The sequence below is a fragment of the Lactuca serriola genome, chromosome 4 (assembly GCF_051521515.1).
Source record: "Lactuca serriola cultivar US96UC23 chromosome 4, Lser_US96UC23_V15, whole genome shotgun sequence".
NCBI classification, from domain to species: domain Eukaryota; kingdom Viridiplantae; phylum Streptophyta; class Magnoliopsida; order Asterales; family Asteraceae; genus Lactuca; species Lactuca serriola.
In genome coordinates, this window is record NC_136411.1 from 308,136,200 (window position 1) to 308,208,288 (window position 72,089).

The 72,089-nt window shown below is 38.9% G+C and overlaps 1 protein-coding gene across 1 annotated transcript; it reads right to left on the bottom strand.

Annotated features, from left to right (window-relative positions):
• Positions 1-42,123: 42,123 nt before the first annotated feature.
• Positions 42,124-46,836, bottom strand: LOC145100682 (DUF21 domain-containing protein At4g14240-like). Its single transcript, XM_079037861.1, has 13 exons — positions 46,491-46,836; positions 46,025-46,101; positions 45,827-45,910; positions 45,610-45,723; positions 45,168-45,251; positions 44,989-45,060; positions 44,680-44,747; positions 44,473-44,560; positions 44,131-44,204; positions 43,638-43,920; positions 43,159-43,205; positions 43,015-43,090; positions 42,124-42,525 (listed from the first exon to the last, which is right to left on the bottom strand). Exons 1-13 carry the CDS (start codon positions 46,729-46,731, stop codon positions 42,415-42,417), a joined length of 1,419 nt encoding a protein of 472 aa, XP_078893987.1. The 5' UTR covers positions 46,732-46,836; the 3' UTR covers positions 42,124-42,414.
• Positions 46,837-72,089: the final 25,253 nt, after the last annotated feature.

Below are 72,089 nucleotides of genomic sequence, written 5' to 3' on the forward strand. Positions count from 1 at the left end.
AATATTTTCACACCTAGTCATACATGTCCCAAAATTTGTGTCGCAGTCCCCAAGCTCTAAAATCACAAAACAATTTAACACATATGAATGTGTCCAAGCAATAATAAAATTTTTCCTAGACTCCACTAGGACTTCTTCCAGGCATATCTTTAATAGTAATTCTACTCCAACTCATTTGGTGGTGGAAACGCCAGATGATGAGATGACTTCAGGAATGACAACAAATGTTCTACCATCTCGCCAATCGAAGGTGTACTTCAGATGTATCATATTGTTATGTATTCTAAAGACAAGATACCACTCTATTGGTATTACCTACGATATCTTGTGATATGTATCATTCACTATCATAAGCCCTCCCATTTCCTCCATTTTCTCAATCCACTACGAGTCTTTACCATGAAATTATGTACAACAAAGTAGACGTTCGGTATACTAAGACAAGAATATACATAGGGAGGGTTTTGACACATTATCATCCTTATCACTCTGAAAAAGTTATATGTCGGTTCTAATACCGTAATTAAACATTTAGAAACCTAAACATATAAAATTTCGTAATTCTAGTTTGGAAACAAACCTTAAATCAAATAAAAAAAATAGCAACTTAAATAGGAAAGCTAAGGCATGTTATAAATCGTTTAGAACATAATAGAAATTAAGGCACATTCCCTATAGTATTCTATTGCTTGTGTCAATTTATGTATACTACCTAAAATAAAATTGTAACATCCAGATTTCTAGGGATAATATTTTGAGTATTCATTTCGAGATATGATGAGTGACTCGACGAGTTGGTTCCTTAACTCGTCGAGTAGGGTCGCGTTTTGGTGACGTGTTTAATGAATGGACTCGACGAGTCAGGTATCTGACTTGCCGAGTCAGCGCTACTGAGAAAAACCCTAATTGTCCGGGTTTGTAACCTATTTAAAGGCCCTTATGGCCTTCATTTGTGGCCACACTTCCATCGAGAGACTCTAATTGATCCAGAGAGCATACAGAGAAAGAGGGAGCTAATTTTCATCATTTTGGGTGCATTCTTGCAAGGAAGAAGAAGAGTGTTCAAGCTAAGTTGTTGGAGGGGCTCAAATCTACTACTATTCCATTCTAAGCTGTTGTTTAAGGTATAAATCTCTACCTATTTTCGTATGGTTAGGAGATCTCGTGAATTTAGGGTTTCTTTACCCTCTTTTAAGTTGAGTTATGATGAAAGTGAAGTCCCCTTGAGGCATAGACATTAGATCTGGACCTTGAGAGGTCCAGAGAGTCCCATGATCCCAACTTTATGCAGTCACATAAGAGTATTGAGCGTAAGACACCATTATGAGGGTTATTTTGTCAATTAGAGCTAGATGTGCGATGCATGATCATAAAGACTGAACCTTTACGTGATTAATGGGCTTTGAGAGCATAGATCTAAAGTTTGGGAAAGTATCTTGCACTAAAATCATCTGAACGCATAAGAGACTCAATAGACTCGCTAAGTCGAGCAGCTGACTCGGTGAGTAACCCATGGTTTTTCCCTATGAGCTAAGTAATGCGGTGACCCAACGAGTTAAGGGTTAGCTCGTCGAGTTGGAGCTTTCTGAGGATACCAAGAATCGAATGGACTCGACGAGTTCCCCGAGTACACTCAACGAGTCTGGTCAAAGTTGGACTGTTGACTGGAATTAACTTTTGTTGACCTTTGGGTTGGTCAAAATGAGTGAAAGAGGTTAGGGAAGGGTAGAATGGTCTTCTAACCAGCTTTCAGAGATAAGAGTGTAAGGAGAATATTAATTTGAGTGGTACCTTGTGATAGGCGGAGGCTAGATTGAGGATATCGGGCAAGAGAGTTTACTTGACATCTTGCGAGGTGAGTCTTCTCACTATGCTTTACCTTGAGTGGTAGTTATGTGTGACCGGAAGGTCTTATGTGCTTACATTGAGTATTATGTTGTGACATCCCCATTTTCACGGCCAGAAAAGACCGATTTTGTTTATGCTTTATAAAAATCAGAGTATCTCTTTTAATAAAAATGTTGTGGAATTTGTTCCCAGAAAAACACGATAAATACGTTATCAAAACATTTTCGAAGAAACATATTTTTTTCTTTTTAAAACGTTTGGGATGTCATTGTCAATACAGAAACATAAGCATAAACGGAATTTACATTTATTTACACTAATGATCTACACCTGTGATATAAATAAACCGAGTGGGTCAGGTTGGGAAACCTGGTTAGTACATAGGGTTTTCAACCCACAATAATATAATTATTATGTTTAATCATCAAACAATTAAACAATCAACCCAATTACCCATCCCCATTATCTTCTTTATTCTTAAGGATCTACCCTAAGAAGTGTAACATCCCGGAATAGCAAAGAGTATAGTTGAAGGGCTAAAAGCGTAAAATTGGAAGGAGAACTCGGCGAGTCTATGGGTGGACTCGGCGAGTACAGTCGCGACTTGGTCGCGTGTTAAGTGGCCAACTCGGTAGGTCAGTAAGGTGGACTCGGCGAGTAGGCGCTGAGTGGAGAAAACCCTGATTCTTGGGGTTGAGCCCTATATAAAGAACATAACATTCATTCCCCTAGCCTCTTTACTCATCCTCAAGTCCAGAAACCCTTAGCCTTCGTGTGTGAGTGATCATATTGCATTGGGAAGCTTGGAGAAGCAATTGTTGAGGAAATTTTGAAGAGTAGGAGGCTTGGAGCAAGGGGCTTTGCTTGGATTCGAGTTCCATTGCAGTTGGGGCGTTCTTTTGAGGTAATATCTCGTCCTTGGGCTGTTATTCTTATGGATTCATCATTTTGGGGTTTGTGGGGAGCTTATCTTTTGGTGTTTTGGAGTTTAGAGGTTAGATCTGAGGTTGCTACCTCAGATTTGGAATGGAGAAGGGTTGGAATGCCTGAAAGTCCCTGTGTTTGAGTGTGTAGTGAAGCTATCATGTCCCAAACCCTAGCCCTAAAGTGTTAAAGGCTTAGATCTCTTTGGATTCACGTAAAGTTTGCCACTTTACGTGATGGATGGGTTGCAGGAGGCTAGATCTATGTTTTGGATCAATTGCATGGCTTGGAGTGCTTCTGTATGGATTCAGACCGGTGGTACTCGGCGAGTCACATGGGTGGACTCGACGAGTTGCTTGAAGATGAGTTGGAACTCGACAAGTTGGAAGAACAACTCGGCGAGTTGGATGAAGATGGCCTAGAACTCAGCGAGTTGTATGAACAACTCGGCGAGTAGGTTGAAGATAGCCTTAGACTCGGCGAGTCTGTTCTTGGACTCGGCGGGTCTTGTCGAAGAGTCCTAATATTTTCTGGTCGAGTCGAGAATCGGTGAGTCAAGGGATGACTCGGTGAGTTGTGTGCGAGTGGACTCGGAGTTGTTAGACTCGGCGAGTCTCGGGGTGACTCGGCGAGTTAGGTCGCGGATTGAGGGAAGTCCTGAGCTTGGGGACTCGGCGAGTCATCGGGTTGACTCGGCGAGTAGAGTCAGTCAGCGGTTGACTTTGACCTTGTCCAAGGGTTGACCAATTGTTTTCCGGGGGTATTTTGGTAATTAAGGGTATTTATTGAGTTGAGTGTTTTGGTGTTCAGTGGAGGAGTTCGTGTCTGAGTTTGGAGCAGCGGGATCTTATCCTTTCAGCCAGCAGTTTCGAGGTGAGTTATCCTCACTATCTCAACAGGGTCTAAGGCACCAAGGCCGGCCCTTATCGGATTGAGATCCGGGTATTTGTTGTTATGTTACTGCTTTGATATGTTTGCATCCTGAGAGCTAGGATGGTATATGTTAGAGACCTGATTGAGATCGGTATCTTGAGAGATAGGGAGATGCTATGCTAGTGACCTGTTAGATCGGTATCCTGGTTATGATGATGATATGTTATGTGATCTGTTTGATCTGCTTGCTGACTGTGAATTGCTATATATTTTGTATGTATATGTGCACATGGTTGTTTGGACTGGAGTTGGGTTGAGGCGGGTCCTGCTTTGTGATGTAGGCCAAGATACCCAGGGTGGACCGGTTGTTCCGAAAGCCGAGTGAGCGGTCCGGATAGGCTGTAGGGCCCAAGAGGGCGGACCAGACGTGCCGAGGCTCGGAGAGTGGACCAGGCCGACTGAAGGCCCGGTGCGGGCGGACCAGTCATACTGTAGACTCAGAGAGTGCACCAGGTGGATTGAAGGCCCGGTGCGGGCGGACCAATCACACTGCAGACTCGATGTATGTGGTTAGATTCGGAGAGTGGACCAGGTGGATTGAAGGCCCGGTGCAGGCGGACCAATCACACTATAGACTCGAGGTTTATGGCTAGACTCAGAGGCTGGACCAGGTGGACTATAGGCCGGTGCGGCGGACCAGTCACACAGTAGACCCGAAGGGCATGGCTGTTCTATGATCAGATATGTTGTGGCATGTTATGCGTGTATGGTATAACTGGTTGGTATTTTGGGGATATCTCACTAAGCTTTCGGGCTTACAGTTTTGGTTTTATGTTTTTCAGGTTCTTCAGGAGACTATGGCAAGGCGAAGGCGTGATCGTACCGCTCCTCTTGATTTTGAAGTTATGTGATTTTGGGAATACGCTAAATGTTTTGTATTGAAAACCTTTTTGTAATGATTTAATGGAATCGAGTTGTTTTTAAAAAAATTTAAAATTGGTTGTATTTTTCGGTCGTTACAAGTTGGTATCAGAGCCTTGGTTTGAGTGAATTGGAGAAACACTCGTTTGACTCCAGTCTCAAATCGAGGAGAGTTTTCAAAAGAGAGTTTAAAATGGTTTTCAAATGAGTAAAGGAGCACGCAGAGGTACGATCAGCCGGAGCCAGTAAGTAACCCCAAAATACCACGCATGTTATTTGTTTTTGAGGTTTGATAGAACAGTATGCTAGTGTTAGGCTAGGGATCTTCAGGATTTCATGATAATGTTGTCTGATTTGTGATGCCTGTAGCCTTGGGTTTCCTTGTGGGAGATTTTCGGAGTTCCTCTAGTGGTGAAGGTTGAGAGTTATTATGCATGTTTTCACTAGGGTGTTGTGGTAGTACTTCATACAAATATGGGTAGGTGTGGAAGGTAGTATGGGCCCATACTACTAAAAGCATAGGACCCATACGCGTATCAGGGAAACCATGACCTCTAGGGTTGGGTTGAGAGACTTGGATCCCAGGATAATGGGAAGGGTCTGAGATTTTGTGTGGTGTTTTTTAGTATGGAGATTCCGAGGCATGATGAGAGTGGATCCGGATCAGGATTGGGAACAGGAGAGAGAGTTCTGGGCGGGTCAGTACCGCCCGAGGTTATCGGTCAGATGAGCACGTGTGAGTTGGATGCGAGGATTCGTGAGATCCTGCATGATGAGATTGTTGAGTTGTTCCGGGCTGAGTTGCCGGAGTTGTTTGGGTCGATCAAGACCGCCATGGTTGAGTATTTTGATGAGCGCTATGCAGCTCTCACAGAGACGGCTGCCGCGGCGGCTACAGCAGCTGTAGCAGCGGCAGGGGGAGGAGCTGGTCGGGGCTTTCAGTATCGGGACTTCGACAATAGGAAGCCTCCCACCTTTGATGGAGTTCAGGACTCGATTGTTGCTATGAGGTGGTTATCGGACGTGGAGTGGTGTTTCTTCACGTGTTCATGCCCTGCTGATCAGAGGGTGAGGTGTGCTCTGAACCTGTTGAGGCTCGGGGCGAAGGATTGGTGGAGATTGACCACGGGGTCATATTTGGATGCGCAGAGGGCTGCGGTTTCGTGGGATCAGTTTAGGGAGATGTTCAGTACTTGTTATGTTCCGTAAGTTGAGAGGGAGAGATTGGCTCAGGAGTTCCTTGAGCTGAAGCAGGGTTCGGAGTCAGTGACTGAGATCACCAGGATGTTCACTGAGAGGGCAATGTTATGCCCGGAGTTCGCTTCGGAGCAGGCTCAGATGTCTCGATATCTGAGCATCCTCAAGAGGGATATCAGACAGTTTGTGTCTGCCCAGAGGTGCGAGACCTTGTTGGAGTTGCAGGAGGCCGTTAGGCGGCGTGACTTAGAGATTGAGTTGCAGTTGCGTGAGCCGAGGCAGGCTCCGGTGCAGTCGCAGCCGGCACCGAAACGGTCTAAGACCGTTGATCTTAGAGTGGGGGATCTGAGCAGCCACACTTGTGGGAAGTGTGGGAGGGGTCACACTGGAGTTTATAGGTCTGGTGGTGCATGTCGTAAGTGCGGAAATGAGGGGCACTATGCGAGGGATTGTCGGTAGTCAGCGCCGGTTCGGGATTTGAGGATTTGTTATCATTGTCATCAGGTTGGACATTTGAGAATCAACTGTCCACAGCTTGCCGCGGGACAGGTGTAGGCTCCAGCACCGGCCACTTTGAGGATTACAGGTGGAGGTCAGGGTGGAGCGGAGCCCTCAAGGGCTCAGGGTCGTGCTTATCAGCTTGCGGCAGAGGAGGTCAGAGCAGTGCCGGATGCAGCTGCGGGTATGTTTCTTTCTTGATATCTTGTTATCTTGTGATTATTTGTGGTGTATTGTTTATGTGCTAGTATCTTTGTGTGTTTTTCGATGCGGTATTCGTCGTTTTGAGGGTTGTGGTTTGGTTATGGGTTATTGTATTGGGAATTTCGTTGGTTATCATTCATGAGGGTTATTAGTGGAAACCTGGCATTGGTTTGAAGGCCGGGTAGCATCTGCTTTCTGAGGAGTGGTTAGATGTAGATTGAATTTCTTTCGAGCGGGTTAATCAGTGTTGATGTGGGATCTTGTTAAGGTTGTTTATGCCTGTGTAAATCAGTCCGCGTGTAAGTGTTGGTTTTGTGCAGAGTTGTTCTGGGAGGTCGGTGATGGCGACCGGTGGTTGTTAATCAGTGCTACAAGTGGGGGAGAATTGGAAAATTCTCCGGGAGATCGATGAGTATTTGAGGGTGCTTAGCTTCTTGGGTTTCAGCAGTGGTTCTGTCAGTCAAGAGTATAGGCTGGTACGAGTAAGTGGCAGGCATGCGGGGCGGGATACAGACCTAGGGCATTCGATTGTGGAGGGCCTGGGAGTAGGCCGGGATCTAGCATGTGCGATTGAGACAGAGTTAGGAACCCTTAAAGGGTTAGAACAGTATGCATGGGAGGATTTCCGGGAGAGATAGCTCGGAATGATGAATGCTAGTTGAGCGGTCCGGATAGACTGAAGGCCGGTAGGCGTACCAGTCAGGCCGAAGGCTCGGAGAACGGTCCAGCCAAACTGAAGGCACTGAGAGCGGTCCAGATTGGCTGAAGGTGCTGAGAGTGGTTCAGATTGGCTGAAGGCCTGGTGAGGCGGTCGAGTCATGCTGAAGACTCTGCAGGTATTGCTAGTCCGGTTGAGGATATGGATTGAGTATGTTGCGATGTGTTAGCATCAGGAGGTCTGGCCCCGGGTATTGATCTTGATTAGTGGAGATGGTGCATGGACTCGAGAGTCCTTGCGAGCAGATTCAGAGCATGTGTGTTGCATGGATAGCGGTTATGCTATAAAGGGGTGGTGCAGCGTTGGGTGAGCACCGTGGCACTTGTTGTAGTGACAAGGCAGCCAAGTGGATTTCCTTGGTAAGGCATGAGAGAGGAGTGTAACTCCGAGAGGTAGTGCAAGTTCATGGAAGTGAAAACGGCAGAGCAGAGTTATGATTAGATTGATCCGAGTATGGTTATTGAGCAGCATGTTTGCGGCAGAAGAATGGAGTCACATCCGGATTGGGATGTCTGCTGAGGTCGCGGAGGGAATTCCACGGGTGTAGAGCCAAGAGGCTCGGAATGGATGCAGGGAGAGAGTCTTGGGCTCTCAGTGTGATTCTGATCAAGGGTTGAGTGCGTAGTAGTGGTTAATCCTGGGGGATGTTTGGAGATATCATCAGTGTATCGGGTTTTCCCAACCTGAGGGTGCTAGAGCTAGTTCAGCATGTGTATGTGATTACAAGAGGAGAACTCATGGGAGTTGCTCTGAAGAATGTGTCTTTCTGTCAGCAGAATGATTAGAGTTGGACTCGGATCGGGAATCCGGTGGTGCATGGTTATCTTCTAACTCATATGGGTCGAGTGATGGTTGTGATTTGGAGCAGTGATGCATCTTGGGTAATTCTCGATTGTTGAGTGTGATTATCAGAGGGTACAGCCGGTTCCCTATTTGAGACGGTGGTCAGGACACCGCAAGGAAAGAGGAAATGAGTTCGAGTTTCGATGGTTATGCATTGAGGAACCTGGTCCGGTTAGGGCCAGGTGGCGCGTCGTGGGAGTATTTTGGAGTTGAGTTGCCGTAGGCTTCGAGGACGAAGCCTAATTTAAGTGGGGGAGAATTGTAACATCCCGGAATAGCAAAGAGTATAGTTGAAGGGCTAAAAGAGTAAAATTGGAAGGGGAACTTGGCGAGTCCATGGGTGGACTCGGCGAGTAGAGTCACGACTTGGTCGCGTGTTAAGTGGCTGACTCGGCGAGTGAGTAAGGTGGACTCGGCGAGTAGGCGCTGAGTGGAGAAAACCCTAATTCTCGGGGTGGAGCCCTATATAAAGAACATAACATTCATTCCCCCAGCCTCTTTACTCATCCTCAAGTCCAGAAACCCTTAGCCTTCGTGTGTGAGTGATCATATTGCATTGGGAAGCTTGGAGAAGCAATTGTTGTGCAAATTTTGAAGGTATGAGGCTTGGTGCAAGGGGCTTTGCTTGGATTCGAGTTCCATTGCAGTTGGGGCGTTCTTTTGAGGTAATATCTCGTCCTTGGGTTGTTATTCTTATGGATTCATCATTTTGGGGTTTGTGGGGAGCTTATCTTTTGGTGTTTTGGAGTTTAGAGGTTAGATCTGAGGTTGCTACCTCAGATCTGGAATGGAGAAGGGTTGGAATGCCTGAAAGTCCCTGTGTTTGAGTGTGTAGTGAAGCTATCATGTCCCAAACCCTAGCCCTAAAGTGTTAAAGGCTTAGATCTCTTTGGATTCACGTAAAGTTTGCCACTTTACGTGATGGATGGGTTGCAGGAGGCTAGATCGATGTTTTGGATCAATTGCATGGCCTGGAGTGCTTTTGTATGGATTCAGCCCGGTGGTACTCGGCGAGTCACATGGGTGGACTCGACGAGTTGCTTGAAGATGAGCTGGAACTCGACGAGTTGGAAGAACAACTCGGCGAGTTGGATGAAGATGGCCTTTAAATCGGCGAGTTGTATGAACAACTCGGCGAGTAGGTTGAAGATAGCCTTAGACTCGGCGAGTCTGTTCTTGGACTCGGCGAGTTTTGTCGAAGAGTCCCAATATTTTCTGTTCGAGTCGAGAATCGGTGAGTCAAGGGATGACTCGGTGAGTTGTGTGCGAGTGGACTCAGAGTTGTTGGACTCGGCGAGTCTCGGGGTGACTCGGCGAGTTAGGTCGCGGATTGAGGGATGTCCTTAGCTTGGGGACTCGGCGAGTCATCGGGTTGACTCGGCGAGTAGAGTCAGTCAGGGGTTGACTTTGACCTTGTCCAACGGTTGACCAATTGTCTTCCGAGGGTATTTTGGTAATTAAGGGTATTTATTGAGTTGAGTGTTTTGGTGTTCAGTGGAGGAGTTCGTGTCGGAGTTTGGAGTAGCGGGATCTTATCCTTTCAGCCAACAGTTTCGAGGTGAGTTATCCTCACTATATCAACAGGGTCTAAGGCACCAAGGCGGGCCCTTATCGGATTGAGATCCGGGTAGTTGTTGGTATGTTAATACTTTGATATGTTTGCATCCTGAGAGCTAAGATGGTATATGTTAGAGACCTGATTGAGATCGGTATCTTGAGAGATAGGGAGATGCTATGCTAGTGACCTGTTAGATCGGTATCCTGGTTAGGATGATGATATGTTATGTGATCTGTTTGATCTGCTTGTTGACTGTGAATTGCTATATGATTGTATGTATATGTGCACATGGTTGTTTGGACTGGAGTTGGGTTGAGGCGGGTCCTGCTTTGTGTTGTAAGCCAAGATACCCAGGGCGAACCGGTTGTTCCGAAGGTATCGGCATGAAGTCCATCGTTGCCACGGTTTACACAACGGGCACTAAGTCTACATAGTCGCTAGGGCTTAGGCACTAAGTCTGCATAGTCGCCAGGGTTTAGGCATCAAGTCTGCATGATCACCAACGTTTAGGTATCAAGTCTGCATGATCACCAAGGTTTAGCCATCAAGTCTGCATGATCACCAGGGTTTAGGCATCAAGTCTGCATGATCACCTAGGTTTAGAGTACACCAGGTGAACACATCATTCCCAACACCTACAGGTTGCGAGCCTAGTAGTGTTCCACTGGACTGTCTAGAATAGTCTGTGGTTGTCATCCATACTCTATTGAATGACGGGGCCATTGTTTGGGAAAAGGATTCTTACATCGTCCACCTCTCACTCTCACCTCGTGGTCTATAACACCTCTCAACTCATCATCCAACTCATATTCCATCTATTACATCTACCCATGTTTTACCCCAACATTATCGTAGATATAAAATACATATACAGTTTAAATCATTTAAAACATGTATACAATCCTTCATCTAGCATAGACAGCAAGTACTCAGATAATATGCAAACATAGCACGTAATTTATATAAAATACTTCATATCTATGTGTAAGATGAAAGTAACTATGCGCTCACGTGATTAGAGATGGCAAAAAAAACCCATACCCAATGGGTACCCGAAACCCTAACCCGAGTTGACCGGGTAAATCTCCGAGTTGACCGGGGATGGGGGCGGGGATGGGTATTACCCGAATATAAAAAGCGGGGATGGGGATGGGGATGGTTTTACCTGTCGGGTACCCATACCTGTACTCGAACCTGGCCCTGATGGGTACCCGATATATATATATATATATATATATATATATATATATATATATATATATATATATATATATATATATATATATATATATATATATAGAGAGAGAGAGAGAGAGAGAGTATTATTTATGTTTTTATTTTTAATAATGCATAAGCAAATGTTCATTAGACAAGGTAAGGTTTTCTAACAATCAAACGTATGGTTTTGGGAAGGCATTTTATGTCTTTTATTATAAAGAATGATTTAATTTGTAACACTGAATGTTATTGTTTGTGTTTGAAGACATTCAATGATTATAGTGTTTTATATTAGTTTTGTTAGTTTTTGTTTTGTTGGTTAATATATAATTATGAGTTATTTTTCATAAAAGTTCAAAACTTTATAACGGGGAAAAATCCCCGATTACCCATTGGGGATCCCCAATACCCATTGGGGATGGGGATGGGGATAGATTTTTAATCCCCGATGGGTATGGGGGCGGGTATGGGGATGGGGATGGGGATTCGGGTATGGGGATGGGGATGGGGAACACGAAACCCGGTATACCCGTACCCATTTCCATCCCTACACGTGATAAGGTGGTGACTCTGAATTCAGACAACACTTCGTTACTCTTAAAACAATTTCCCTCGACAAAACCTAGTATCATTACCACTAGGGTTTAGTTTAACGTTAACCGCGACTAATTAATAGTATAGCTATAATTACTATTATATAAGCGTTAAGAAACACTCTTATATAACTCATAATCATAGCCCAAATAATTATTTTAAGGTCCTAATAACATTACTATATTAAACATAAGTTATACTAAAGATAGGTTAGGCGTAGCTCACTTATAGCAGGTTTTTCTCAAAACTGGGCTCCGCTGGAGCAGCGTTTCCAAACTGAAACACTCTTCTTCTCGGAGCCGTCGGGCACTCCGGGGCTTCCGCCTCGTGCTAGGGAGTTACCCTAGGCTTTAGGGGGGTTTGGGGGGGGGGGGGTATTAGAGAGAGTATGGAGAGAGGAAAGAAAGAGTATGGTGTGAGAAATGAAGGAGGGGTGCGTCTCTATTGATAGGCTGAATTGGGGTCACTCACCTCGTGAGTTTTTAGTGTTCACCTCGTGATCTTGCTTAGGCTCCAAGGCAAAACCTGGTGCTGACACGTGGCATCGCACATAGAGTGTAAAACAGCCGATTTTCAAAAATTCATAACATTCGCATACGAACTCCGTCTTCGATGTTCTTTATATCCACGCATAGGTAAAAATAAGATCTACAACACTCATTTAGACTCCATCGGCTAATTCTCGACCGATCTTAAATTTAACAGTAGGAGGCGATTAGACTGCTAATTGACCGCGAAGATTTCGTAAATCCTTCATACGGAATCCGTTTTCGTCTATCTTTTTACCGTTGAGTTCCTATTAATGAGATCTTCAACTCTCATTAAATTTGCATAAGCCAAAAACCGCTGAAACTAAAATTCGAGTTTCGGGCCGTGCACTGCTATGCCAAATCTTAGAAAAAGCATAACTTCCTCATACGAAGTCAGATTTGGGCTTTTTTTTTTTGTATGTTCTCGGTTTAATGTATACTACAACTTTTGTTTAGATAACTAAGGCTAAAAGGTCCTCTATCGTAAATTCATTATTTACGTCTCCCGGTGTCGTGCCGGTTTTGCCGAAAAACTTCGTCGTGCCATAATTTCTTCGTTATAACTCGGATTTCGCCGTTCTTTATATGTATGGAACCCTTGAGACATATTCTACAACTTGGTTAAGTTATTTGTTCTAAATAATCTTTTTGTCGGAAAGTCATTTTCGACCCCTATTATCTCTAAATTGACTAGCCCGGATCTACGGGTGTTACATATGTTATCCTGTTGTTTGTGGTATGCTATGCATTATGTCTTTGTGATTTATGTTATGCAGAGTTTATAGACCGGACCGGAGGGTCCAACGATTCGTGAGGCCGGAAGGCTCACTACCAGACCGGACCGGAGAGTCCAATGAGCTAGACTAGACCGAAGGGTCCAACGAGCTACGGGACCGGAGGGTCCCGCTGAGAGACCTTGACCGGAGGGTCTTACAGAGTATGGCCTTGAGTGGCGAACTGTTGTACATGGTACTTTGGGGAACTCACTAAGCCTTGTGCTTACCGTCTTATGTGTTATGTGTTTCAAGTTTCTCAGGATCACAGGACAGCACCGGCTTGATTGTACACATCAGAGAAACAGTTATGAGGATCTTGGACTATTAATAGAGTTGGGTTTTGTAATTTGAATAAACGAGATTTTTATACAACATGTTATGTAAAGTATGCGATTTTTAAATGAAAAATTTGTTTGAAAATTTACGTTGTTACAAAAATAGACACACACCTTACAGTCATAGCTTAACATTCTAAGTTTAAGTCTAAAAATTCGATAAAAATCATAGTTCGATTCAACTAATGCTCCAATATCAATTGTCACATCCCCAATTCAATGACTAGAAAAGGCCGATTTGTTTATGCTTCTTAAATCAGAGTATCTTTTTTAAAGTATTTACTTTGCGGAATTTCTCCCAAAAATATGATAATCATATTATCAAGACGACATTTCCAATAAATGTATTTTATTCATAACACTTTGGATGTCATCGTCAATACAATGAACATAAGCAAAAAAGAAGACTTACAACATCTCTGTATATTAATTTTCTATATCTGATTTGAATCTCTCAGTAGATATCTAAATCATCATATATAATTACATGTGATACAATAAACTAAGTTGGTCTGGTTGAGAAACCTGGTGGGTACACGTGGTTTCAATCCACAATAATACAATTTATTTCTTTATATAATTCACACCAAACAATTAACTCGATTACCGATTCATATTACTCTCTCTCTCTCTCTCCCTCTCTCTCTGGGGCTCTAACCTAAGGGTTACATGTTGGTTAGGTAAATAAGGAAAAATAGTGTACTCAAATGAATCCAATATCTATACTCTTGGTTTGTCTGATTTCATTAACATCTACATATTGCAAGTCTGTTAGTGTTCCACTAGGCTATCTAGAATAGTCTATTGTCGTCATCAATACTCTACTTGATGACAGATCTATGTTCGGCATGGTCTCTTTGCCCTAACTCTGGCATGGTATTTCACCACTATTCTATCTCTAGTATGGTTTCTCACCATTATATATTTTCTCTAATAGTCTCTAACTGTTATCTCATTTCTCTTTTCTCTTTCCACCCGTCAACCCCAATACATTATGAGTATGGTAAAATACATATATGATATTTTAGAAAAATTATTATTTCAAGTAACACATATATCACAAATTCATATACTAAGCTCATAAAGCATTTAGGAAAATTAAATACTTGATCTCAATGTCTAACTTGATGTTAAACGTGCACTCACATGGCTTAGGTGAATGAGTGGACAATTTGGCAACGCTCCATTAAACTCCTTGAGTTTTCTTCTGACGTGACCTAGTTACGAATTTCGCTAAGTCTTAGCTTAATATTCTTGGCGACTAATGATAGTCTAGATTCCTCACTAATATGAATGTCTACATCAAAATGTATCAAGTAAGGAACAACCCGGTACGATCATATCGAAGGTAGGGTTCATTTGGTATACAGAGTATACTGTCTGGAAATCTGACTTTAAACACCTCACTAGATCTAGCCTAGACATCATCCTTATAAGTAGATCAATCTGTATAACGACTTGGAGTTACTAATAAATCTTACTTATAGGTTCATAATAACGACTATGACTATAATTAAAAGTTAAACTTGAATAAAATAAGTATAACTTAACTTACAAAGCACAATAATGAAAACTGGAAATTAAGTGGACAAATGTCTGACTTAATAGCTCCTAATTACCGGCTATCATACACCATAGAGCTTTGCTAGTGAAAAGTTTAAGGGAGAAAAGGCTTAAAATTGAGAGATATTGAAAGGGACACATAGGAATGGTGTGAGATTCAACTGAAACTTGACTACTATTTATAGGGGTATTTCATCTGTGCGCCACACATAAATAAGTTGCACGGCACGCATATGGTCAGGAGAGAGTGACATGTCACTTTTTGAATGGTGCCACATGTCGCATTCTGGGTGGATTGCCATTACACGCGGTGCACTTTGTTGTTGCGCGCGGGTGCGTGCAAAGATTTTATTATCCCAATAAAGTTCATATCTTCTTCATACGAGCTTCATTTTCGACGATTTTTATATTCACACGTAGATATCGATGAGATCTACAACTTTCGTTTAGACTACTTTGGCTAATATTGACTTTAGTTTTTAAAGATATATTTTTAACAAACTTAGTCTGTTAAGGTTCTTTAAAAATCCATAACTCTCTTATATGATATTCGTTCTCGACTGTCTTTATATCGATGGAATCATGAGGACGAGATCTACAACTCTCATTAGAATGTTTTTCCTAACAATCAACTGATCTCTACTTTAGTTTCTGAGTCGTATACTGTTGCGTTGAAACTTGTGAAAATCCTCAATTCCGCTCACGAAGTCAAATGTTGACGTTCTTTATATGCACGTTCTCAATTCAACAAATTCTACGAATTTTGTTTAGATTACCCAAGCTAAAAAGCAACCTATCTCTGATTCATTAAATATGACATGTGGTTCGAACATGAAACTTCATAAGGTCGTAACTTCTTCACTCGAAGTCAGATTTGCACGTTCTTTATATGTACAAAATCCTCGTTACATATACCAAAACTTTGCCTAAGATTATTTATCCTAAATAACCCTCTGGCAAAAAGTCAATTTTAATTCCTATAGTTTTCAAATTGACTATCCCTAATTTGTGGGTGTTATGAGTTAAAACCTTCCAAAAAGAACTCAAATCTCAAGCTTCAGTGGAACCGGGAAGCTCACAAATCTTTCTCGAACTGAATAACTTCACACGACAAAAGTGAGTATCCACAACCCCTTTTGTCTTTTAAAACATTTCCAGGGGAGAACACACATAAAAGCTAATATAAACATAAAATATATGACTATTTATGTTTATATTCATATTTCATGGAATTGACAACAACCTCAACAACTTGCACAAAAGAGGGTCAAACGACTTTAACGTCTTGAATGCAACCACGGAAAAATACGAAAAACACAACCCACCTATAAACATTTTCCCTATACCAACACTTGGTTAAAGTTGAAGAATTGTCCAAAATGGCATGTGAATCGAGTTCTTCCTCTTCAAAGCATTCAAGATATGCCGATTGATAAACATAATCACAATAATCCGACAGGCGGACACAGAAAATCTCTCGGTTCCTTGGCTAAGGCAACCGCACTATTGCTGTCACAGAAAATCTCCATAGGCTCCTTAATAGCTAATACAACTCCAAGGTCTCCGATGAAGTTCTTCAGCCATATCGCCTCCTTTGCCGCTTCACTCGTTGCTATGTACTCTGATTCACAGGTAGAATCAGCTACTGTCTCGCTACTATGTTGAACCTTTTCAACACCTTATCCAAGTAGGTGCTCTGACTAAGTCCAATTAGTCTTTTACTCCTGTCTCTTAATATCCTTATCCCTATGATATAGGCAGCCTCTCCAAGGTCCTTCATAGCAAAACACTTCCCAAACCAGGACTTCACCTCCTTAAAAGTTGGGATGTCGTTTCCTATGAGAAATATGTCATCCACATACAACACCAAGAAGCTAACTTGTTGAGAGAAAAACTTGGAGACACACTTTAAACAAACGTTAGAACAAGTATATTGCGGAATAGTTAATCTCAAGGATCTAAAAGCTCCACGATAATACAGTTTGATAGTTAGATAGTTAGTTGCAGAAAGTAAAGAAATATAAATGACAACAATTGTTATATCAAGAATACACTTAAGCTGATTCGTAACAAGGAATGCGTTAACTCCGAGTTAATAAGGAAGATCACACTTAGTGATTAAGTGTTAACGACTTGCTCCGGAGAGAGGTTATAGTCTGATATGTTTTAGTAACAATTTAGAGTAAGAAGAGTAGAAAGATAGAGAAATGAAGAAGATAAATTACAAATATATATTCAGAATAATTCACAAGTCATCAGTGATCAAGAGATAACATTAGAGTTTTTTAATACAAGAAAATAAGTCTCTATTTATAGAGACTTTGAACTATTCTAGACTACAACTCTATAAGTAGCCATGCAAGGCATACTGGATAATAGAGTGTATTACATAAAAGACAATAAGTAATCTAGATAAGTAGACTGCAGTAGCAAAAGTCTGATTGCGGTTGCTGATGAAGAACTGACTTCGGGTGCTGGATTGGCTGCGGGTGCTGAACCGTTGCGGGTGGGGAGATGGTTGCGGTAGCTAAGTTCAAGAGGGTAAATTTTATGATTCAAAAATTTCCCCCTAAGTGACCTCTTTAACTCCGGTTCAGCTATCAAGTTTAAGGAACTTGATCAAAATCCACCAGAATTTCCTGGCATTTTCCAGCCATGTGATTCTTCTCGAAATTTCAAACTTGACTTCTGCAGTAGTATGCTTCAATTTTTCAACTGCGGTCCGGCAGATGTCAAGTTGTTTCTTGGGCAAGCGGTGCATGGCATTCATCGGAATGAAGTATTTGACGTTGTCAGTCTTCTGTTTCAATATGATTCCAAGTTTAGGAAAGTTTGTTGCGCCCAGTGATCTTTCTTCCAAGCCTTTGGTAGGCATTTGGCACAGGTTCAAGTGGTGGGAGATCAAACTTCTTGATGATGGTGGGGTAGATATCTGCATCTATCTTGGCAAAGTCATAGACTGTATCCCTCAGAAAAGAGTTCGTTTTTTCAAGCGTTATTTGCATCTTAGGGTGCTTTTCTGCCTTGTTCTGGAACACTCTGGCAATAAGAAAGATTTCTTCTGGATTCATGCAAGGGAACTCTGCCTAGGTAAGGATGTAGTCATGCTCCCTTCTGGTGAGAGTATACTGGATGAAATCAGCTTTCATGAACTTCCGCATCTTGTAGTTCTTGACTTCGTATGGTCTATCGTTAGACCATATATTCTCAATGGAGGAGCCATTATTAGCATAAAAACGGTTAAGTATTTCAAACCCCATTGGCAGTCGTTTGTGAGCAGGAAGGCTGCAGTCAAATGACTCAAATACAGCAAAGTACTTGGCATTTGGAGAAATTGGAATATCCCAGTATCCATCAGCAGGGGGTTCATCATATGTGAGGTGTGGGGATTAGTCTTCATCCAAAAGCCTGCGGTACGGATTGACCCATGAGTTAATCAAAGACTCGTCTATCATAGTGTCGAATCCGCATGCTCTCCAGATAATTCCAGCAAGCTTGGCCGCCTTCCAATCATGCTTTCTTTGGGCTGTGGCAGGGGAGTCTGTGGAGCTTGCGGATGACATGTTCTCCTCAGTATTTTTGAAGTGAGGAGGAGTCTCAGGCTTTTTGAGAGTGTCTTTTGGAGTAGAAGAGCGGGGAGATGGAGTATGTTATGATGGTTGCGGTGAGGGCTGCGGTGTTGGAATTTTTTTAGTGGAGAGAGAGGGACTCTGACAGATAGATGTGTCAGAGTGGTGGTCTTATTCTTCTTCTTCACTTCCCCCTCTTGAGGAATGCAACACCGGTGCTTCGTCAAGCCATTTCTTAAGTCCATCCACCTTGGCATAGACTTCTTGAAATTGAGCTCTGATAGTCTCGGCTAATTGGGAATTGTTTGGAGTGGAGGAGTTGAAGAGCAGCTTGTGTATGTCTTTGGTAAGCTGGAGGATCTCAAGGCCATGGAAATTGGAGGTAAGGGATTTCTGCATTCGGTTGATGGTTGCATGAAGAACAGAGATAGTGGACTCATAAGCACTATGAGTCTCATCTATCACTTTCTGAGATTGTGCTGCTTGATCCCTGATGGTTGCTTGAAGTTCCTTTTTGATTGCGGTCACCTCATTAATGAGGCGTTCCGCAGCAGCCATGAAGTCCTTATGGTCAGCCCTGTGGTTGTTGTTAAGGGACCAGATCCCCATCTCTAGTTTGAGAGAAATGCGCTCAGCAGCCATACGCTCCCTTGTCTCCAGTCGTTCAATTCTCTTAATCAATGACTGTGTTCTTGGAGCGTCTTCTGATTGAGGTTGAGTTCGATTGCGGGCTCTTCGTCTTGTGATGGGTTGACTATAGGAGTGGGAGATGGAATAGGTGTTGGAGTAAGAGGAACTCTAGAGGTAACTGCGGCTGCGCCTGAAGCTTGAGCTTTCAACATAGTTTCTGCCATCTGATCCATCCAGTTTTGAACCTTTTGGATTGTGGCTACGGTATGGGCATTGCCGATGGCATTTGCTCAATACCTAGCTACGGACTGGATCTCTTGTTCTTTTTGTTGCTGCTGCTTGATCTATTACTCCTTGCGGGCTTGGAAGGCCCTCTTGAATGCAACATACTTCTTTTTCTCTGACTCGGTTACTGGATTGTAGTGTAACCAGGAGTCATTTGAGTTATCGCCGTCAAATCCTTCAAATCGCACCGAAGTGTCCTTCGGGTCCACGGATCCTTGCACATTTGTGCTCATCGTGCCTAAACCACATGTAAAAGATGAAAGTAGAGTAGGATTTCCTGGGCTTCCTCGGTCTCCTTAACCCGTGGTCAAGTCTGGCCTCGGCCCAGTTCTGGCATGGGCGAATGAAGTGCCCTGCGGGTGGGAAGGTGTTTGTAGTGTTTGGGTAATAGAAAGAAGGATGGAGCACAACTCCTCTGGGGAAAAGACATGCAGTCGGGAAGCCCTGGAGACCTTAGGGCGTGAACCAGTGTCATCCTCTTGGGAATTTATTGGGGGGAGTCTCCACCTTCAGATGATGATGATGATGAAACAAGTTCACATGATGAGCTTGAGTGGTATTCAATTGTGGTATTGAATGGATGTGCGGCCATCCCAAGGACTACCGGAGCCTTTTGAGAGGCTACAGTATCTGTCCGGTCACGCATATGGCTAGAGGTTTTAGTTGTTTTTCTTTTCTTGAGGATAGATATTGGTTGTCTATCTTCCTCAGAATCACTGTTCGATACAGTTGTGGCTTCGGTTTTGCATTTCTTGGAGGGTGCGGTTCGTTTTGGAACATGCTTCTTAGGTGTGCTTTGTTTCTTCTTGGATGCCAACGACTTTCTTCTTTGAGAATGGTTGGATAGTGTAGTGGCAGAGGGGACTGCGGTACCCTCAGGGATAATGGATGCGGAAGGAAAAGGCGGGGTAGAAGGGTATGGGGCAATACCCTCCGTAGCCTCAATGTGGTCTGAGACATCAGCAGTCTCAAGACCAAGAAAAGTTAGAATGTGGGTGGGAAGCCAGCGGATCGGTCCAAATAAAGTTTGATCAGAAGAAGGTTCGTACCTTTTTAGATCCTTAGTGACAAAGAAGTTGATGTCACTGCCCATGTTAATGCCAGCATCCGCATGCAAATCTGAGATGCATAGTGACCAAAACCTAGCAAATGTGAGCTCTGTTGGGTTCTCCCTTGGGTGTTCTTTGGGGATATATTGAAGGAAATCGTCCCAAATAATCTACCCATAGTTGACATCGTGGCCTGTGAAGATGCTCCACACCAATTCTAGCAGCATCAATCCCATGTTGTCGATGCCTCCGGTTCTGCCGGATAGACAGCGGATGACGAAGTCGCACACAAACTGCCAAACCGCAGGCAGTTGGTTCTTCTTAAACTCACCAATCCATCGGATTGGTTTCTGATACCCCATCTGGTAGAGTGCGGTTGTGACGTCAGACCTTGACGGTGAGAAAATCTTGATAGAGGGGTGAATCAGAAGATTAATGGTGGACAAGAACTTCTCTTTGGTCAAGATGACCAAAGAATCATTGATGAGGTTGAGATGCACTTCCTGGGGATTCTCCAGTGGACGATATGCAGAAAAAGCACATTTGAAGAGTGTTGAAACAGGTACGACGTCTGTAATGAAGACTGTTGATCATCAGCTTAGTTGGGGCATTGTATGAGGGGTGATCTTCAAAGATTGCTCTGAAATTGCTTGATGCTATTGTTGGAGAGTTAGAACCAGTTGGATTCATAGAACCTGAAGCCTTGGATTGCTTCTTAGATGCACCTGATTTCGCCATTGAGAGAAGGAAAATGGAGTTCTTGAGTGTTATGGGGGTTTTGAAGGTTGAAAGAGAAAAACCGATAATCAGAAAGCATAAAGGATTATTGGAGAAGAAGATGGGTTTATAAAGGGGGGTGAAAAGGTTTTAACCCTATGTAAATAGGTAGAAGAGGGTAAAATATCGATTGGGTTTTTTTTGGGCGGAATCTATGATTTAAGGATTTTGGGAGATTCCCAAAAAGGGTTTTGCATTTATTGTAAGATTAGACGCATGTCGATACGTCAGGTAAACGTGGGGGTGATGAGAGAGAAAGTTGTAATGGATGGGACGTGGTAAGGAGAGGAAAGGACAAGTTTATTGGAAAATCGTTCTTTTTTGTCATCATCACTAAAATAGGTCTGATATTGGGTTTATACAGAAAGGGAATGTGACAGTTTCTAAAGGGAATTTTTTATTTTATTTAGTGAAGGATCATTAAATAGAACAAAAAGATTCGAGAGTTGATGAAACCGTTGGGAAATTATCATGATGGTCGAGGATGGAAACGTCATTGCGGTTGAGAATCTTCATAGCGGATGAAAAAGTATTGCGGTTGAGAGTCATCATCTCGGATGAACAAAGGAAAGACTGTAGTGAGGAACTGTGAGGAAAACACTTCTACAAAAAATTAGTAATAACAAACCATTAGGACCTATGAGAGATACGTATGACATATGGTTGTGGTACCTAGATTGCGGTACCAAACCATCTATCATATGTAATTCTCAGTTAGAACCGCAACGGAGACCAAGAATGGTCTGCGGTAGCTAATAATTCAAAAAGAATAGCGGGTCTGGATTCATCATTCCCAACATTTGTAAGAATGCATTGAGTTTTGTAGAGTTAAGTGCTTTTGTAAAAACGTTAGCAATCTCTTCATGAGTAGGAACAAAGATGAGTTCAATATTACCTTTCAGAATATGATCTTTGATGAAATGATACCGTAACTCAATATGTTTTGTCTTGGAGTGCTGAATAGGATTATGAGAGATCACTATAGCACTTTCAGAGTCACAGTAAATTGGTATCTGCAACATTCTGTACCCGTAGTCTTGCAATTGTGTCTTCATCCAAAGGACTTGGGAACAGCAGCTGGCTGCGGCCACATACTCGGCTTCTGCAGTAGATAGAGATACACAAGTTTGTTTTCTTGAGGACCAACTAACAAGTCTTCCTCCTAAAAATTGGCATCCACCAGATGTACTTTTTCGATCGAGTTTGCATCCAGCATGATCTGCATCTGTGAAGGCTTGAAGGCTGAAGTCATTGCCTGTGGGATACCATAGACCCATAGATTTGCTTCCTTTAAGATACCGAAGAATTTGTTTGGCTGTGGTCATGTGTGACACTTTTGGATCAGCCTGGTATCTTGCACAGACACCTTTTGCGAAGACAATGTCAGGTCTGCTTGCGGTGAGGTACGTCAGCAAACCAATGATACGTCTATAAGTCTTGTGATCCACAGATTCACCGGAGGGATCAGCAGAGATCTTATAACCGAAGGCCATAGGGACCTTAGCAGATGAATAGTTGTCCATTGAATATTTCTTCAGAAGTTCAGTAGTATTTCTCTTGATGAATAAATATTCCTTGCTGAATTTGTTTGACTTGGAGACCTAGAAAGAAGTTAATCTCTCTATTCATGCTCATTTTGAACTTGTTGGTCATCAGCTTAGCAAATTCATCGACCATGCCTTGATCAGTCAAACCGAAGATGATGTCATCCACATATATTTGTACCATCATAAGATGATCACCATTTGCTTTTCTGAATAGTGTGGGATTAATCACTCCTCTCTTGTACCCGAAAGAGACGAGGAATTCATAGAGTGTCTCATACCAAGCTCTTGGGGCTTGCTTCAGACCGTAGACTGCTTTTTCAAGCTTGTAGCAGTGATCTGGGAATTCAACATTTTTCAAATCCTATAGGTTGTTGAAGAGATAAACCTCTTCTTTTAGTTCCCAATTGAGAAAGGAACTTTTAACGTCCATCTGGTGTACCTTGACGTTTTTGTGGGCTGCGTATGCTAGGAAGATCCGGATGGCTTCCATGCGTGCTACCGGAGCATACGTTTCATCATAGTCAATGCCTTCCAATTGACTATAGCCCTTGGCAACAAGCCTTGCCTTGTTTCTAATTACCGCACCAGATTCATCCAGTTTGTTTTTGAACAGCCATCTAGTGCCAACAATTTAGTGACCACGTGGCTTCGGAACGAGCTGCCATACTTTGTTTCTTTGAAATTCTTCAAGCTCTTCTTGCATTGTGGTTATCCAGTCTGGTTCAAGCAGTGCTTCTTTGATCGTTCTAGGCTCTACTGAGGACATAAATGCTGTGTAGTGGCAGTGATCAGATAAGTCCTTGGAAGACCGAGTCTGGATACCTACGAATGGGTTGCCGATGATTTGACCTGGTGGGTGGTCTTTCGTCCATACGTGAAGACGTGGCAGCATATGATCAGCAGCTGCGGTAGAAGGAATTGATGGGTTTTATACAAACAATCCTATGTGTGCATGCAACCCTAATCTTGGATCTATGTTTTTACTATTAGATACACAACATTATGAACACATGGATAAAACCCTAATGTAGCATGCTATTTTCGAAATTCATATATAAGGTTAGATCACATAACAACAAGAGCTATGTGATCTAACCTTATATATGAATTTCGAAAATAGCATGCTACATTAGGGTTTTATCATCAAATGTCAAAACATGCAAATTGAAACAATAGTTAAACAATTAACACAAGATAGTAACTTTACCTATAAATAATACTCCTTTATTTAATCATCAAATGTCAATTAAATTTATCTATTATATGTTTCTAAAACTATCTAATCTAAACTAGTATCATCCTTCAGCCCAATGCTCCTAGCGTGCTGCAAGTGCTTAACCCTACTCAGTCCCTTCGTAAGCGGATCTGCTGGGTTATCTTCTGATGATATCCTCTTAACCACGAGGTGTCCTTCTTCTACTCGATGTCTAATAAAGTGATACTTTATGTCGATATGCGGAGATCTACCATGATCCCTCGGTTCCTTGGTCAAGGCAACCGCTCCTTCATTATTACAGAAAATTTCCATAGGCTCCTTTATGGCAGGCACAACTCCAAGGTCACCAATGAAGTTCTTCAACCATATCGCCTCCTTTGACGCTTCGCTCGCTGCAATGTACTCTGATTCGCACGTTGAATCAGCTACAGTTTCCTACTTGGAACTTTTCCAAGTCACTGCTCCTCCATTTAGGGTAAAGACCCAGCCCGACTGCGAACGGTAGTTGTCCCTGTCGGTCTGAAAGCTGGCGTCACTATACCCTCGCACCTTCAATTCATCACTCCCTCCGAGGACTAAAAACCATTATTTGGTCCTCCGAAGGTACATAAGGATATTCTTGACCGCAATCCAATGGGCTCTGCCAGGGTTCCCTTGATATCTACTAACCATGCTCAAAGCAATGGCTACATCAGGGCGAGTACAAGTCATAGCATACATGATTGAGCCAACTGCGGAAGCGTATGGTACTCGGCTCATCTATGCTATTTCGGCTTCGATACTCGGACTTTGAGTCTTACTCAACTTGGCATTACTTTGTATCGGTAATTCTCCCTTCTTCGAATTTTCCATACTAAAACGTTTTAGCACTTTATCTAAGTAAGCATTCTGACTAAGTCCTATTAGTCTCTTACTTCGATCTCTCACTATCCTTATTGCCAAAATATAGGAATCCTCTCCGAGGTCCTTCGTAGCGAAGCACTTCCCGAGCCAGGACTTAACTTCCTGCAGTTTCGGGACGTCGTTTCCTATGAGTAGTATGTCATCGATATACAGAACGAGGAAGCTTACTATGCTCCCACTGGCTTTGACATATACACACGATTCATCTTCACTTCGTACAAATCCAAACTCTTTGACTTTCTCATCGAAGCAAAGATTCCATCTGCGAGATGCTTGCTTAAGTCCATAAATGGACTTCTCAAGCTTACACACTCTATTTGGATGCTTCGGATCAACAAAACCCTCTGGCTGAGCCATGTAAACATCCTCAGCCAACTTCCCATTAAGGAAAGTGGTCTTGACATCCATTTGCCATATCTCATAATCACGAACTCCAGCAATGGCTAGCATCACCCTAATAGATTTTATCTTAGCAGCTGGTGAGAAGGTCTCATCATAGTCAACTCCGGGAGTTTGAGTAAAGCCCTTCACCACCAGTCATGCCTTATACGTGTGTACATTCCAATCCACATCGGTCTTCTTCTTGAAGATCCATTTACACCCAACCGTCTTACGTCCGGGCACATTGTCAACCAAATTCCAAACTTGGTTGTCATACATGGACTGCATCTCGCTGTCCATCGCCTCCTTCCATTTTAAAGACACTGGGCCTGCCATGGATTCCTTATAGCTATTAGGTTCGTCTAGATTTATTAGTGTACCATCACTAATGTACGTGTCCCCTTCGGTAGTAATATGAAAACCATAAAACTGGGGTTGAACTCTAACTCTTTCGGAACGTTTAAGAGGTAAGGACTCGTCAATCGGTTCAACCGGAGTTTCCTCCTCGGGTTGAGTGCCAGCGGTAGAGGTTCCTTCATCAATCGACTCTTGAATCTCTTCAAGCTCGATCTGCCTCCCACTGTCTCCTTGGCTTATGAGTTCTCGCTCTCGGAAAACTCCTCTCCTTGCAACAAAAACAACATTGTCCTTCGGTCTATAGAAGAGATATCCAAAGAATTTTTGCGGGTAGCTGATGAAAATACATCGCTTACTACGAGGTTCGAGCTTCTCGTGAGTATCTCGTCTTACGAAAGCCTCGCAACCCCAAACCTTGATATGTGCTAACGAGGGAGCCTTCCCTGTCCACATTTCGTGAGGTGTTTTGGCAACCTTCTTAGTAGGGACTCGGTTAAGGATATGGGCGGCAGTCTCTAAGGCATACCCCCAGAATGAGATAGGTAGTGAAGCATGACTCATCATAGAGCGGACCATGTCTAACAAGGTTCGATTATGCCTTTATGCCACACCATTCAACTGCGGTGTCCTAGGTGGCGTAAACTGTGAAACCATTCCACACTCCTTGAGATAGTCATGGAATTCAAGACTTAGGTACTCTCCTCCTCGATCGGATCGAAGCATCTTGATTTTCCTGCCCAATTGATTCTCCACTTCATTCTTGAACTCTTTGAACTTTTCAAACGTTTCTGACTTTTGCTTGATTAAATAGATATACCCATATCTACTACAGTCATCGGTAAAAGTCACATAGAAGCGGTTTCCATCCTTCGTGGTTGATCTAAAGGGTCCACATACATCGGTATGTATGAGGTCCAATAAACCCTCACCCCTTTCACATGTACTAGTGAAGGGTGACTTGGTCATCTTTCCAAGTAAACAAGACTCGCATGTGTCATCTTCCCTAAGGTCAAATGACTCCAACACTCCATCCTTTTGGAGTTGGGCTATGCGCTTCTTGTATACATGTCCAAGACGACAATGCCACAAGGATGCTTTATCCATACTATTGGAAGAATCCATGCATAAAACATCAGTTCCTAGGTTGTCTACAATCATAACAGTTTCATAAATTCCATTACATGGTATTGCTTCAAAATATAAGACACCATTTAGATAAGCACAAATAGAACCATTCTCATTATTAAAAGAAAATCTAAATCCTTGTCTAAAAAACCATGAAATGAAATGATGTTTCTTGCCATTTCTGGAGAATAGCAACAATTATTCAAATCTAAACATAAACCATTCCTAAGCACTAGAGAATACACTCCAATCTAGGTCACAGGAGACGATCTTCTGTTCCCCATGATTAGATTTATTCTTCCATGCTCCACATCCCTATTTCTTCTTAGTCCCTGCAATTCAGAACAAATGTGGTAACCACATCCGGTATCAAGGACCCAAGAAATAGCGTGAGATGAATCATTAGATTTAATTTTGTATATACCTACGAAAGACGGCTTGATCTTTCCTTCCCTGATGGTTTGCAGATAGTCTGGGCAGCTTCTCTTCCAGTGCCCTATTTTGTGGCAATGGTGGCACTCTGCCTCCTTTGGGTTAGGGTTAGGCTTAGCGGGATCAACTTTGGTCCCACTAGAAGAGGAACCATCTCGGGACTTTCCCTTGCGGTGGCTCTTAGACGGAGCCTTCCTCTTCTTGCCTGTTCCTTGCCCAATGGCCAAAACAGGAGCAGCGGGTGGATTGGGAGTGGGTGCAACAGACTTGTCCTTGAGGTTCCTCTTAGAAACCCTAAGGAGAGCTTGGAGCTTACTTAGGGTGACCTCTTCTTTGTTCATGTGGTAGGTCATCCTAAATTGGTTGTAACACGAAGGCAAGGAGTGAAGCACCATGTCGATTGCCAAGTCTTCCCAAAAGTCAACATTCAACTTGCGAAGACGATCGACATACCTTTGCATCTTTTGCAGGTGCACGGTTAGAGATTCTCCATGACCTATTTTGGTGGAGATCATGTTAGTGAAGATCTCGTAACGTTCCTGCCTCGCATTTTGATGGTATCTCTCCAATAAGTCTTGGTGCATTTCGTACGGATACATGTCCTCGTAGGACTTTTGGAATTCAGCGTTCATTGTGGCTATCATGATGCAATGAACCTTCGTTGCATCACGTTCATGAGTCTCAAAAGCAGTCATTTCAGCCGGGGTAGCGATTTTTGGGTTGATCTTCTCGAGCTTCTCATCGAGGACATACTCCTTGTCCTCGTAGCGAGCAATCGTGTCAATGTATCTTATCCATTCGCTAAAGTTCGTCCCATCGAAAGTTACCTTTTGGCAAAGGCTCATCAATGTAAACAAGCTAGCAGCAGCATTGTTCGCGTTCGACATCTACAAATAGTAAGGATAAAGATAGATTAGAATTCGAATCCCTAATTATCACCCAATAAGAAAATTAGGGCTAGGATCCAACAACATTATTTATATATTAGAAAAGGGATGCCATAATCCAACATGCAAACAATTTCAAGGTAAGTGAATGACGATTCACTAATTCTCCACCATTAAAACATAACCTTAAGTTCTAAATGTATTGAGAATTCCTAGGTTTTGATGAGATTCATTGAACTTTTCAATGGCATGTTTAAATCTCGATATGCCCCTCTCGTTTGTGACTGGGATACCGAGGATCACAAAGTGGGTGTGAATAACCATGAAAATTCACACGGTGCCTTCATTGTAACAATCACCTATTCGATGTGCCGGTAAACCACACATGCTCCATCAAACTATGATAAACAATGAATCACCCTTTGCCACCTTTGCTTAGAACCAATTAGTGTGCCGGTAAACCACACACGCTCCACTAACTTCTTAGCAAGGGTGCAAAGTGTAATTTCATGGGATTGCATCAATTTCACTTTTGCCTAAAGTAACTAGGATTGGGAATTTTAAAAAAATGTTTAGTTACTTTATATAGATTCATTATACTTATTAATGAGGAGAGGATTGCCCTATCCTACCCGTTCGGCTAACGACCCTCCACCAGTCAAGCAAGCGGTGGGTGTGAGTGTACACCCATTAAGCGCCATTTTATAGGCAGCAACCTTATACCCACCTTATTGACCGGGTTCGTGAATGAGGCCTACTAACGGTAAGACTAGCATATTAATTATACATACATATATATATATATATATATATATATATATATATATATATTAAACTTGTAATAATATAATAGTATAGGGTGTATTTTAAACATTTCAAAAATACTAGGTTTTTAATCTCCAATTTAAAATTTTCGAAATTTAATACCATTTAAATTAAAATTTTAAATATTAAAACTCTTGATTTAATAATTATGACAAATTAAACTATTAATTTAAATTATTAAATCATAAGGGATTATCTAAATCATGAGGATAATTACCATTTAAACAATTAACTTATCCTAATCCCTTTTATCCCTCTAAATTTTGAAAATAATGGGATGGGATAATTCAAAATCTTTAATTACCATATATAACCATTAAAAGATAATTACATGATATGGGATTATCCAAATCCCTAAAATTTAGGATCTTATCTTGGGGAAGGAGGCAAATCTCGAAATCTAAGGGTTTGCAAACCCTAGATTTCGAAATCTTTGATTAAAAGGAAAGGATTCAAAAACCCTTTCAAGATTTTTGCAAATTAGGGTTAGGAAACCCTAATCTCGAAATCTATGGCCTCCTAGGGTTTATTGGCTAAAAACCCTAATTTGTCAAGTTCATACAATTGAATAATACTAATTGAAAAAAAGTTAACCAAAGGCTCCGATACCACTGATGGGTTTTATGCAAACAATCCTATGTGTGCATGCAACCCTAATCTTGGATCTATGTTTTTACTATTAGATACACAACATTATGAACACATGGATAAAACCCTAATGTAGCATGCTATTTTCGAAATTCATATATAAGGTTAGATCACATACCTCTTGTTGTTATATTGCAATAACAACTTAAATATTCAAACCCTTAGTCTTGAAAGCAAGCACCACAAGTGTAGTGCCTCTAATGGCTCACAAACACCACAAGCAATTGGAGAGGCTATAGAGAGAAAAAGGAGGAGGTAGAAATCGTTCTTAGATGCTCTAGGGATCAAGTGAACGAAATCCTAAGGCCGTAGGGGTCTTTATATAGGGTTGGGATTAGGGTTTCAGTCCTTATCCTTATCCAGTTACTTGCCCACCAAGCAACCACAAGATAAGCCTTGAAAACCCTTATCTCTTGGACCTTGCACGATTTTAAGGATATCCTTATCCTTGAATTCGTCCATCCTTTAACAAGGATAACCATTGCCCTATTTTGCAACTATCACATAATTACAATTCAGCCCCTCTAGTTTAATTAATTACACTTGATCACAAAATTAATTCCTAATTAATTATTGACCAATATTAATTAAACAAATATGATTTCTCCTTTAATATATTATTCTTATAACATATTAATAAATCATAATAACCTCTTTCTCTATTTATTTCTCCAGTAAGGTTGCTTTGGTGAAGGCAACCCAAAAGGACCATGCACAACCGGGTCAAGTACTTACCAAATATGGTTACGGGCTTAGACACTAATCCAACAGGAATATCTTGGATATTAGAGGAATCTGCAGTTGGAGATGGCAGTTCCCCCTGGATTTGAGAACATCCTATTGAATCATCTTGATCTATTGGAACAAAATTTTCTTGAGTAGCCGGGAGAGGTTCCCCCTGGATTGTGGACGGGAGTTCCTTTGAAACCTGAGAAGGTTTCCCTTTGACTGCAGATAGGAGAGTAACAATCCTTGGATCGGTTCTAGTGTCAATATTCTCTCTGAGTTCGTCATCCGAATCCGAAGATGCGTTTGATGGTAATGCTTCTCTGCGGGCAGGAATTTGAACAACATCAAGATTTGGAGTAGAGCTTTCCCCCTTAACCAGAGAGGTGGAAGTATTGAGAGATACTAATTCAGATAGAGATGGTCCAGAAACATCATCATGTTGTTGTTGAGCTGCTGGTGACACAAGAACTTCGGATAGTTTCGCCGTTTCAACAGGATCGAAAAGGTCGTCATAATTAACTTCAACTAGATTTAAGGGTCCTGAAGAGGCAGGAATGTCACATTCCATGATCGCGGTGGTTTCTGAGGACGGAGGGGTGTCGCGGATGTGAGAATCATCAAATTTCACATCAAAGCTTTCAATGATCAGCCTTGTGCGTCTGATGAGCACTCGACAAGCAACCTTGTTAGTGGAATAACCAAGGAAGATGGCCTTCGTCAGACTTTGGTGCAAACTTGTTAAGTTGGTCTCTGATTTTGATCACAAAGCATCTACATCCAAAAATATGAAAGAAGCGAACATTTGGTTTGCGGTTGTTGAGACCCTCATATGGTGTTTTATTGAGGCGTTTTCACACGATACTTCGGTTTTGAACAAAGCATGCGGTTGCTACTGCTTCAGTCCATAAGTAGAGAGGAAGTTGGGCGAAGTTAAGCATGGATCTGGCTGCTTCTACTAGTGTGCGGTTCCTTCTTTCTACTACACCATTTTGTTACGGTGTATAGGGTGCCGAGAAGTTGTGAGAGATGCCTTTGGAAACCAGGAAACTATTGAGAAGATGATTAGTGAACTCAGTTCCATTATCACTGCGGATGCGTCTCACTGGAAGCTTGATCTGAAGTTCGATTTCTTTGATGAAATTGATGAAGATCTGCGGAGTCTCTGATTTGAGTCTAAGAAAGAAGACCCATGTGAAGCGTGTATAGTCATCAACAATAACCAGTAAATACTTTTTGTGGTGAAGACTGGCTATGGTTGAGGGATCGCAGAGATCAATGTGTAACAGCTGCAGAGGTTCAGAAATAGAAGAGTCCATTATTAGAGGGTGACTTGCTTTTGATTGTTTTCCGCATTCACAAGCTGGACAGAGAGTATCGTTGCTGAATTTGAGAATAGGGAGACCGTGGACTAGTTCTCCGGTGACCAAGTTGTTGATGTACCGGAAGTTGAGATGAGCGAGCTTCCGGTGCCATAGCCAGCTAACTCCGGGTACAACTTTGGACAGAAAACACAACTGCGGAATGCCAATGATTAGAGAGACATCCAAATGATACATGGTACCTTCGGATCGAGATTTGATCAGACATGAACTCCTATCACTTGTCATTACGTAACAAAACTGATCATCAAATTCCACTCGATGTCCTGCTTTACATAGTTGGCCAACACTGATGAGATTGTGTTTAAGACTTTCTACATAAGCAACCTTCTGATTGGAAAAGTTCCCCGTAGTGAGAACACCATAACCTCGGATGACACTGTTTGCATTGTTGCCAAACGTGACATTTCCACCATTGCATATAGGCCTGAAATCTCGAAGGTACTCTAACCTTCCGGTCATGTGCAAGGAGCAGGCAGTGTCAATTAACCATTCTTCTGCTTGTTCCTCCTTGCACAAAGCCTGAGAATTATACGGTTAGTTTAGGCATCCAAACAATTTTGGAGCCAGGGACAATTGATGTATTTCCGAATGATGCATAGTCCGAGGTTGCATGGACATGTCTCTTGTCAACTTTTAGACCTAGTCCTAGGTGTTTCTTCAAATTTGGATTGTTGTGAGTTTTGAAAAAATATGAGGTTTCTAACTTCGATTTGATTTGACATGAGATAAAATCTTTTGACAACTACACTGACATTTACAAAAAGAGATTTTGTCATTGAAACTGATACTTTGCTTGGTCGGCGTTTTATAGAATGAATTGGACTTGATACTGGTCCGAGGTGGGTAACTTCTGACATGCGTGTTGTTTGGTTTTTGAAAAGTTTGTTTTGAACGAGGTTTAGCACGTGTAAATCTTTGAGTCCCTTTAGGTGGATTTGGTAAAATACCCTTCCATTTGTTGAAAGCTTGACGTGATTTTAAAAGTGTTGGAGTGGGTAAAATTCCTTTCCAATTAGGGTCGTTTGAGGAATAGACCTGAAAAACGTAGTTTCTAAAAGACTTGACACCTTTTTGGGTTGTGTCAGAAGTAGTATGAATGAGTTTTGAAACGGGACTTTCCATTTTGTTTGTTTTCATGAAGGAATAGTTTTTTGAAATGTAGTTTGTGAAAACAAATTTTTCTGGACTCTTAGATTTTGGAATTCTGACATGTTTCTTATTTTTCGAAACTTTGTCTGTTTGTGCCTCGAGATCTAATTTCTTCTTTGAAAGCCTTTTTTGCCAAAGATTTTGGTGAACCGCAATCATTGTTATTCAACTGCGGTTTCCTAGAATTTTTTGAATGATTTTGAAAACGTGGGCTTGAATCATCAGAACTTGAGGATTCTGGAAATTGAGAGCATTGACCTACTTCAAAATTTTCTATGGGTAACTCATGAAATATTGGCTGAAGAATTGCGTTTCCTTTAACTGATGACTGCGGTAGAGATGACTTGACTACCGCAGAGTAGGTCTTAGATGGAACTTCGATGGGAAACTTGTGGGACATTTGAATACAGTGGGAGACATTGTGGTCTGAGGACAGAGATGGAAAGTCTTTTGAGACTTCGGGGCCCTCAACAACAATCTCTTCATCAATTACGGATGAATTTTGAGAATTTGGATAAATGGTGCCACAGGTAGGAATTTGATCACATGTGTGACCCAAAACCTCAAGCACAATTTCCTCAATGACACAATTATTGCTTAAATTGTGCAGTCTAGCGAAATGAGTTTTGATATCTTCGGGAAAAGTCTTGTCATTGACAGGGAAATGAAATTCTTTATCAGGAGGGACATACAATCTGTCTTTGTTGAACCGGGGTGAGGAATCCATTGCGATAGGATATCCATTTGACCAACCCCAATTATATGTATTGTCCACAGTTCCATTGTTTACCAGATTTTCAATAGCCTCACTTTCATTAAACAATTTTTCAATTAAGAAATTTAAGCGTACAATTTCACTTCGATCTAAATCTCTCTGGTTCAAAGCTATCTCTAATTGGGTTTCGCTTAACATTCTAGCATCTTTTTCTAACTCTAGATCCTTCTCTAACATAGCCATTTTAAGTCTTTTGTTGTCCAATCGTCCTTTCACATGGAACATCTCTTGGGACGCAATGTTCTTCTCATCAAAGGCTTTGTTATAGTCTGTAAGGACGGCAACACAAGTAACATTAAGATCATCTATGTAGGGTTGACAGTCATGCATACTATAATTTAAAGTTTGGATCATGAGTTTTACCTGTTCGACGATGCTTAGAGTCCCATTCTTTTCCATGTAGCAGTAGTTTTTGTTCAACATTGTAGACCCATCAACATCCGCAGTGGCCAGAATGCAGATTTTCCCTTTTCCTTTAACACTGCTGATGGTCTCTTCTTCGTCTCCGGATGACCAAACTTGATGGTCTCTTTTGATGTGGGCCACATATGCCCTTGCCTTTTCCTTTTCTTCCAGCTCTTGAGCCATTCTAAGGTAGAATGCTCTGTCTTTGACTACATTGGCCTTACAATCTTTTGCGAAGTGATTTTCTATGTTGCATTAGTGACAAATTACAACATCAGTCTTGTCTTCTGATTGAGTACCGGAGTCAGTGGTCTGGGAAGATTGCAGTACTTCCTTAGGTTGATTGTTCTAAGATTGCGGTGGTGGATGAGAAATTTTGGGATATCGAGAATGGCTGTACTGAGAACTGAAGTTACTGTTGAATGGAGGTTTGTTAAACTGTTAATTCTTGCAGAAGGAAGGAGGTGGTATACGGCTGAACTGTTGGCTAACTAGAGCAATAGCCTTCTGAAATTCTTCTTCATCATCATACTCAGAATCTGCTTCGTATGACTGTGGTGGAGTGTCATACGATGAGGAGTAGGATGATTGCGGTCGAGCTTGTGCTATGAGAGCAAGTGGTCCTCCGAAGTCAGCACGGTTCCTGAGTACGGTGGATTCTTCTGCTTGAAGCTCTCCATAGAGTTTGTAGAGTGACAAAGAGTGAATCTTTCTATCGCCTTGGACTATCATCTTAGCCGTAGTTCAATGCCTTCCTAAACCATTAAGGAACTGGAGATTGGTTTCATGGTTACTGCGGATGGTACCCGCATTGGATAACTTGGTGACTATAAGGTTGAACCTTTTGAAGGAGTCTTCCAAACTCTCACCAGTATGAGCTTTGAAGTTGTTGAAATCGTTGAGTACGGTTGTGAGCTTCTTGTCTTGTGCTTGTTCAGATCCTTCGTACAAGTTCTTGAAAACATCCCAGATCTCTTTTGCTGATTTGCAGTTTATGATAATATCGAAGTTGTAAGGAGCAACTCCACAGGAAATTTCATAGAAAGCAACAGCATCATTTTCCATTTTATCGAGATCATCTTTGGTGGGATGGCTCATGGCTGGTTGACCTCCTCCTAGCCTGGTTGCAGCGCGGTCAGTTTGGACTGGTGTAAGGACTGGAACATGTGGCCCTTCTTCTACGGATCGCCATACATCTCTTCTCAGTCTTCTTAAGTACCTCTCCATTCTTTGTGACCAGTGATGATATTCATTTTCTACCAGTATTGGAGCTCGGTTAGAACCACCAACACTGTTGGAGACATTCAGAGATAACGATTGTGCCATTTGAGATTGTTTTTTTTAAGAAATGAGCTTTAGTGGTATAGAAGGCCTTTTGAAAAATTAGAGTTCCGATATTCAAAAAGCAACCACTTTGGCTCTAATACCAATTGTTGAGAGAAAAACTTGGAGACACACTTTGAACAAACGTTAGAACAAGGATATTGCGGAATAGTTAATCTCAAGGATCTAAAAGCTCAACAATAATATAGTTAGATAGTTAGATAGTTAGTTGCGGAAAGTAAAGAAATATAAATGACAACAATTGTTATATCAAGAATACACTTAAGCTTATTCGTAACAACGAATGCGTTCACTCCGAATTAATAAGGAAGATCAAACTTAGTGATTAAGTCTTAACGACTTGCTCCGGAGAGAGGTTATAGTCTGATATGTTTCAGTAACAATTTAGAGTAAGAAGAGTAGAAAGATAGAGAAATGAAGAAGATAACTTAGAAATATATATTCAGAATAATTTACAAGTCATCAGTGATCAAGAGATAAGATTAGAGTTTTATAATACAAGAGAATAAGTCTCTATTTATAGAGACTCTGAACTATTCTACACTACAACTCTATAAGTAGCCATGCAAGGCATACTGGATAATAGAGTGTATTACATAAAAGACAATAAGTAATCTAGATAAGTAGACTGTAGTAGCAAAAGTCGGATTGCAGTTGCAGATGAAGAACTGACTCCGGGTGTTGGATTGGCTGCAGGTGTTGAATCGTTGCGGGTGGGGAGATGGTTGCGATAGCTAAGTTCAAGAGGGTCACTTTTATGATTCAACATAACTATACTCCTACTAGCTCTGACATAAACACAAGACTCATCTTCGCTTCTTGAAAAGCCAAACTCTTTGACTTTCTCATCGAAACAAAGATTCCATCTGCGAGGTGCTTGTTTCAATCCGTAGATGGATTTCTCAACCTTACACACTCTATTCTAGTGTTCTGTACTGACAAAACCCTCTGGTTGACTCATGTAAACATCCTCAGCCAACTTCCCATTAAGGAAAGTGGTTTTGACATCCATTTGCCATATTTCATGGTCATGAAATGCAGCAATGGCTAACATAACCCTAATAGATTCAATCTTTTCTACTGGTGAAAAGATCTCATCATATTCAACTTCCTGAGTTTGAGAAAAACCCTTTGCTACCAGTCGCGCCTTATAAGTGTGTACATTACCATCCATGTCGGTCTTCTTCTTGAAGATCTACTTGCACCCGACTGTCTTACGATCTGGTACATTGTCAACCAAGTTCCAAACTTGGTTGTCATACATGGACTATATCTTGCTATCCATAGCCTCTTTCCCTTTAGCAGCCTTAGGGTCTACCATGGCTTCTGTGTAGTTGTTAGGTTCATCCAGATTTACCAGTGTACTATCATTGATAAGAGTGTCACCTTCCGCAGTAATATGGAAACCATAGTAGTGCTCAGGTGCATTCCTAACTCGTGTGGAACGCCTTAGAGGTACAGACTCGTCAGTCGGATCAACATGAGTTTCGTCCTCAGGTTGATTTCTAGTATTTGAGGTTCCTTCACCACTTGACTCTTGAATTTCATCAAGGTAAATTTGCCTCCCACTGTTTCCTTGGCTCATGAACTCTCTTTCACGAAAGAACCCTCTCCATGCTATAAAGACCACATTTTCACTCGGTCTGTAGAAGAGGTAACCAAAGGCTTTCTGTGGGTAGCCAATGAAAATACACCTCTCACTTCGAGGTTCAAGCTTATCATGAGTCTCGCGTCTCACAAAATCCTCGCAACCCCAAATCTTGATGTGGTCCTAGTTGGGAACTTTCCCAATCCATATCTCATGAGGTGTTTTGTCAACCTTCTTTGTAGGGACTAGATTAAGGATATAGGCGGCAGTCTCTAAGGCATACCCCCAAAAAGAGATTGGTAGCGAAGCTAGACTCATCATGGAGCGAACCATGTCCAACAAGGTCCGATTACGCCTCTCAGCCACACCATTCAACTGTGGTGTCCTGGGAGGTGTCAATTGTGAGAAAATCGCACACTCCTTAAGATAGTTGAGGAACGTTGTGCTAAGATACTCACCACCTTGATCGAATTGAAGCATCTTAATGTTCCGGCCCAATTGATTTTCTACTTCGTGTTTAAACTCTTTAAACCTATCAAAAGTTTCTGACTTATGCTTGATTAAGTAGACATAACAATATCTACTATAATCATCAGTAAAAGTAAGGTAGTAGCGATTAGCATCCCTTGTGGCGGTTTTGAAGGGTCCACATACATCGGTATATATAAGGTCCAACAAACCCTTACCCCTTTCACAAGAACCAGTGAAGGGTGATTTTTTCATTTTTCCAAGCAAAAAAGATTCACAACTATCATCTGATTGTAGATCAAATGACTCCAAAACTCCATCCTTTTGGAGTTGGCTTATGCGTTTCTTGTTTACATGTCCAAGACGACAATGCCACAATGATGCTTTATCCAAGCTAGTAGAAGAATCAATACACAACACATTATTTCCTAGGTTATCTACAACCGACAAAGTTTCATACACACCATCACAAGGTAATGCTTTAAAATAAAGAACATTATTAAAGAATGCATTAATACTACCAATTTCATTATCAAAAGAAAAGGTAAACCCTTGTTTGTACAAACTATGAAAGGAAATAATATTCCTCGCCATTTCAGACGAGTAAACACATTTATTCAAATCTAACTTTAACCTACTATCTAGCAACAAAGTATAAACTCCAATCTTGATAACAGGTGTAACCTTCTTGTTCCCCATGATTAAGTTTATCTTTCTGTGCTCCACATCCTCACTTCTTCTTAGGCCCTGCAAATCACAACATATGTGAATAGCAAAACCTGTATCAAGAACCCAAGAATTAGAATATGGTGAGTTATTAGACAATATAGTGTAAATAACTGCATGGGATGGTTTCATTTTCCCATCCATGACATCCTGCAAGTACTTTGGGCAGTTTCGCTTCCAGTGCCCCTTGTTCTGGCAATAGAAACAATCAGTATCCTTAGGGATGGAAGAAGGAGTAGCAGAACCACCTTTGGTTCCACTTGATGAGGATCCGTCAAGAGACTTTCCCTTGGTACCCTTCGAACGGGTCTTCCTCTTCTTCCCGTTGCCTTGTCCGATAGCCAAAACAGGGGTAGCTGTAGGAGTAGAAGTAGTAACAACTGACTTACCTTTAAGACCACTTTTGGTGGTCATCAAGAGTCCTTGAAGCTTGCTGAGTGTAACTTCCTCCTTGTTCATGTGGTATGTCATGCATAATTTACCATAACACGAAGGTAAGGAGTGCAAAATGATGTCAATTGCCAACTCCTCAGGGAAGTTTACATTCAATTTCTGCAAGCGGCCCACATACCTTTGCATTTTCTACATGTGGCCCGTGATGAGTTCACCATCCTTCATTTGGGTTGTTATCTTGGAGGAGATGATTTCATATCGCTCTTGACGAGCACTGTGATGGTAGCGGTCTATGAAATCCTGGTGCATCTCAAAAGGATAGTAGTCCTCATATGACTTTTGGAGCTCAGCTGTCATAGTGGCCATCATGATGCATGCAACTTTTGTAGCATCTCTTTCATGTGCTTCCTCCTCAGGAGTTGCAGTAGGCTCAAGATCCTTAAGCTCCTTGTCAAGGACATATTCCTTGTCCTCGTAACGAGTGACCGTCCTGATAATCAAGATCCAATCCATAAAGTTGGAACCATCGAAGATGACTCTCCCACAAAGGTTCATGAGAGAGAAGGAGCCAGTAGGGTTACAACCTGAAGCATTGTTGGAAGACATCTGAAAAGAAGAAAGACAAGTTTAGATTAGATATATAGAGTCCTTATTAAGACACCCAAATGTAATATTAAGGCTAGGACCCAACACAATATGTTATAACTTAGATGAGGGATGCCGTAATCTAAGCTATAATATATTTGAAGGTAGGTGAATGACGATTAACCAATTTCCACCATGAAAACGAAATGAATTATTAGGTTTAATTGGGTTTGAAACTCCAAGATTCTTTTGAGATTCGTTGAACTTTTCAATGGTATGTTTCAATCTCAAGTGTGCCCTTCAAGTTTTGTGATTGGGATGCCGAGGATCACAAAACAAGGTGTGAATAACCATGCAAAGTCACTTGGTACCCTTAATATTATCACCTAATCGATGTGCCGGTTAACCACACACGATCCACCGATCTATGATAAACATTAAGTCACCCTTTGTTATCCCTACTAGTCCAAGTTAGTGTGCCGGTTAACCACACACGCTCCACCAACGACTTGGTAAGGTACAAAGTGTGAATTTCATGGGTTAGCACGATATTCACATTTTCCTAAAGTAGCTAAGATTAGGAATTACTAAAACATTTTGTTACTTTATAATAATCATTATACTTTTAATGAGAATTAAAGTCATTGTCCTACCCGTTCGGCTAACGACCCTCCACCGATCAAGGAAGCGGTGGGTGAGAGTGGACACCCATTAAGCTACCATTTTATAGGCAATAACTTTATACCCCCCCCCCCCTTTATAGGTCGGCTTCGTGAATGAGGCCTACTAACGGTAAAACGACTTTATCTTATACATATATATAAATATTAACCATTAATCTTATAATACTATAAGGGTTGAATTTTAGCTTTTAAAATCCTAGGGGTTGGAATTTAAAGTGTGTGTGTCTTTATAAATTCCAAAACTTGAGGGCAAGTTCTGAAACTCTTCAAAACTTTTCATTTCATAACTTATGAGTTAGGGGTTCATAAAAGTGAAGACTCTTTGTTTTTATGTAACTTATGTGTTTAAATGTTCATTAAAAGAGGTGACCTTTGGAAATCCATAACTTGAGGACAAATTATGGATTCCATTAAAACACATAATTGATCAAGAATTAATCATTAAACAATTTAGCAAGTAATTCCTATGATCTAACAATAACTCATAAGAACATGAATATCCATATCAAAATTTCAAGAACATATGAACACATATAAACATGGAATTTTGATATTAGCCATTGTGAATGGATTAGAACAACCATTACACCATCTAAAACATGTTTTAAAACATCAAAACAGTTTAGGGTAATGTTTCTAGTCCATTTCCAACAGCAAAAGTCGAAAAACTCCATTCTGTGTCTCCTACTCGTCGAGTGCACGAACCTACTCGACGAGTAGGATGAATTTACACTTGGACTCGTCGAGTCCAACCATGGACTCGGCGAGTCCATTGTCAAGACAACTCAATTTTACGACTTTTCAACAGTTTGCATCAAGTATTCAAGAAAACAATCCTAGGCTCTGATACCAATGGTCGGTTTTGAGCAAACTAACACTCATAAGGTATTCATGCAACCCTAAAACCTTAGATCTATGTTTTACTAAGAATACATGTAACTTTGATTTTTCCAAGGTTCATAACCTATCTAGCATGGCATGGGGAACATTAAACATAATGGCTAGAAGAGTTACATACCTTTCAATTAGTGAGTTGATTCCTTGGAGTTTGAGAGCCTAGCACCAATAATGTGACTGTCTCAAATGGAAATTACAAATCACCACAAACTTGAAAAAACCTTATGAGAGTGTATGCTTGCTTATGGAAATCGGCCACCACTTCTAACACACACAACTAGTGTAATTTCAAGCATCACAGGCTCATTTATATAGTGTGGACGATTAGGGTTACATCCATGTAAAACCTAATACCCATGACTCTTCCTTTCCGAGGATCCATGGGTTAAAAGCTCCATGGACTATCCATGGACTCCCATGCATGCCAAGCCCATTCCAAATGAGTATTAGCCCATACTTATATAAATACAAGAGCCCATATTTAATTAGTCACCTTTTTTATCACCAAATTAATTCTAAATTAATTTATGATCAATACTAATTAAATAATATGATTTCATATTAATATATTATAACTTATAATATATTAAAAAATCATATACATACATTTTTCAAAAGGTTTAACCATAAATAGTTTGGCTGAAGTGCAACCCAAATGGACCATGCCGGGTCGGGTCAAGTATATACCAAATAAAGTTATGGACTTAGACACCTTATCCAACAACATTAACATCAAAAAAGAGCCATTGGACATTGAAGATGATCAACCTTTAAGTCAACCAATCGCAAGAAACATAGCAAAGAAAGCGGCTTCTAGTTTGTGTTGAAGAAATTCGTAGTCTAGTGTTATCAATCATTTTGGTGAAAATGTTGATCGACATGTCTAACTACAAGACAACAAGGCTGGAATAGGGATGAGCAAAGGAACCGACCAGGCTAGAACCGGCCCGAACCGGACCCGACCCGAGAAACGAATTCGGCAGAGATTAAGAACCGAACTGGACCGTCGGTTCTACCGGTTCCCGGTTCTTGCTGTGTCTTCGATAATGGAACCGATCCTCAAGAAATAGCAATATACACGGGACGATATTCTTGTGGATTTTTGGAACCGGGAACCGATAGGAACCGGCAAAATCGGGAAAAACCGAAACTGTATATTGCTATTTCTTGAGGATCGGTTCCATTATCGAAGACACAGCAAGAACTGGGAACCGGTAGAACCGACGGTCCAGTTCGGTTCTTAATCTCTGCCGAATTCGTTTCTCGGGTCGGGTCCGGTTCGGGCCGGTTCTAGCCTGGTCGGTTCCTTTGCTCATCCCTATTCCAGCCTTGTTGTCTTGTAGTTAGACATGTCGATCAACATTTTCACCAAAATGATTGATAACACTAGACTACGAATTTCTTCAACACAAACTAGAAGCCGCTTTCTTTGAATCGGTTCTATCCGATTCCGGTACCAGTTCCTCGGTCTAGATGCTCATCCCTAGGCTAGAATAATGATTTTGGGGAAATAAGAAATTGTAGAAATGCAATTAGAATAACAAATGAATGCCTTGGAGGTTTGAAATTTAAAACAAAATGCTATGCTTGCAATGACATGACACTCCCACACATTTGCGATAGTGGTAAGTATACTAAATTGCCTTAGTGAACCAATTTGAAGAAATCTTTGTGTGTATATATATATATATATATATATATATATATATATATATATATATATATATATATATATATATATAAAAGCTTGTTATTAAGAATATAAAAATTAAAAAAGAAAATAACTATTTGTATGGAGGCCATGCAACGCCACATAGTTTTAAGATGTGTCCAATCTGCCACATAGGATGCCAATTTAGCCTGTGCGCCTAGATCCGGAACAAATGATACAATGAACAAGATAGCAACAAGTTTAGTGCCAAAGAATAGACACACGCACGCAAAAACAAACAACAAATATTTGATTCGGCAACAGTAATGTTAACCCTGTAAAGAAATACGTCCACACACACAAACACACAAGAACTGTCTTTTAAGTGGATTTGAGGAATTGGCCCTTTTATGTCTCCTTTCGAAGCAAAGGCTCCACGAGAGCCCTTTGCAACTTTGATGAAGTTGAATCACCCTCGTCGAGCTTCTTTGGAGTTTGCCCTTTCTTATTTTGGGCTCCCTGATGTATTTAACAAGAACAATATCATCAAATTCGAGTATAACTAAAAGCGAGAATATTAATACATAAGAATGTATGTATAGAAAAAGATTAGGGCTTAATTTAAGAAATAGCAATGTACATCCACTTATTTGTTTATTGTAGCATTCTACTTTCATTTCATTCTATTACAAGATCGTACTTCTAATTTGTCACATTTAGGCATTGTACTCTGAAAAATACTCCCAACTATATCACTTTACTTAAAAAAAAGTTATTGGAAGATTATGCTTTGCAAAATAGACCCAATTATCGATTTTTCAAAGATGGATGCTGCAATGGAAAAAATGAACTTAAGGTGCATTTTGAAGAAATGGAACTTTAATTCTATAATAAACAAATGACAAATCAATGAAAGAACGTTGTTATAACTTGCAAATAACTCTTACTATTATTATTTTTATTGACAATCTATAATTTTATATTATACCAAAGAAAATGATTTCTTACGGAAATAGTAGATGATCTCCGAAATGAGGGAGCACGTGCTACATAGGAAGCAGCTGCAGCTGCTACTACACGTATCCTGTGGAAAGCAAATATTAGTTGTTTTTTTTTCATATAAAACAGAATAACTTTATAAATCGAATGTACCTTTTATGCACATCAACGAATTCATCAGTCTCATCTACAATCTCCTCCTGCATTGATTGAAAAAAATATCATGTATTTAAAATTTAAAAAGCAGGTAGATCATGATACTTTCGGCCGCATTGAAGAGGGTCTAATTTTAATGTAGGCTAAATGCAAGAAATAGTAAATTATTTCCATTACAACATCATAGTTTCAACTTTTTTCTTATCATGGCATTGTACTTTGAAAAACCTACCCAACTCTAGCATTCTACATTTCATTTTTTCCTTATTAGTACATTAGTAGAAACTGCATCATACTTTGCTGGCATTGCTATAATCGTTGTAATAGGAAGAAATGAAAGTAATATCTAATTAAGCAATCTTACGAATTAAGAAGTTGATTTACCAAAAAAACAAATGAAAGTACGTTGTGATTTTTTGCATTTAACCCTTCTAAAATTTGTTTTAGAAACAGACTACACAAGGAACCAAACGTACCTGAAGAAGTTCCTCAAATACATCTTCTAAAGTGATTATACCAATCACTTCACCTTCTTCAATGTCCTCAGTTAAATAAGGTACTACACTTGTTGTAGCATCCTCTTGCTTAGCAAAAACTCGTGGTTCCACATCAATTGTTACATTATCATTCTTTTTTGATTTTTCTTCAAGTGTCGGATGCTTTTGGTTATTCCCTTTAGGTTTGACTACAGCTGCCATATGACTGCTTCCCTTTTGGAACTCATTCAATATGTCATATAGTGGCATGTCAGCTGGAACCCTGTGAAAAAAGAATATAGTGATTCATTGTTTGATAAAAATATATAATGGTATAACGGGGTGTAGTTTCAAAGTACAATACTAAAATACAAAGGAATGAAAGCAAGATGCTATGATACATAAATAACTGAATGTGTAATGTTATTTCATGCATTTAGCCGGTGTTTTTTTCTAAGATCAAAGAGGGAAAACAAAAGAGAAAACAGCAAACCTTGGAATTCTTCTAATGGAAACCGCACTTACTGGAGTCTCAGTTTCTGCTCGAATAGTAAGAAGACTTTTAACCTACATGCATCTCAACAAGGATGGAATTAGGAGATGCACCCAAGTTTCATTTATTTCTAATAACAACATTATACTTTTATATTTTCCATGCTTATAAAAACATATACTGTCAAAAGCCCATCCAGTATAGCATTGTTTTTATTAGGACATTAAGACTGTGTAAATTCTATCAAAACCTAGCAGTGAAAGTTGCTTTGTATAGAAATGACATTGTTGTAGTTTGATAGATTTTCTAACCCATAATTAAACTAGAGTGGCAATTACTTACCAATAGAAGTCCAATAACATTTCTTGGGTTTCCAGAGTATACAGGAACTCTACTATGACCTCGTGCAAGAATCTTTCCCATTGTTTCCCTGACATATTGAAAAGAAAAAATAATCAGACCATAAGTGCAAGCTTAATAATTGTCAAAAGAAGACCAAATGATAACTGATAAGAAACAAATATAATCGTGTACATGAACAATACTCACCAATCTAAGTTTGAATTCACATCCAAGGAAAAAGTTGACTCGATTGGTGTCATAGCCTCCTCTGCAGTCTGATCAGACAAATCAGTGATTACTTTGAGAAATTCTCCATCATTGATGAGAAAGTGAAGAAAAAGAAAAACCAAATGCATGGACATTCACATGAAGGATAACAGTATAACATTGAACAACAATCGAATGTCATGTTATAAAAGAATATAAGTAAGTCATAATCCAGATAGCGTATTTTGTACAAAACAACAATCAACAATCAAACTAAGTTATAAATTGTAAGTTTATTTTATTTGATACCTTTTCGGTTAAATCAAGTGCTCCAGTGATAATTGTGGTCTCATCATGAGTTAGTTCACCTCCTTTACCTGCCTACAAATCAGGATATTTATACACAAAGTTTCATAAAAAATAAAAATTAAAAAAAAATAATAGTAAAAAAAAATTATATGCTACATGCTTAAAAGATTAGAAATAACCTCTTGGCCATGGATGGAAACAAGGGCTTTCAACTGGGCTCTTCTAAACAAAGCATCATTATGTCCCAATAACAAATCAAGAATCTGGAATCACAAAACACTTTAAAACATAAGCTTTAATATTTTAATAAAACTAGAATGTATCTTATTATGGTCCAGCATGTGCCTTAACCAAGGCTACCACATGTATATATATTCTAGAAGGGCAAAACAGGAAATATGAGAAGAGCAGTTTTTTAGAGGAGAGAGGTTAGTTACATGACATTATGGAAAAATATTTTTTAGAGAGAGGGAGGATTCCTGGTTATTCTTTGTTACAACATTCTACTTCCAATTTACTTCTTATGAAGGCATAGAGGCACCCAAATCAGATAGATTTTTCAAACTACAATTTTTTTAATGAAGATATTAGTAACCCTAAATCTCCCATAATAAAATTTACCTTGCTTATAGGGTAAGCAATAGGATAGCAAATTATCATCAAAAAACGCACAAGCCAGATAAAACTAGAACCTATAGCCAGTCCATATCTGGTACACACTGCTTGTGGAATCACCTGTCATGCCAATGACAAATAAATGGTACAAAAAGTCATGCATATAAATGATTCATGAAGAACAAAAAAAAAAAAGACATTCTTATATTGAAACAAAAGTTACCTCTCCAAAAAACAGCACAAAAGTTACCGAAAGAACTATCGCAACAACTTGATTGAAAATCTTGTCCAAATATATTGGCAGCGCCTGATTGACGTACATCAAAAATGATGTTGTGAAAAATAGAGTGCTAGTTAATAACAAACTTTATGAAAAAAAATTATGCATATTAAAATATTAATCATTTAAATGTATGACTACCTCCATGGAAGCTGCATTGCATAAAAGCAACGTTACAAGAAGTTGGTGCTGTTTCTGAACCACTGGAAAAATGATAGCTGAAGAAAATAATGTCGCACAAAGCCAAGATGAGAGGTCAATGAATACCATTGTCATGTGAGGAGACAGGTTTTACATTTTTTGGCAATCCAAAAGAAAAGATCATCAATGCTTTTTTTTTTAAAAAAAAATGTAGATGCTTCTCTTCTCGACTAAAGTCCTTGACTTGAAATTGAAAATGGTCAGATACCTCAAATCATATTTGAATAGAACCATAGAGATTTCAAAACCTTCTTTTACAATTCAAATTGAATCCGTATACAAATTGGATCCCCAAATAGAATTGTAAACTCAAAAAAAGCGTCAAGAAATTGGAACAAGGAAACCATAAATTCAAAAAAAGCGTCAAGAAGTTGAAGACTTAAGTGCTAAGTAATAGATCAAAAACCTGCTTGTTTTTTCTCGACCGGAGTGCCACTGCGCTGGAGGATTTCGAGCTCGACGAGACCAAGAGACATCAATCCTAAGGTAAGGCCGGACATGATCCCGGCAAATATGACTAGAAAACACGAGATGCCAACGTAAACGTAGAACATCGCAGATCCGAATTCAATCTCTGCTCCTAACATCGAATTGCTACTGGCATTTGTCACCATTCGTATCACATGTACTGCGTTTATGGCATGCATCCTGTATAGATTGCAGGTTGTTTAATCTCTGTGATTACCTTATGGTGTATACAGAAAATTAGGGATATGATCTTGGGAATCAAGGTACAGGAAACAATGGCGACTTGCAAACTCTTTCTAGACAAATATTCAACGCATGTAATATTTAAATATATCTTGCTCTCTATAGTCAACAGCTCTTGTATTTTAAAATAAAGAATGGCGACTTACAGATACGAGGTATAACGCAAGTAATATTTAAATACGAGGTAGCTGATTGATCCGATTTGTTTAAAATTTTTAATTTATATCGATTTTATTTTAATGGTTTTCTATATGCACCTCCTTTAATTCTTCTTTTTATCCCTCTTGTTTTCAGTCTTTTTGTTGTTCTTTTTATTTTATTATTATTTTATTTTGTTTTTTTATGTTATTATTAAGGTAAACGAATAATAAAATAAATAAAAATTTATTAAATAAACCATCTTAATACTACTGTTTTGTTAACTTTTTCTTTTGTATTTTTTTTTTTGTTTTTTTGTCTTTTTTTTTTTTATTATTATTTTTGTTTTGTTATTGTTAAAGTTAACAAATAATTAAACAAATAAAACATTATTAAATAAACCATCTTAGTATTATTTGTTTGTTATTTTTTTTTTTGTCTTTTTGTTGTTTTTTATTATTTTATATTTTTTTTTGTTTTTGTTATTGATAAAGTAAATAAATAATTAAACAAATAAAATATTATTAAATAAACGATCTTAATACTATTCTTTTCGTCAATTTAAGAGTTTGATCATGTGGACGATATCAACCACGAATTAATTTATTTTGCAATTAATAGACACTTAGAAATTAATGATTACAAATATTTAAACAAAATTATGAATTTAAATTTCACCCTCAAAAAATAAACAATTTCTAAAGATTCACTACAAGGTTATTATTAAACATATAATGTTATTATTAAACAAATTAAATATTAAACATTAAAGAAATTAAAATTTTCCTTTCAATCGAGCGTGATACAAAATAAGCATAGAATGTTATTATTAAACAAATTAAAATATTACATTTTATGAATTATTTGATACGCTAAGTCTTTTAGTATGACGATTATTGAATGGTCTATATGGTGGAATGTAAGCATTCACTCAAGCGTGATACAATGTCTGTCATCTAGTAGAGCGTGATGATTTGTGCGAATTCCACAGCCAAGAAATCTTAGCCATTGGATGACCCTCGTGTAAATCAACCTTAACATAATGGAAACCAATACGGAGGGCGATATTTATAACTAAATGATTTAGGAAATCTTGTGAACCACCCCAAAGTGGGAAGATGTTGATGATTTGTGTTTGCTTACGAAATGACAATAACATCATACTTATTAGCAATTAGAATACCTGTGTCAGGCATAATCATCAAATATTTTTGAATAACTGGTGTTCCATAGAAATTCAACGCTTCACTAATGACATTTAAGTCATTTTCAAAAACCATTATGTAGTCATTAATGTGCATCAATAACTCTCTATATAAGTCCGTCAGAATTTGATACCAATAGTCGTCACTAAACCCAAGAGCAAGAACGATTGCTTGAAATCCATAGTGTCATTAATGCATGGTTGAAGTAGGATCTTTGATACATTTGTTCGTGTTCCAGTTGAACATTGAATATTCTCCAAACAAATACGTGTTGTGCCTCTTCGGTTCCAATTGTTGGTTTAAATCAAACATATTAGACCCCATATAATTTGGTGTATATGTAGAAAAACTATCTGTGAGGATCTTGAGTTAGCAGAACCGGAGGTTTTGCTTGTAATGGTTTTATACTCGCTCGTGGACGTCCATAAGTATTTGTACAAACAGAAGGCTCAGAAGCTAGAGTAGGTGATGACTTCCATATATTCATCATTTTTTGAAGATAATTAGCCTTCAGATCGTTTAACCGATTATTCTAGCTTTTCTTTAAAAGGTTTCCTTCACCATCAGAAATTAATTCATCATATCGAGTGATTGGTACAACTTTCACTACATCAAGTCTCCTCCAAAAAAATCAATTGACTCAAAAGATATTTTTCGTCCTCTATGTTCACCATTTTTAATAGTTAAGGTACAAAAATCATAAGTATTATAATAATTTCTGACCAATTCAAAGGGACAATTTTTTTGTGTCCCCATATTTCTGGCAGATATATTTGTACCTCTATCGAAACAACTCCGGTCACAAACTAAAATGATTTTTGAAACATATCCACTTTTTCTTTTTGATCTCTTTGTAATGACTACGTATCCGAGAATTCGTGTCTAATTGTCAACCCACTCATTTAGATTTCCACTAGTGCTTAACACCTAATAAATAAAATACATAGTTGGTCCATTTGAAGATTATCTTAATGTATTAATATATTCAAACTAACTAGAAAAAAAAAACAAATTTGATCAGTTTGAAAATTCACCATATGATTCAATCGTTGTAGATATATATAATGATTTAGACAAAGATATGAGATATGGAATTTTCGATTGATTTGAATCGATCGATCGATCGTATTATATATATATATATATATATATATATATATATATATATATATATATATATATATATATATTAATATAATTAAACAAAAAATCAAATCAATTTCTTTATTGTTAAAGATAAAGTTAAAGAGACATCAAATAAATAAATAAATAAATAATACTAATAATAATAATAATAATAATAATAATATATTTACTAAAAATAATAAAAACAAAAAAAATAATAAATAAAAAACACGAGGGTTGTCCAAACGAAAAAAATAATATTATGTATTTATTAAAAATATAAAAAAAATAAGAAATAAATATAAGTTTATTTATATTCATTTATGTTGAATTAGGGTTGTAAACAAACTGAATGTTCGAAATACCGTTCAGAGGGAAGTTCGTTTATTTAATAAATGAATGAACATGAACAAAAAATTTCGTTCGTTTAGTTAAACGAACGAACATGAACAATGGTTTCATTCGTTCACTTATGTTCATAAACGTTTGTTTATGTTGTTCGTGTACATAGTTCGTTTAAGTTTATTTATATTCACTTATGTTCAATTTCTTTATTACATTAATATATTATATGTGCGTTTATGTTCATATATGTTCGATTGTGTTTGCTTATCTTTGTTCATTATTGTTCGTTCGTTTAGCATGTTCGTGAACATAAACGAATGAACATGAAACAATATAATTTTTTAAACGAACAAACATGAACAAAAAACATCATTTGTTTATCCGTTCATGCTCGTTCAATTGTTCTACTAACTTAAATAAGCGGATATGAATAAGCCCTTGTTCGTGTTCATTCAGCTTGTTTAAAATGAAAAATACAGCCTCATCTTGATAGGTTGTATGCAATTACTCCATTTTTTTGTGTTAGTATATATATATATATATATATATATATATATATATATATATATATGTGTGTGTGTGTGTGTGTGCATGTATGTGTGCATATATATATATATATATATATATATATATATATATATGCTTAGGTTATTCTATTCAAAGTAATTATTGTGTTATTGTATGCATAAATGTGAGTCGCTTATTTTAAGAAAATGATTAATATATATTATTGAATTAAATATAATTGAAAATATCGTCTAATTTAATTACAAGGGTATTTGAGTCAACTAATATAGATTTAATAAAGGAAAATTGCATATTTCAAGGGATTATAGATTTTATTAATTTTAAAAATCCGATTTTATGAATTATAATTTTTTTTAATTCGGAGATTCTGACAGAATATGTTTATGAATATATTAAAAAATAAAAATATTTTTAAACCATAAATAATAAAAATATTCTTTAACCTATTTGTTGATCATGACTTTAAAAACTTCTTGTAGAATAACAAATTTTTGAACAATCAATTGAAGAAAAAAAAACAAAAAATGCATTATTTCTTATAGAATACGGATAACAATTGTTAAGAATTACATTTATTGTTAAAAAATAAAACTAAAAAAACTTTCAAAACGGGAAAAAAAACATCAAAATCTAACAACGACACTAATACATTCTAAAAGTATAATGTTGCTTAGAATCACTTTCAATTTTGTGGTCCGTTCTTCAAGCATCAACTTTTGTGAAACAACACCAAATTGTAGTTTAGATTCCAACGGAATTAGAATTCATGACTCCATTCCAACATAATTAGATTTCATGATTCCATTCCAACAGAAAACTTGCAGTCCCTGCATATCAAATATACGAAAACTTGCAGTCCCTGCTTTTTCTTTGCTCCTTTACCAGTTCCAAGTTCCAACCTCCAGATCCTTTTCTGATAATCACAAAGAAATATCAAACTAATAATCCAACTTAAAATTAAAATTAATACAAGAGGCATCACAAAAGGTCCATCAATCCGTTGCTTTTTGCGTCCTTTTATGAGGTTCCCATGTCATAAAATGGTAATAAATTTTGGTTACTATCGGATTTAATGAAAATGAACACAAGAAGATAGTGTATATATGAATCTTGGACCTTGAAGTTAAGATACAATGTCGTAAAAGATTTTAGCAAATAAATTATCATGATAAAATATTCAGATGAAGATCTAAGTAAATATAAGTTCATATTTATCAGAATCAGTATTTATGCAACCTATGATCTAAAAAACAGATTTGTGTTCAAGAAAATAGTTTGATACCCTTCAGTGAAAGATAACCCTTATCATTTTCTTCTTTTAGAGGTCAATAAGCTAACAACCAAAATTGTAAACGGATAAATTATCAATCGATTGAAAGAGAGAGAATGGAGATTACCTATCGAAGCTCGGAGAAGCTGACGACATAGAAAGTAACGGCAACTGCTGCTACTATTCCGAGCACCGGGAGCCCTAATGGATTTCTGCCTCCTTCAATTTTTGCCGCCTGGCTCCACTGGATTTCTTTTTCTTCGAAAGTTCACAACGAGAGAGAGGAAGTTCCATTAGTGGTTGGTCGGTAGTAAAAGGGATGGGGAGCTACTAATCCCGACATGCCCTTCGTGGGTTTTTCTCCTTTGTCACTAACATCTGCAAGGTTGAAGGAAGAAGGAACAACGGTAGTGTTCGACCAAGAAACGATTGGGGGAAATTCAATGTAGATTGGGAAGGTTCGTGGGTTTTCTCAATAAAGATAAAGGGAAGAAATCAAAGGCAGAAATCGAAGGAGGAGATTGGGTATCAACAACGATTAATAGCCGGTGATTGGATGATCGGCGTGAAGGGGTCTTCAACCGGAGACGACCACCTCACAAATGGATGACGGCTATATATAAGAAAAGAAATTAGGTTAAAAATTGAATGCTAGCATGATTACAGGACTATTTGTGGAAGCTATTTATCAAATTACTATAATACTCTTGTTTATTTATTTAAGTATTTAAATTATTATTTAATTATGATTGGCCCACATTTATGCATACAATAACACAATAATTACTTTAAACACCTAAACCTGGCTGTCTCTCTCTCTCTCTCTCTCTGTATATATATATATATATATATATATATATATATATATATATATATTATGCCTATATATTATAAATTAAATTTGGGTAATCTCAACATAAGTTGCATCTTTGCAGCTTGATCACCAAGTTAACACAATGAACCATTGGGTGTAATGTCTTCATTTCGAATCTTGTTGTGGATGTTTTTGTTTTATTTTAACAGATGGGGTCTCATTATACATTTTTTTAAACAACAAACTATCTTACTTATAAACTAATCCTAAACACCACCTATGTCTCTAAGTGAGACTTGAGCCCATGACCTCGCATTTGAGAGAGTCACTCCTTACCGCTAGGCTAAAGGCCCTTTGGTTCATCATAAATTTATGCCCTACTAAAAGTTACACCATTTTCGTGATCTATACAAAGGGTTGATTGTTTCTTTTCCTCTTAACTTTTAAGATGTCTCATATCAGCTTATACAACAAACATGCAGGTTTAACAGGTGGCACATGAGTTTTTCACACGTGAACAGACTATAGAGTCGGTGGTTGAGATCACCACCAAGTTTAGAGAGAGATAGAGAGAGAGTAATATTTTGTCATCAATATGCAAACTCCAAGGATATGAGGATGACTCGCTACCATGACATGTTGAAGGAGGAGATCCTAGAGCACATGAGTATCTCGAGTCATAAGACTCTTCCTAGTTTGGTAGAGGTAGCTAGGGAGAGAGAGCTAGAGTTGGAGACCCAACAACGGAAGAGAAGGCACGATCAGGTTCATGTATCTGCAGCAATAGCCAAGAAGGCTTAGGTGGCGGGCTTTTAGGCAACAGATTGAGAGACCAATAGGTTGTACGGGGAGTGTGGTCAGATTCATCGGGGTATTTGTCGCACGCCTATATATGGATGTTTCAGGTGCGAGCAGAAGCATCATTTTCATTGGGATTGTAGCCAGGGAAAGTTGAAGGTATTTTTCTTATGTAGTCAGCCAGGCCATATTAAGGCATATTGACCTCTATGAATAAATTACATGGTTTTAGATGTGGCACCATTAGATTGGCAGTTTCCAGATGGAAGGTATGGTACGACTGGATCTCCCAAATCGTGGGTTTATGTTACCAGTTCTCCAGTTCAGTTAGGTGTAGTGTTCACTGCTGTCAACAGAATCTCTTCTGCCTTGCTTTTTTTGTTGTCTCAGTTGTAATCTTGGGCGATCTATTGAAAGTTAATTTTTTGATCAATTTCTCTTTTGTTTTGAAGATTATGTATATCTCTATTCTTAATGTTGTAAGGTTGTAATTGTGTGTTGGAACTCTTTGGATTTTGTCATTATGAGTTGTAGTTATTCTGAAGCTTTTGAAGTTTTGCTGAAGGATTCAGATTCCTTTATGATTGCCAATGTCCGTAATGATTGTCAGGAGCCATGTGGTGGAGTTATTGGATTGAATTAGGAATTTGGAATGGTTATGAAAGTGTCAGAGTTTAGCCAATTCCATGTGGGGGAGAATTGCTTCTTCAGATGGAAATATTTGGAGAATGGTTCATATCAGAGTTTAACATTCGAGGATAGCAGGTAACAAGTTCAGATGGTTTTCAAGAATGAAGCGCATGCAAAAAGTTTTATTATTTACTTAATTATGATTTGGGAAGAATGAGCTTAGGACTCCAGGTTATCTTGTCTGAAGGTTTGAAGCATTGTCGGCGGCATAGATTTTGGGTTAGTAGCTAGGTTCATTTCGAGGGTTATGTGAGGGTCTATTTTCCTATTTTTGTCTGATGAACGATCTAGGATTTGAAGCACGACCCGAACACCTGATATGGTCTAGAAAACTAGGATTTGTTGGGTTTTAGTTCAAAAATAGTTTCATAAACTAGAAAAATATGGCGACGGAAAACTTTAATTTTTGAAATAACATAAACATTTTATACCCAACAAGGATCTTCTTGCAAGTTATAGAAAGATTAAAACACCAACCAAAGAAGAGGTGAAGAAATAACAACCTTTGTAGTTCTTTGGGTCCTCTTGGGAGGCTTGGAAGTTGATGAAGAATGTGGAACCTTTGAGACACCAACAATGACTCAACCTGATGTAGATGCTAGTCTAAAACTCTTAAACCCTTAAGCTTTAAGTTCACAACCAATATGAACTTTAAGAAGGCTTGAATATGCAAGTAACTTCAAGTTTCCAACCAAAACTAGAGAGAATGATGGAGAAGAAACAACTTTTAGCCTTTCATCAAAGAAAAGAGTGAGCACCCTTAGCCAAATGCAAGCCTCTTATTTATATTCAAAAAGTAAAGGTATTAACCATTAGTCCTTAGCACTTTAAGCAAACTTGTCCCCATTGTGATAAGCATGTCTCCCATGCCTTTAAAGCATGATTAAACAAGTCATACACTTATTCTTTTTATGCAAATCTCGAAAACTACATAAAGAAGAAGAGTTTGTTTACATTTTATAAACTCAAAATTTATAAGATATAAACTTTGTCTTTTCCTAAAAGACAAAAAGCTTAACTAGTCCAAAATGTTGTACATGACTTAATAAATCATAACATATGATATATATTATCTTAATTGCTAATGAAAATTATTATTTCCATGAAATAAATAATTTCCAATTTAATTATAAGATTTTTATTGAATATTTCTTAAAATCAATTTCTAATAAATAATCAATTGTATCAAGTTGTTTTTAGTGTGAACCATTAGTATCATATGTTATTTAGCAATATCACTTTAATATGACTCTTGAGCATACTAGATATTTCAATCTCCCACTTGATCAAGACTCAAATTTGTGACAACCTGAAATTCTTTCCGTTATTGTAACCCGTTCCGTTAATAAACTCGTCGTTTTCAAATTCGTTTCCGTTACATTATTAAATTAAGTTATAAATTTGAGATTTCTTTTATGATTTAATGGGTGTCCTAGCGCGTTTAGAACTCATATAATCACCCCATATTAGTAACCGGAAAAATTTTAGAATCGACCATATCGGGTTATGGCAACTTAATCGGCTGCGACCAAAAGCCACGTCTAACGTCGGTATCGGGTAAAATTCCACCGTGTCCCGAACTTGGAACATATTTAAAGTGGATTAAGCTTCCATTTGAAGCTTTTGCACTCTCTCACTACTCTCTCTCTAACCTCTCTCCTCAATCCAAACTTAAGGTCCAAAATCATCAAATTAAAGCTCCATTTCATCAAGGTAACCTTCCTAACTTATTGTACAACCTTTCTAGCTTCCAAATTCGTGGTCAAACTATGGAATAGGACCATTATCATGAGTTTATGGCCCTAGAACAGTCCTAGGCCATGAACTCATATAAAATGGGTTTTGGAGCCCAAAAACCCTTCCAATCCACCTTTGGAGCTTAGATATGGCTAGATGGCTTAATGGAACGGACTTAGAACACCTTAAACTTAACTTTTGGGGAGTAAACTTGAGTTTAATGCCCAAGAACATGCTTGGGCTGTAAACTCATCTTCATGGGAAGTAAACTCAAATTTGAGTGTTTAAATGCCACTTAAACACACCAATAGCTTTGGATTAAATTCTAGAACCAACCACAATCGATTTAGGGGCCTTAAGCATGATGAAAACCATCCCTTTGAGAGTTTACAGCCGTAAACCTTCCAAGAATGGGTTCTTGGGCCGTAAACTCATATACACTAGTCAAATGAAGCCCTAAATCCATTCTAAGGCTTGTAAAATTTGTTTAAATCACATATGATTGATCTAAGGCCACCAAATCATCAATATAAAAAGGGAATAGGAGCTTACGGCCGTAAAATCCTAGTTTAGGGCCGTAAACTCCCTTTGATGGTTCCTTTGGTGGTTTAACTCACTCCTATGCCTTAGATTAAATCATAGCAACCTTCCCCAAGTGTTATTTGACCATTTAGCATCATAAAAACCTCATCCATGAGTTCACGGTCGTGAACTCATGTGGAGTTAGTCTAGGGGCCGAAAACTCCATGAGGATTTTACACTTAAAGAGTAAACACATTATCCAAAGTTCCATACGTCCGTAGATGTCACCCGGGTCACTCCAAACACTTGATTTGAAGTGTTTTCGCATTTCCTCCTTCTGCTCTTGCTTGCCACTCCATTAATTATTATCAAGCGTAATTCGACGGAAGCTATTCGAAAACTATTGAACTTGCTCCGAAGTTTGGAGTGTATAATCATATCTAATTAGTGAATCAAAGTCTAATTAGATACCTTTGTATATCATTTCATATTACATACGAGCCTCACACGTCATCAAGCCCCGAACCGACACTTAGCATCCAAACCGTCACGTTTTCTCGCCTGGTGAGTTCATACCCTACCCTTTTTCAATGTTTTTCACTGTTTTCAGGGGGAGAATACAAGCAAAGTACAAGGAATACTTGTACTCAAAACTTGTTTTATATGTGTTGTGTTTCATACTACATATGCTTTTAACACTGACAAACATAATAGATAACCGTTTGAACTTGCAGAACACATTATCATATTATTTGTGAAAAACGTTATAAAATGTTGTATTTTATATTTTCACAAATGGATTTCCACATTTTATAAGTTAAAAGCATAACATTTGATCTTTGAACATGAAACTTAGTACACAGTTTTGTCCTCGGTAACACTCCATAGAGATACACGAGTGGAGGATCATTGTTTGTAACAGTATTTTTCTGGATTATTACTGGTAAATTTGTTATTCCTATAAATTGGAGACACGTCCTCGGAGAACACTCCACGGAGATACGCGAGTGGAGGACCGCACCCGTAACCAAAATCTCTTAGATAGGGAGCGTGACTTGAGTGTATAGATCTATATGGGGCTGACTACCCCACACCCGGCTGCTAGCTACATCCGAACCGAAAGGTTCAAGGGTGACGAAAGTCATAAGGTGATGTGGACTACATATTGCCATATCTAGTCTATCGTATGGTTATGGAACTCACAATTTGGATAACAGAGATTTCCTATTTAGTAATAATGGATTCAGTAACTAGTTTACTTTGTACTTATTAGTTTTATATACGTGTTAAAACTATTACATTTCAATATACATCTTTTATATTACATTTCGGATTGGTAAACTAACATATACTTTACAAGGATAACCAGGTTTTCAGTATACATCTTTTACAATACATTTTGGATCGGTAATCAACTTTTAGGAAAATATGGGATTTTCCTGGGATAACCATTATACATAACCAGAATCGTGTAACAAAATAGATAAGTAAACTTTACATATAAGAAAATATGGGATTTTCTTGGGTTTGTAACTTTTTCAGAAACCAAAAGGAAACTTGTACATTTTCAAAAAACAAAACCGCTAATGAACTCAACAGCTTTATGTTGATTTTCATACTGCTTGTATTCTCAGGTCCGCATTAGACAGTTACCCGATGATCCTTTTGGCGAAGGCGGAGTGCGTAGAAGACACGTCTTACTTTTGTCTATATATATATATATATATATATATATATATATATATATATATATATATATATATATATATATATATATATATATATATATATATATATATACATATGTATCACACCTGTAATACTTTTACTCTATAATAAATGTAAATTTCAGTATGTAATGTAATGGTTGTTTACTTTGCTTACTATGTACATTGGATTTGATACTCAACATGGATTCCACCTCGGAAACATTTCCGCCTTGGGTTTCGGGGTGTGACAGATTGGTATCAGAGCCCTTGTTTATAGTGAATAAAGTATACCAAACCTTACATGGTATAAAACTATAAACACTAAGGGGCCTAAGTGCTCTGAACTAAAAGTATACTTCAAAGTATAAGTATTTTCAAAAGTATACAAGTATACCTAACCGTTGAGATCCGTAACTACAAGTAGAACAAAACATAAGTAAATGGGTGTTGTATGTTGCGGTTAAACCTGGGCAGTTATGTAGTCGTGTCTAGGATCAATATAGCCTGGCCAACTATATTCATTCGAGACACGGCCAACATGTGCTTGGGAGTGACTGTGGTGTTCAGCATGCCTAAAACTTACCTTAATACCCCAAACATCGAACCATGGTCATAGCGAATCATGAAATACTATGGGAGTATTTCTTGAGTCAATCCGTTGTAGAAATCCTCATTCAGACGATACCCCTTGAACATTCCTCTAGCGATAAATTGTCTGTTTTGATAACTCTTTCCTGCTTTATCGCTTATACGGAATATCTATAACTGTCATATCTCTTGATTCAATTCGGAAGACGTATCATCCTCTCTTTCCTGATCTTATTAGATCAAGATGCCTCCAAGAAAGAGACCCGGCACAAAGACCAACAACCCTCCGCCACCACCTCCTCCTCAAATTGATCTTTTAACGCTTCAGGCAGCTGTTACTACCGTAGTGACACCCGCCATGTCACAAATGAACAACGGTGGTTCTGGTGGTTCGGGAGGTGGTACCCAATCCCAAAATCAAGAAGGCAGTCAGGGACACCGAAAAGAGGGCTCCTATAAAGATTTCATGAACGCAAAACCCACATCCTTTGATGGCACTGGAGGTGTCATTTCCCTCACCCGATGGTTCGAGAAAATCGAATCTATCTTTGAAATCTGTGCCTGTTCGGACTATGACAAAGTAAAGTTTGCCGCTTGCACCTTTATCGATAAGGCGCTGACTTGGTGGAATGGCCGAGTCAAATTATTGACCCTACCTGTAGCCAATGCTATGGGATGAGAAGCCATGAAAGAACTTCTTCTAGCTGAGTACTTCCCTCGGGGCGAAATACAAAAGTTAGAGCACGAGCTCTGGAACCTGAAGATGAAGGGTTCCGATATTGCCGCATACATTCGAGATTTGATGACCTTGCATCACTCTGTCCGGGATTGGTTACCCCGGAGAGTAAGAAGATAGAGAGATTTATTTGGGGGCTGACCCAACCGACAAAAGGAAATGTCTTAACTGCGTGGCCGGATACATATGACAGCGCCAAAAGTTTAGCCCAGACCCTGATTGACCACTGTGATGATGTTGAGGAAACAACCGCCACCCCTGAACCGACCAAGAGGAGTGGTGAGAAGAGGAAGTTTTGGAAAAAGAAGAAAGGTCAACCTTCTCAAGGATCTTCAAAGAAACAACAGACAGTAGCAGTCCATGCTGCGATTACCCCCGTTGCTGCTGCTTCTGTTGTGGGATCTACAGCTCAAACACCTACTAGTAGGTCTGCTGGTAACCTTCCCCGATGTGAAAAGTGCAAATACCACCATAACCCCGGCCCCTGTCGTGAGCTGTCATGCACCAATTACGGTAAAAAGGAGCACACGGTCCGATTCTGCAAGGCACCAGCCCAATCCACAAACCAATCTTCTGGAGCAGGTGTTGGTCAAACCTGCTATAATTGTGGAGAAGTTGGGCATTTCAAGAGAAACTTCCCCAAGAAGGCGAGAGTTGATAATACCGGGAGAGTCCTAGTCATGGGGCGGGAGGAGGCAGTCGCCGATCCCACCGTTGTTTCGGGTACGTTCCTTCTCGACAACTTTTATGCTAGTATTCTTTTCGATTCGGGTGCTGAAAGAAGCTTTGTTAGTCATACGTTCAAACATAATCTAAAACCTAATCCCCAATCATTAACCGAAACGTTTACCGTCGAGATGGCTAACGGTGAGAAAGAGAGCGCTAGCGATGTATTCATAGGTTGTACCCTTACCCAGAACGATCATTCATTTCCCATCGATCTTATGCCAGTCTCCATAAAGAGTTTTGACGTTATCATTGGCATGGATTGGTTGAGTCCCAATCATCCTGATATCCTTTGCTACGAAAAAGCCATCCGTCTCAATCTCCCTGCAGGTCAAACTCTCATAATCTATGGCGATAAACTCAGCTCCAATCTTCGCATCATTTCCTGCATCAAAGCTCAGAAACTCTTGCAAAAGGAATGCCAAGCATTCCTAGCCCATGTAATCAACGAGAAACAGGAAGTTAAAGACCTTGCGAGCATCCCCGAAGTCTGTAACTTTCCTGACGTCTTTCCCGAAGAGCTTCCTGGAATTCCTCCTAAACGTCAAGTTGAGTTTCGCATCGACCTAATTCCTTGAGCTACCCCCGTAGCCAAATCTCCGTATCGCTTAGCTCCAGCGGAAATGCAGGAGTTATCCAGCAACTCAACGAGTTACTCAACAAAGGGTTCATCAGACCGAGTTCCTCACCCTGGGAAGCTCCAGTTTTGTTTGTAAAGAAGAAAGTTGGATCCTTCCGAATGTGCATCGACTATCGTGAGCTAAATAAGTTGACCGTCAAGAACCGATATACCCTTCCGCGAATAGATGACCTTTTCGATCAACTCCAGGGAGCCAACTACTTCTCAAAGATAGACCTTCGGTCAGGGTACCATCAGCTTCGAGCTCATGAGAGTGATGTTTCCAAAACAACTTTCAGGACTCGGTATGGTCACTATGAGTTCGTAGTGATGCGCTTCGGCCTAACCAATGCACCGTCAGTGTTCATGGACCTAATGAACCGGGTGTGTGATCCCTTCTTAGACAAGTTTGTCATCGTGTTCATTGACAACATACTTGTCTACTCCAGAAGTGAAGAAGATCACAAGCAACACTTGAGATCAGTGCTGGAAACCCTTAGATTCGAAAAGTTGTACGCGAAGTTTTCCAAGTGTGAATTCTGGATTCGGAAGGTAACTTTCCTAGGTCACGTGGTAAGCGAAGAGGGTATTCATGTGGATCCATATGAGATCAAAGCGATAGAGAATTGGTCGGCACCGAAGACACCCACAAAAATCCATCAATTCTTGGGTCTCGCTGGCTATTATCGGAGATTCATCCAAAAAATTTCCAGAATCACCAAACCTCTAACCACTCGGACACAGAAAGGTGTACCCTTTAGTTTGAGTGAAAAGCAAGAAACTGTGTTCCAAACATTAAAGCAAGCCTTGTGCAACGTGCCTGCTAGTCCGTACCCGAAGGGACAAAGGACTTCGTTGTTTATTGTGATGCGTCTAACCAGGGCTTAGGCTGTATGCTTATGCGAAGAGGAAAAGTAATTGCTTATGCCTCAAGACAGCTGAACGCACACGAGGTCAACTATACCATACACGACTTGGGGTTAGGAGCCGTAGTCTTTGCACTGAAGATTTGGAGACATTATCTCTACGGAACCAAGTGTACGATCTTCACTGACCATAAGAGCCTACAGCACATCTTCAATTAGAAGGACTTAAACATGAGGCAATGACGATGGGTAGAGCTACTCAGTGACTATGAGTGTGAGATCCGTTACCATCCCAGCAAGGCCAATGTGGTGGCAGATGACCTTAGCCGAAAAGATAGTTCAAGCCGAAAAGCGATGACCCTGACGATGACAATCCATTCCCATCTATCCATGCAAATCCGAGAAACCCAATTAGAAGCCCTTAAACCTGAGAACATGTAAAGCGAAGCCTTGAGAGGAACGGACAAGAAACTTGAGATCAGAGGTGACGGAGTCTACTGTTTCATGGATCGCATCTGGATTCCAAAATCCGGAGGATTCATGGAGATTGTTATGGAGGAAGCACACAAAACCAGATACTCTGTTCACCCCAGTTCGGACAACATCTACCTAGATCTCAAGAAACAATATTGGTGGCCAAACATGAAAGCCGAGATTGCTACATTCGTGGGCAAGTGTTTGACTTGCGCCAAAGTGAAAGTCGAGTACCAGAAACCCTCGGGTCTGCTCCAGCAACCCGAGATACCCGAGTGGAAATGGGAGATGATTACCATGGACTTCATAACCAAGTTACCCAAGTGTCCGAGTGGGTACGACACCATTTGTGTAATTGTCGATCGCTTAACAAAATCCACTTACTTCATTCCGATCAAAGAATCGTTCAAAATGGAAAGACTCGCGCGGATCTACATCCAGGAAGTAGTTCGACTACATGGTGTACCTGCGTCCATTATCTCTGATCGAGATAGCAGGTTTACCTCAAGGTTTTGGCAGTCCCTTCAGAAAGCTTTTGGAACTAGGCTAGATATGAGCACAGCCTATCATCCACAAACTGATGGACATAGTGAGAGAACTATCCAAACCCTGGAAGACATGCTTAGAGCATGTGTCATCGATTTCGAAAAGTCGTGGGACACACATTTGCCTTTGATCGAGTTCTCATACAACAACAGTTACCACACCAGTATCAAGGCTGCTCCGTTCGAGGCCCTCTACGGTCACAAGTGCAGATCCCCTCTGTGCTAGGTCGAGGTAGGAGGCACACAGTTAGCCAAGAGTCGATTCCCCTATAGTTCTCTCACTGGTCCCGAAATCATCCGCGAAACTACCGAAAAGATCATCCAAATCCAGGAACGATTGAATGCTTCACGAGATCGCCAAAAGAGTTATGCCGATAATCGACAGAAACCTATAGAGTTCCAGGTTGGAGACCGTGTCCTGTTGAAGGTCTCGCCCTGGAAAGGCGTGATATGCTTCGGAAAGCATGGGAAACTGAATCCGAGATACATTGGACCCTTCGAGATCCTCGCCAGGATCGGTCCGGTAGCCTATAAACTTCGATTACCCCATGAACTCAACAACATCCATCCAGGCTTCCATGTCTCTAATCTTAAGAAGTGCTTATCCGATGAAACCCTCTTGATTCCCCTAGATGAGATCGAGGTTAACGAAAACTTGAACTTCGTGGAGGAACCAATCGAAATCATGGATCGAGAGAGCAAACGCATGAAACAAAGCCGCATCCTGATAGTGAAGGTTCGCTGGAATGCCAAGCGGGGACCGGAATTCACTTGGGAGCGTGAAGACTCGATGAAACAGAAGTATCCGCATCTCTTTTCGAATCCATGATTTGTATCTTAATTCTGAATTTCGGGACGAAATTCCCTCTAACGGGGGGATAATGTGACAACCCGAAATTCTTTCCGTTATTGTAACCCGTTCCGTTTATAAACTCGTTGTTTTCAAATTCGTTTCCGTTACGTTATTAAATTAAGTTATAAATTTGAGATTTCTTTTATGATTTAATGGGTGTCCTAGCGCGTTTAGAACTCATATTATCACCCCATATTAGTAACCGGAAAAATTTTAGAATCGACCATATCGGGTTACGACAACTTAATCGGGTGCGACCAAAAGCCACGTCTAACGTTTGTATCGGGTAAAATTCCACCGTGTCCCGAACTTGGAACATATTTAAAGTGGATTAAGCTTCCATTTCAAGCTTTGCACTACTCTCTCAATACTCTCTCTCTTTAACGTATCTCCTCAATCCAAACTTAAGGTCCAAAATCATCAAATTAAAGCTCCATTTCATCAAGGTAACCTTCCTAACTTGTTCTACAACCTTTCTAGCTTCCAAATTCGTGGTCAAACTATGGAATAGGACCATTATCATAAGTTTACGGTCCTAGAACAGTCCTTGGCCGTGAACTCATATAAAATGGGTTTTGGAGCCCAAAAACCCTTCCAATCGACCTTTAGAGCTTAGATATGGCTAGATGGCTTAATGGAACGGACTTAGAACACCTTAAACTTAGCTTTTGGGGAGTAAACTTGAGTTTACTGCCCAAAAACATGCTTGGGCCGTAAACTCATCTTCATGGGGAGTAAACTCAAATTTGAGTGTTTAAATGCCACTTAAGCACACCAATAGCTTTGGATTAAATTATAGAACCAACCACAATCGATTTAGGGGCCTTAAACATGATGAAAACCATCCGTTTGAGAGTTCACGGCCGTAAACCCTCCAAGAATGGGTTCCTGGGCCATAAACTCATATACACTAGTCAAATGAAGCCCTAAATCCATTCTAAGGCTTGTAAAATTTGTTTAAATCACATATGATTGATCTAAGGCCACCAAATCATTAATATAAGAAGGGTATAGGAGCTTATGGCCGTAAAATCCTAGTTTAGGGCCGTAAACTCCCTTTGATGGTTCTTTTGGTGGTTTAACTCATTCCTATGCCTTAGATTAAATCATAGCAACCGTCCCCAAGTGTTATTTGACCATTTAGCATCATAAAACCCTCATCCATGTGTTCACGGTCGTGAACTCATGTGGAGTTGGTCTAGGGGCCGAAAACTCCATCAGGAGTTTACTCTTGAAGAGTAAACACATTATCCAAAGTCCCATACGTCCGTAGATGTCACCCGGGTCACTCCAAACACTTAATTTGAAGTGTTTTCGTGTCTTGGAGTGTATAATCATATCTAATTAGTGAATCAAAGTCTAATTAGATACCTTTGTATATCATTTCATATTACATAGGAACCTCACGCGTTATCAAGCCCCGAACTGACATTTAGCATCCAAACCGTCACGTTTTCTCGCCTGGTGAGTTCATACCCCTACCCTTTTTTAATGTTTTTCACTGTTTTCAGGGGGAGAATACAAGCCAAGTACAAGGAATACTTGTACTCAAAACTTGTTTTATATGTTTTGTGTTTCATACTACATATGCTTTTAACACTGACAAACATAACAGATAACCGTTTGAACTTGCAGAACACATTATCATATTATTTGTGAAAAACGTTATAAAATGTTGTATTTTATATTTTGACAAATGGCTTTCCACATTTTATCAGTTAAAAGCATAACATTGATCTTTGAACATGAAACTTAGTACATAGTTTTGTCCTCGGTAACACTCCACAGAGATACGCGAGAGGAGGATCATTGTTTGTAACAGTATTTTTCTGTATTATTACTGGTAAATTTGTTATTCCTATAAATTGGAGACACGTCCTCGGAGAGCACTCCACAGAGATACGCGAGTGGAGGACCGCACCCATAACCAAAATCTCTTAGATAGGGAGCGTGACTTGAGTGTATAGATCTATACAGGACTGACTACCCCACACCTGGGTGCTAGCTACAACCGAACCAAAAGGTTCAAGGGTGACGAAAGTCATAAGGTGATGTGGACTACATATTGCCATATCTAGTCTATAGTATGGTTATGGAACTCGCAATTTGGATAACAGAGATTTACTATTTAGTAATAATGGATTCAGTAACTAGTTTACTTTGTAGTTATTAGTTTTATATACGTGTTAAAACTAATGCATTTCAGTATACATCTTTTACATTACATTTCGGATTGGTAAACTAACTTACACTTTACAAGGATAACTAGGTTTTCAGTATACATCTTTTACACTACATTTTGGATCGGTAATCAACTTTTAGGAAAATATGGGATTTTCCTGGGAAAACCATTATACATAACCAGAATCGTGTAACAAAATAGATAACTAAACTTTACATATAAGAAAATATGGAATTTTCTTGGGTTTGTAACTTTTTCAGAAACCGAAAGGAAACTTGTAAATTTTCAGAAAACAAAACCACTTATGAACTCACCAGCTTTATGCTGATTTTCAAACTGCATGTATTCTGAGGTCCGCATTAGACAGGTACTCGATGGTCCTTTTGGTGAAGTCGGAGTGTGTAGAAGACACGTCTTACTTTTGTCTATATATATATATATATATATATATATATATATATATATATATATATACATATGTATCACACCTGTAATACTTTTTACTCTAAAATAAATGTAAATTTTAATATGTAATGTAATGGTTGTTTACTTTGCATGGATTTGATACTTAACATGGAGTCCGCCCCGGAAACGTTTCTGCCTTGGGTTTCGGGGTGTGACAAAATTAGATTGATATAGACAGTAGTGAACTTCTAGTAACATTTCACTGCCCCTAATACCATACGACTATTTGTTCCATTCTATTAACGCCTATTTCCCAAGAAGCTCAAGGCTGCAATTGGTGTATAAGGTAAGTTTATTAATTATCCATTTGTTATGTTGAACATGAGATACATATCGTAATTCATCTCATTGGTTGTTCAAATTTTGGTAAGGCGCCTTAGATATCTAACTCTCAACACATAAGAGGAACAAATCCCATCTAGACTACATAAGCCTCTTGCATAGTTCACACCATACCTGAAAATGGCTTTAATAACGGCCCAGTTAAGGAACAACATTTAACCATTATCAAACCATAGTACTCCCTATACTTAAGTGTCACTATGTATCTCAGGTGTTAAGGATACAAAGATAGTACCTTTTAATCAAGTATCATTCACGATAGAGATCCATGAAATGATCTTAATGTGGGTCAGGTCAATACTAGTTCTCTGACAAGTACTATGAAACTGTTGGGTTTTAGTATACTACAACATCCTATGGTGCACATACAACCCTAAATACCTTGGATCTATGTTTTTTCTATTATACATGCAAGTATGAAGTTTCCAAGATATTACCCTATACTAGCATACAAATATCATATACTTGGGTAATAAAATAGATAGAATACATACCTTTTTGATGTAACTTGTCTTCATGAAGCTTAAGTGTCTAGTTCCCCAAGTGTGACACCTCAAATGGTTCAAAAAACACGATGAACACTTGGAATAACCTTGAGAATAAGGATACTTTGGTTGTCTCTAGTGAAAGCGGCCTTGCCCTTTTGTGTACACACACTAGTACCAATTTCACCAACCAAGGACTTCTTTATATAGTGTGGAGATTAGGGTCAAACCCTAATACCCATGGCCTTTCATTTCATATGATCCATGGGTTAAACACTCCATGGACTATCCATGAAAGCTTATCCCAACCTAAATGAACTTCGCCCATCACACATCTATATATCTAAGAGTCCATATTTAATTAGTTCCTTTTTGATCACTTAATTAATTACAAATTAATTCTTGATCAATACTAATTAAATAATATGATTATATATTAATATATTAGAACTTATAATATATTAATATAGATCACTAGTATCCTTTTTAATCCAATTATAGTTATGGACTTAGACATTAATCCAACAGTCTCCCACTTGGATAAGCGTAAAACTATTATTGAGTATGACTTCAAACCCCGACTAGCAATCGTAGCTCTCAAAAGCTTCTGTCGAACTCTAACCTTGCCGATGAACTCTAACCTTTGTCAATGACTTTTCCATTAGACAAGGGATCATATATTCCTCCATTCTAGATATCATATGGACTGAGACATGGATTATAAATCACTCTCTCTGTCCATTTGTTGTTTCCTAATTTTCGATTTACGATGACTGACTGGTTGAACAAATCAAATCAGTCCTGGCTTGGCCAAGAACTTACATGTGTCTATTGGGTTTTGAGCAATCTAACACTTCCTAAGTGTGCATGCAACCCTAATAAACCTTGGATCTATGTTTGTCTAAATACATGCAAAATAATATTTTTTCCAAGGTTCATAACCTATCTAACATGGCATGGGGAACATTTTAACATACAAGAGTTAGAAGAGATTACATACCTTTTTGATGAGTTTGGTTCTTAAGGAGTTTGAGGGCCAAGCACCAATAGTGTGAATGCCTCAAATGGAATCACAAAACACCACAAACTCTTGGAAAACTTTGAGAGAGTATACACACTTGTATTTTTGGCTACACACAAGCACACACACACTAGTTTACTAGTTGCCATTTCATGCTCCATAAGCATGCTTATATAGTGTACATGATTAGGGTGAAACCCTAATAACCCATGACCTTTCCTTTCCAAGGATCCATGGGTTAAAAGCTCCATGGATCATTCATGGACTTCCATATAAGCCTAGCCCATTAACAAATGAGTGTTAGCCCACACCATATGAAACCAATAGCCCATAATCTAATTAGTCTTCCTTTTAATCTCTAAATTAATTCATAATTAATTTAAGACTAATACTAATTAAATAACATAACTTCATATTAATATATTATAACTTATAATATATTAATAAACATATGTGTATAACTCTCATAAAATTATCCATAAATAGTTCGGGTGAGATGCAACCCAAATGGACCATGCTGGGTCGGGTCAAGTATATACCAAATAAGTTATGGACTTAGACACCTTATCCAACAGACTCCCACTTGGATAAGTCTAATAACTATATTTGCGTAAGTTACTTCAGGAACCAACCAGCAATCGTAGCTCTCGAAAACTCCGTTGAACTATGAAGCGCCATTTTAGATAAGTGATCAAATAATCCTCTGTTCTCATGATATCAGCCGGACAAAGACATGGAACAACGTCGTACTTATTATCCAGCAGTTTGTTTCCCGATTTCCGATTTGTTTGACAAAGAACTTAATCGAACACATCAATTTAGTTCTGACCGGCCGGTACATAGGTCACAACAAAATCATCGAGAGGCCCAGATATTGCTTCTATTTCTAGAAGGAACAGATAAACTTCGACTCATATGCTTGTTCTACTACTTGTTGAATTTTACACAAAGGCACGTTTTATAACATCAAGTTACTGATGCGTTTATGTGCAATCAATGCACAACCAACTCATAGGTAACAACTCATATCTCTAGGTTTGAAGATTTATATGATATTACCGTCTCACAATCACTCGAGATAAATTCCATGAAGTGATACAAGTGAGCGTGGGTTTATTCCAATACTCATAACTTATGAGCACTCATGAATGTTGTAGCAACCATTGCTATGACTAAACCTATTTAGCCATCTACAAACTCGATTCATGACAGTCTTGATTCATACCTACTTCCAACATATGAACAACTGTGGAGTGTTTAAATAACTTAGTCATTCGGAAAGAATAACCTAGCTATTTTGGAAGTCAAAACATGCAAAGTGAAACACAATAATAATCGAATCCAATATGGTCTCAGAACCCTTTTGAATATAAATAGAACCACCTTTTATTTATCACCATATTGATTACACATTATTCATTGTATAATGTTTCAAACAATCAACTTAAGACTTGAATAAAAAACAACAGTCGTCCCATGCTCCTAGCATGTACACTTTGTTTTTCTAAACAATAGTTATGCCATACTCCAAGTATGCACACTATGTTTGTCTATGATCCTTACATTGTGATGTAGATCAATTGAACATGATTCCAATGATACTCATTTCACAATCCCAAATCCTTATTGTAAATGTGAGAATCCCCGATTCCTATCATTTACCAAAAAACTGTTAGATTTTAAACTTTTATGCAATGTTCCTCTTGTAATGATTATGCACAAAGTCACCAAAACCTTGTCACCGGTCATTACAGAGTATTCCAAAGAAGGTCAACTTCTATGGAACGGAAGTCTCATATTTAAAGTAGATTGCTTTGAACATCCTTCTTGCATTAAGTTTTTCTAATCTTACATAGATTGAATAACTTCCACCTATGGAGACATTTCCTTAGTCCCATTTTGACTATCACTTCCGAACAAGAGTTACTTCTTTTCAGAATATGTCAATATGGTCCTTTCCGACAACTTACATCATACTTCCAACTTTCCCTGAGCAACCAATCTTTGGCGAACCTCAGATTTGTCCTCGACAATTGCTTAATCACTTTAGTCATATCCAGTTCTAGACTTTTCCCTTCTCAATGCCTTAAGCATTTGGAAAATTTAGAAAAGATGAATATTATAGCACATGCAATCGATCCTATATCCGAAGCATATGGGACACGATTCATGATGTTTGACATAAAGACATGATACTAGACAAGTCTTTTGCTACAATATTTTTTATTTGCCATGTTTTCAAAATTTAACTATGAAGAGGGATGCCGTAATCATAATCGAATTTTGAAAACGCAATATATATAAAATTTCCTTAAGTCGAACCATTCAGACATAAAATTCATATATATGTCCTTGACTAAAGATGATTAAAATCTCAATCTAAGCTTTAGAATTGAAATGAAGTATAATTTCCTCTCCCTTAATTATAGCAAAACAACTTTTCAACCCCTGCAACTTCATGAATTGAAACTTTGTTTTCTATAATTAACATTTCTAACTTGCAACACTAAACGTAATAATCATGCTCCCACTAACATGATGATTATCAGCATAACACTTATGCTCCCACTAGCTCTGACATATTTCCAGAAATCTGTTGGACTTCTGAAATTTAGATTCATACACCCTTTCTTAGATAGCTCACATGTGTGTCTAAACAATTTTTAGAACTATGAAAAAGGGATACCGTAATCATAGTCTTAATTGTTTAGACGGTTGCCATTTCGCACAAGTCCATGTTAGTGTGCCGGTGAACCACACGCGCTCCACTAACGACTTTTGAAAAAGCAAATAGCACAATTGATATCTACGTAAAATCTACTTAGTGAAAGCGTTTCCTCACCATCATTTTCATGAATCGGAGAGAAACCTTATGACACTTAGATTTTATAGTGTATGAGTTCCTATCCATGTGAATTTGTCAAAACCATAATCACAAGATCAGGTTAGTGACAAATTCAGCCTTACATGGATTAAACTTGTTCAGTCTTAGTTTCTTGTCACCTTGGTAGCACAAGGCCCACCAATGCTTCCAAGTTGAACTCTGATAACTCACATGCAAATTCAACTTATTTGAAGTAGGTACAGAAATAAGAATTATGTCAACACGATAGGTTGCAAACCTTAAGTCGTGTGCTAGTGATAAATTATAGGTTTTACTCTTGATTAAATCTTGAAACTCTTTCAGGATCTTTAAGGCTCCCACTGTCCTCTTGACATATAAGTTTCCCCAGTCAAGAACCATTCCTTGACAAAACAAATATTCAAGGGATAGTGCCAATTCTTATCAAGACTAACACTTCACACAATTGGTCTTAGTTGGTCTTTGTCTCATCCAAGACATCAGAACTTACCAATCTCAAATGTACAAGGGTAGAAAACATTTTACTCTTACATTTGACTAGTGTTAATAAATCTTCCTTTATGTCACTCAAAGTTACAATCTTGGAGTATGACTCTAAGAATGGTTTTGGAACGAAATATAACTCATCTTCTTGATTTTAACCAATCCAACAATTCATGACCTCTCTTCTTAGCCATAACAATGCACTAAGACGTCCTTAGAGTATGAATTTGTGATATGGTTTCATAATCATTAAGATGATCATGAAATACGATACTAAAGTACTCTCCCATCTTTTTAGATTTGAGAAACTTTTATCTTTCTGCCTAATTTGATTCTTCTCATTTGTTCTGTCATACATTTTAACCTTTCCAATGTTACAGAATTATACTTAATCTCATAAGCATAATCATATTTACTAATCTTTAGTAAATCATGACAAATCAATCTTTGTGGTGGACTTTGACCAGCGCACACCCAGTGTACCTAATTCCTTAGTCCTTCAATTGACTCACATATACATGTGATCAAAGAATTAGTCTTAATTTTCAAAGATGAAAATTCTCATTCATCATACAATACAACTTGTATGATTCCAAGTTTTTGTCCAATTGAAACTTGGGTGATGAAAAACTTTCTTCATTTGGTAAATTCAGACACTACCACAAATGAAGGAATCAAATCCACTTTCCAATATTGCTATTACTGGAAACATATAAGCAACAATTTTCCACAAATGCCATTGTAAGGATATTTTTAAAATAAATAAAATTAAAACCCTTTTTTCTTTTATTTTAAAACTTTGTGGAAAAACTTATCCTTACAATCCACATGAAAATCTTGTTGTTATCTATTCATAAGCAATATATTATAACTCTTAAGCAACAGCTCAAAATTCTGATTGCCGAACCATGCGATCGAAACCCACCTTGGCAATCCGAATCAACATATACTTACTTTAAGCTTCCTATCTTTTCTTTGATTCTTAAAACATCAGCATGTGACCCATTCACATTATGTAATAAGAATCTCCAAATAGGAACATAATAGAGTTAGACAGTGGACTTTACCCGAAGTAGAGTCAAACCTCTTGACTTGATCAACCTTATGACCTTTCAGGTGAATAGGGCAGCTTCGCAACCAATGCCCCTTCCTTTGGCAACAAAAC

What these genes read in the sequence shown, in the direction of transcription:
- LOC145100682 (XM_079037861.1), bottom strand. Translation starts at nt 46,731, where the DNA reads ATGCATGCCATAAACGCAGTACATGTGATACGAATGGTGACAAATGCC. An exon ending in GTGAATTCAAACTTAGATTG is followed by an intron (nt 44,561 to 44,679) that starts GTGAGTATTGTT and finishes TCAATATGTCAG; the next exon opens with GGAAACAATGGGAAAGATTC. An exon ending in TCCATTAGAAGAATTCCAAG is followed by an intron (nt 43,921 to 44,130) that starts GTTTGCTGTTTT and finishes CTTTTTTCACAG; the next exon opens with GGTTCCAGCTGACATGCCAC.